The following is a 72,089-nucleotide window of genomic DNA, read 5'->3' as shown; positions in this document are numbered from 1 at the left end:
TCTTCACAAGTGTTTTAGCTCAGATCCAATGATATCTGTAAATATGGGTTTCTCAGGTAACAACTGACCTAGAATATATATCAGCCTTAAGGAAATGTTATTATACTTGAGTGTTTATCATCAGTCTTCTATGATGCACGGCTACCTGTCACAAAACTTCAAGCGCCACTGCTCAAACACCTTCAACCCACTATATTGCTTTGGCTCTATTAGCTTCTAGTATATCTAACCTAAGTGTTAAACAACCAATGTACAAATACAAATGTACAGTCTTAACTATACTCTAGCATATCCATGGTTACATGTGTACCTTGAATTAACTTATGCTAAGTAACTGCACCTTTACCCACAACTCTTCTGTCTCTATAATTTAGCATTGGCGTTTTGGCCCTTGAAATGGCTATTAATTGAGCAATACGGAATTGCAGGATATTGGACTAAGCAATGAAGTGATTTAGGTTTTTATGTTGCCACTTTGACCATTTGCTGAATGAGTACCTTCCTGTTGCGTGGGTTGTACTCTTTTCTCATTCTACTTTGCCTCTGGCCAGTGCTATACTGAGAGCACACTTGGCTCATTTACATTGTATTACCAAGGAATTCAGGCATTACAAACAACAGAAAGGTTATATACAATCATCTCTATCATTTATAGTCCTACTGGGCTAATCAGTTGATATAAGGTAGATTAAACCTTTTATGAATACCTCTAAATTGGGGGTCATGGTAGTTCACCTGTGATCCTGCGATCGCTGGGTCCACTTCTCACCTCCAAGTGCCACATTCATATAAGGGTTTGGTTTGTTCAAAATTTTATTTGAAACATGCTTAGATTTGTCTGCCATGAGGAGAAGGTGTTTCTTTGCTAAGCCAGATTTGCTACCAACATCAGGAATTGTCTGAGATAAAGCTTCTTGAGGATACGTGCTGGAAATTCAATTATGTGGCACAGGTTTCAGTTAATCAGGTACATTGCAGAGTGACATGCTAAAGATGGGGACAGAGGCAGTATCAAGTGTTGAGGAGCTAAAGTTAGGAAGAACAAAGAAGACAGACAAGAAATAAAAACAGCAGCCAAATAGGGCTTACAAATATCAATGTAGGATTCTGACTAACAGGGACCACCATCAGCCACACCAGTAGTTCAAAAGAACTACTTAGCCATAAGATCATTGGGTGCAGTAGGTATCAATATCAAGGGCTGTATTATAAATTGTGCCCTGGCAGTGGAAAGTTTGTGTGTGCCCACCTTGTGAGCCCACAAGGCGCAACATTATTGCAGAGATGCTTGCGAGTCCCCTTCTGTAATACTTATAGTGGTGGAGCATATATATAGCACCAGCACTGTCATGAAATGGGGTTCCCTCATGCTGCCTGCACTGTGGAACATGGAGCGGTTTTGAAGCTGATGTTCTGCATTTTGTGGAATGTGCATCCCCCAGGACAGCGTGAGTTTGTGGATGCCCTGGGTATTCATTGAAAGAGGGCGCACTGTCCCTGTCAGCTCCTAGCGCACCTGTTCAAAGGTGGACCGTGGTACAAACATGGACAGTGTGTCCTTTCCGGTTCCATGATGGAATATCGTTAACATAAATATCGTCAGAAATAAATATCGTCACTAAAATATCGCTTACATTAATATCGTCATCCTATACTTAAACAAGGATTCACACAAATATCGATTTTTTTTATCGACAACCCTAATATCGTTCACACTAATATCGACAACATAAATATCGACTACTACATGATCGACTTTATTTTAAATAACATGACCTTAGACATATATATCGACTACACTAACATCGACGACCTATCTGCTTATAGAAATATACAAAAAATATTGTCTTTTTATTACCAACTCGATATGCACTATTCTTTTATTTTACACACTTTTTTTTAACTATTTTACTTTACAAAACTATTCACACACATAATTATTTAACGGTTTTCTAATTCAAAATAACGTTCTCGACCAATGATTTTGAAATTTCACTAATTGAACCAATCAAAAGCTACCATTAATTAACTCACTAATATAAAAACAATTATACACTTAACGTAATTTACCATTTTTGGGCCAAACTTGGAGAAAAACGGTTACCTTGCTGAGAGAAGAAAATACAAACCTACGACTACAACTACAAAACGTCATACTACACTTGAAGTAAGTAAAATCCCATTGCTTTTTTCATTCGAACTTAGCATAAAGTAGATAAACTCCCTAAATTAAAAAGTGTTCTTCTTTAGAGTGAAAAAAGAACATGTTGAACTTATCAACAACGACCAGAAACTTACATGTAAAAACATTTATTAACTACCTTATCCATGTCTACTTAGATAGCTGACAAAAATTATTTAAACTTGCTAAGTAAATGTACAATTTACTTCATATATTAACAACTACTATCATCCAAAAACTATAAGTAACACAATGATTAGAAAAAAAAAATGAATGCTGCGCTAGGTTGCTGTCCAGTAGCACAGGCGCAAAGGAGGATAGTTCAGTTAATCCATGAATGTATAGGCAGCATACGTGGCAACTGCTTCCAACAAAAAATCGTTTGCAGGGCCACTAAAAGTCTCAGCCATCCAATTAATTAAAGAAAAGGAACATACGTGTTCTTCAACCATCGGAGCCTCTAGCACAATCAGAGGGCAACCGGAATGTTCCTCTAAATAGCTCATAGCCAAGAAGTCGTAGGCAGCCGTTGATATGTCCCAATTACCCAGGATACCATGCGCCGCACCACAAGCCATAATCCGGACACCAGAACAGGCCAACTCGTGAGACACTAAGGGCCTCATCAGTCGATCGAAATCCGGCACCGGAGACACCGTGTTGGTCAAGCACAAATCCAGAGGCCATTCAAAGGGACAATCCAGGCAGTGAAATACAGGTTGCACGCAGGTGAAGTAGGAATACCTGAAGGATAATCCATATGCCAGGCTTAAAGTCGCCAATGGCAGAGTACCATAAAAGTCAAGCATCCTATCACGAAGAAGATGCAGACGGGACAGGTGCTCGTGTGGCACAGAAACAGCAGCCATTCCGTAGTATGAAAAGTAAAAGCAGCACACCTGCCACCAGCGCCAGAAGCAGCGGAACACCTCCAAAGATGCTCGAGAAAATCGAATGAAAAAATTCCGGAATCACACCAAAAATAGTTTGGAAAGAGGTCACGAGGCCTGAGCCTACAAGTTTAAAAAAATGAGCCAGGCCGGTCGTGGACGAGGCATTGAAAATAGTTAGGATCAAAGCTCCGAAATGTAGGGGGAGGTCAGTATTCAAAACCGCCTGTACCTCAGTGCGCGTATTAGCAACGTGAAGGACAAATGTTTCACGAGAGGAAGTCAATGACACCTCTTTTTGGGACGATACAGCTCTTATTCTGCTCAACTTGTTGAACTCTGCTTTCAAGGTTGGAATCGAAGGCCAGATGGAAACATCCACCCGCCCGTGCGGGGGTGAAAAGAGAACATTATTGCAGCAGACAACCCTCTCCGATACAGTTACTATATATGGGATTCCCACTAACATCCCGCAGCAAGCTTCATTATTCAAAATTAAATAACTACTGTTTGCAAGCAGCGTCAAAGAAGGCGTAATCACAGGCACTGGGACACCTCGTAGGACGCAGGCCAAAATCGGGGCTTGTACATTGCATGCACCGTGTAATTGAATGTGCCTACATACCAAGGAATGATCTGGTGTCGTGGTACATTCCTCACCCTTCAGATAAACCTCAGTTCCGTCCCTAGTACATCTATACGTAAAGGGGAGGGACCAAACCTCATGTATGAAAGCGGTGCCCAGCTGTTCATATCTACCCAGAGCATAATGTTTCATACAAGACGTAAACTTAAGAAGTGCGAACGGTAGAGTTATCAACCCGTATATAAGCCACGTGACTGAATTGATTTCCGCCACAGAGAAAGGTAACGGTTCTAATTTTTCAATATGTAATAATGAATATGTAGCATCTTTCATGGACATAAATAGCTGCTTATCAGTAATGTTAAAAGGAATGAATAACGATGTAGTGCTCAAATAGTCCCAAGGGACCCTCCCTGCCTTTAACGTCTGCAATGAGACTGAGAAGCAGCGAAGGCTGCCACGCTACTCTGCTCCGTGAATGCTGTTTTTAAAATTACATTTTATGCTTACTTGTACTGTGTGATTACCCTCTGTGTTCCTTTCCCGCTTGGACTCGATCCGCCTCGGCTGGTGCCGCTAGAGCGGCGTGTCCCTGGAAGCGGCACTTCCGCCCTCAGAGATTCGGGGAAGGGGATTGGACTAGCCGCCTTCTACAGCGGACTATTTAATATGGGGGAGTGGCGGAGGCGCAGCGGACGGGCGCAGCGAGGGCGCCGACTTCGCGCCGAAGTTGCGCCAAAGTTAAGCCCGTCTGCGCCCGTCCGCGACCAGACGGGACCAGGGACCACCCCCCCTGCATCGTGCTCCACAATCCCCAGGCTTTACTATTCAAGCCATGCCTTACGATCTCTTCGTTCCCCTATGAATAATACTTGCCCCTGCTTACGGGCCTTGGATGCCCCTACATCTTGTCAGATTTGCTCCCTGACTTTAACTTCGGCACCCTCACTTACCCATATTCCTAGTTCTACGTTTTGGAAACCCTCTTCATGTCAAATTATTCCCTCCCCCACTTATCATTCCACGGAGTTCACTTTCTTGAGCTTGAACTGCAGGTCCCTGCCGAAACACAAGAGGGACATTTTCGATCTTTTGGTTTCTGACAGTCCAGCGGCCCTGTTCTTAACAGAAACTTGGCTGTCCGACTGCACGGGACCTGACGTTGCTACAGCTCTCCCTAATAACTACACCTATGTGTGCCGCAATAGACAGGGCAAGGAGGGAGGTGGCATTGCCATCATATATAAACGTACCTACTCATGTAAGTGGGAAGATTTAGCCATATCCAACTGCGAAGCTGGCTACTTCAAACTATTACTTAATCCTAATTACACCTTGTCGGGTGTATTACTCTATCGTCCACCGGGCGCTGTTGGCGCATGGGCTTCCTCTTTATCGGAAAATTTAGCTCCTCTATTGCTTCAAACCTCAAACTTCCTTCTCCTTGGCGATTTTAATATCCACTTCAACAACTCACTCTGTCCTATCCGTACACACCTTCTTCAAGATTTGGCCGCTCTTAATCTACATCTCCATAACACTGGCCCTACACACAAGGCAGGTAATTTACTTGACCCCATCTTTTCGAACCTTGACGACATTACCTGCCTCCCTTCCAAACCTATTACCTGGTCCGACCACTACATTATCGAGTTTAACATCCTGACGAGTGTTATTGCCGGTCCATCTGTGCATACTCAGACTCTCAGACCGAATAGAAATTGGAAAAAACTCAAATTGTCACAACTGAATCACCAGCTTGCCTTAACCCTACCCTCTCTACCCAACAATATTACTACTAAAGATGAAAGCTTAATTAACACATGGCTTTCTTCAGCCGTTGATATCTGTCTTCCGGCCTGTAATGGAAAACATAATTTCACTCACCCCCCTGCCCCCTGGTTTAATGACCAACTCAAATGCGCCAAATCCAAGTGTAAGAGACTGGAACGCATATGGAGATCTGCGTATTCCCCTAACGATAAAGAAATTTACAAAATGGAACTTCGAAACTACCATTCCCTGTGCAAATCTGCTAGGGCTAACTATGTTAACACCTTTATTCTATCAGCCCAAAACCGACCAAAAGCTCTTTTTAAAGCAGTCCAAGAACTCTCTGGACAATCAAACTCGCCAAAAGCCCCCTGTTTGGACACAGTTCAGTGTAATACTCTTGCCGAATTTTTTACGGAAAAAATAGACCGTATTTATGCCGGTTTTGATGCCTCCCCACGAGCACTCGACATTCCTTTCAGTACTGATCCTGACAATGCCATCTCCCAGGACACTACTACCTTTGTCCCGCACACTTCTATTGACAAATGGGATTCGATCTCTTTGGAACTCTTCTCCAAACTCATGGCTAAAATCAAATCTGGCTCCCCACTTGATGCTATGCCTCCTCAAATTTTAAGCAGTCTTGATACTCCCGCTCTTTTACCCATCTTAGCCCTTCTGAACGCATCTTTGTTGGAAGCCACCGTCCCTGCAGTTTGGAAACACGCTATGGTGGTTCCCCTTCTCAAAAAAACCAACGCCGATCCCAATAACCCTTCCAATTTCCGACCCATATCTCTTCTCCCTTGTCTTTCTAAGGTTTTAGAAAAACACATTAACCTCTGCCTCTCCTCTCACATTGAGGCCACCAATTTCTTGCACCCATCCCAGTCTGGTTTTAGGGCTGGATTCTCCACTGAATCCACCCTGCTAGGTGTCACTGAGGCAATTAGACAACAGGTGGACAGAGGAGAGACGGTGGCGCTTATCCTGTTGGATTTAAGCGCGGCATTTGACACCGTCTCTCATGACATCCTCCTCTCCACCCTAAAGGCCGCTGGCATCCATGGCATGGCTTTAGCCTGGATTGCCAGTTTTCTGTCCGCACGCACTTTCCAGGTTTTTTCCCCTACTTCTGTTTCCTCTGTTCTCCCGTCCCCTCACGGTGTACCCCAGGGCTCTATTCTGAGCCCTCTCTTTTTCAATATTTATGTTAGTCCTCTCGCTTCTCTCGCAGAACAATCTGGTCTCTCTATATTTTCATATGCGGACGACACCCAAATTATTTTCTCTCTTTCTTCTAATAAACACGCCCCTACTTCTTCTCTTCGATCTGGGCTTATCAATATTGCCAACTGGATGCTGACCAATAAATTAAAATTAAACGGCGATAAAACCGAACTTCTTTTATTCGGCCCTGACACCTCTCTCTGGGGCCCTAAGCATTGGCCTCTGCAAATGGGTCCCCTGCCGGTTCCATCCACCATGGCTCGTAACCTGGGAGTTACATTTGACAGCCAATTGTCTATGAAGCAGCATGCTGTGAAAGTCTCAGCCATCTGTACTAATATCATGCGATGGCTGAGAAAAATAGCATGGATGCTGCCGCCTGATACCCTACGTACTGTGGTCCAGGCTTTAGTAACCTCCAGGTTAGACTACGGTAACGTGCTCCTCCTTGGGGTTAACAAGGAAGTAACACGCAAATTGCAAGTGGTGCAAAATATGGCAGCTCGCCTGCTTTGCAATTTGCCCAGAACTGCCTCTGCTGCTGTTTCCCTGCGCAGCCTTCACTGGCTGCGCATCGAATCTAGAGCAAAGTTCAAAGCTCTCTGTTACATGCACAGGATTAAAACAGGCAACTCCCCCCCTTACCTTTCCACTCTGGTTCTACCATACTGTCCTGTGCGTACCCTCAGATCTTCTTCTCTTGGCACCTTCTCCGTGCCACGTTTCAATCGCACCAGAGTTGGCGGTCGCTCCTTTTCCTATCTGGCGCCATCACTCTGGAACTCACTCCCTATTTCTCTGCGCTTTGAAACTTGCTACCTGAAATTCAGGAAGGGCCTAAAAACCTGGCTTTTCTCTGCTTAATGTCTACTTTCATCTTGTCTCCCTGCTTCTCTTCCTCTGTTAGCGCCGGGAAACCCCCGGGTATCTGTGCGCTTTATAAACTCAAATATAATAATATAATAATAATGTCCATGCAAACTGCATAACAGAACGCAACTGGTTTTGACCATTATATAACACAGACATATCATCATGCACAATATCAACAACTGACAAAACAATATTATCTAATGTATAAATTCTGGAAGAGAGAGTGCTAATGCTGTTATCTATAACGGCTAAAACCTTTTCCATGTTTGCTTGGTCAATAGCTCTCAATCTTGAAGCCGCCTCAATTTGCGAAAATTTCCACACTTCGTTGTAAATAGCATATGCCCACCTTTTGGTTCTGCCACCCACAGGACCTTTAACAAAATAATTCAAATCTATTTTGTCATGTAACTTCGATAAATGAACTTTGACAGATGCTAAGGTGGAATGTCGCAGCCAGGATTGACATAACTTTCCCACAGAATATGTAGTTACAGTATGTGACGACTCAAACCGAGGGTCTACGTGTTCCAGAGGACTAAATACCCTTTTGATCAAAAATAAATTGTAAACTCAGGGAAAGTTCTGGATAGTAAACCATAATAAATTACTATTCTAACTCCAATCCAACATAAGTCAGGGAAAGTGCTGGATAGTAAACCATAATAAATTACTATTCTAACTCCAAACATAACATAACTCAGGGAAAGTGCTGGATAGTAAACCATAATAAATTACTAATCTAACTCCAATCCAACATAAGTCAGGGAAAGTTCTGGATAGTAAACCATAATAAATTACTATTCTAACTCCAATCCAACATAAGTCAGGGAAAGTGCTGGATAGTAAACCATAATAAATTACTATTCTAACTCCAAACATAACATAAGTCAGGGAAAGTGCTGGATAGTAAACCATAATAAATTACTATTCTAACTCCAATCCAACATAAGTCAGGGAAAGTGCTGGATAGTAAACCATAAGAAATTACTATTCTAACTCCAATCCAACATAAGTCAGGGAAAGTGCTGGATAGTAAACCATAATAAATTACTATTCTAACTCCAAACATAACATAACTCAGGGAAAGTGCTGGATAGTAAACCATAACAAATTACTATTCTAACTCCAATCCAACATAAGTCAGGGAAAGTGCTGGATAGTAAACCATAATAAATTACTATTCTAACTCCAAACATAACATAAGTCAGGGAAAGTGCTGGATAGTAAACCATAACATAAGTCAGGGAGAGTGCTGGATAGTAAACCATAATAAATGACTATTCTAACTCCAATCCAACATAAGTCATGGAAACTGCTGGATAGTAAACCATAATAAATTACTATTCTAACTCCAAACATAACATAACTCAGGGAAAGTGCTGGATAGTAAACCATAACAAATTACTATTCTAACTCCAATCCAACATAAGTCAGGGAAAGTTCTGGATAGTAAACCATAATAAATTACTATTCTAACTCCAAACATAACATAACTCAGGGAAAGTGCTGGATAGTAAACCATAATAAATTACTATTCTAACTCCAATCCAACATAAGTCAGGGAAAGTGCTGGATAGTAAATCATAATAAATTACTATTTTAACTCCAATCCAACATAAGTCAGGGAAAGTGCTGGATAGTAAACCATAATAAATTACTATTCTAACTCCAAACATAACATAACTCAGGGAAAGTGCTGGATAGTAAACTATAATAAATTACTATTCTAACTCCAATCCAACATAAGTCAGGAAATGTGCAGGTTAGTAAACAAAATAAATTTTTCTATCTAAATAATTTTTTAGACCCTATTCCCCTATAAAACCAAAATAACGCTTCTTCAATATTAATTTAATATTTTTTATCAATATTAAAAAATAAATTTTGTGTAAAAATTTTAATTTCGATGTTAAATTTTGATTTCATGATACATTTCTAATTTATTAATATTTTATTCAATTTTTAAAGACTACATTTTTAAATTACTACTCACCCTAATCCCCTATAATACCAAAAACCCGCTCCTAACATTTTTATTTGAAATTTTTAAATTTAATTACAAATTTAAATTCGTAAACAATTAGAAATTTAAAATTAAATTTTAAATTTCTTAATTATTTTCTAATTTGTTTATATTTTATAATAATTTACTATTCTAACTCCAATCCAACATAAGTCAGGAAATGTGCAGGTTAGTAAACAATATACATTTTTCTATCTAAATTATTTTTTAGACCCTATTCCCCTATAATACCAAAATAACGCTTCTTCAATATTAATGTAATATTTTTTATTAATATTAAAAAATAAATTTCGTGTAAAATTTTAAAATTTCGAGGTTAAAATTTGATTTCATTATAAATTTCTAATTTATTAATATTTTATACAATTTTTAAACACTACATTTTTAAATTACTACCCACCCTAATCCCCTATAATACCAAAAACCCGCTCCTAAAATTTTTATTTGAAATTATAAAATTTAATTACAAATTTAATTTCGTGAAGAATTCGAAATTTCAAATTAAAATTTGGATTTCTTAAATATTTTCTAATTTGTTTATATTTTATAAATTTTTTAAAAACCAAATTTTAAATTACTACCCACCCTTATCCCCTATAATACCAATAACCTGCTACTAAAATGTTAACAATTCTTTTGTAGAAAATATTTTTTAACACATATTATTACTAGTAGGAGTTTTGTAAGTTTTTTAAAAACATACTACATATTTTTTTATAAATTTTATAACAACTTATATTTTTCTGTCGATAGTATATGAAACGACATTTTGTTCAACGATATTCTGTTCATCGATATTTTTTTATGACGATATTTTTGTCATTCTCACGAAACGATATTTTTTAAAAAGATATTTTCTATTACGATATTTTTCACAGTCGATATTCTTACCACGATATTAATGCTAGTCGATATTTTCCCGTCGATATTCTATCTTTATACCGTCCTTTCCCTAATACAGCCCATGGAGTATAGAAGCATTTTCGTAACCCACAGAGCCTCCTGTCAGTCAACAGAATGATGGTTCCTAGGAACCATCATTAAGCAAACTAAACATTTTGGTTTAACCCACAATGCTAGCAGAGAGTTCATCAGGCATACTAGGATTGGTTTTCGAAAATCTGGAAAGCACTGAATGGCAGAGCAACAGGAAAACCACAGCCAGTGAAGGATGGATCTGCAATAAACTTTCAAAATAAGAGAAGAAGCTCCCAATTTATCACACAAAGAACGGTTTCTATGAGGAAGCCTATCAAGAGACATAAACAACTCAATAACTTTAATTAGAAGGATAACACTGTGATGTTGGTAAAACCTTCTAGTTCTCTTATTATGGAAAATATAAGTAGAGTCAGAATTGAATATACAGCATAGTACAGTTCCCTAGGACTGGAAGGTTTACATAAGTCCCTAGTGATGGAATGTGGGCATGGGTGTCACAGCTAATGGTGAATAATACAGAGGTGAGGAAGTAATAGTGGCATGGCAGAACCAGAATAAACAAATGTCTTTTAGGAGAGATGGTGGGTGTCACATGAGGGCCATAGTATAAGAGAAAAGAGTCTTCTTGGAGGAAATGAGGGGCAATATTTATATTGGTAAATAAACCGCTCCTGGTCTGCCAGAGGAGCAAAAATGAATTAGACAGTAGTCAAAGATGTCCGGAAAAGTGGTGGAACAATTTAAGGCAATTAAAGGCCAGAAAAAGGAAGGTGAAGGGTAAATGAAGTGGAATAGGGATGTAAAGTTAAGAATAAACAGGGACAGGAGGACTTGAGCACCAGGGGTAAAGGAAAGTTGTTGGAACAGAGTTGCACACTCAAATTATGTAGGAAACAACCTTAATCTGTCTAAACTTCGTTTATTTACAGTTACAAGAAATTCAAGAGACATTCAAAATGTAAATTCGAAAATAGGGCCTTAAGCCATGGCAACACTCCTGACACTCCTGTACCCCCACAATATTGGGACTCCACTACACCCATGTAACAATACAAAGATGGCACTTCAATGAAATCATGACTGCTAAGAATATCACTATTGTAAATATTACTACCTAAAATACAAGGGTAAGTGAAAATGGAAGGATTAGCATAAGGACTATTGTTAGGTTTAGGGAAAGGGATATGGCTAGGTCTTATGAGAGACTTAGATTTATGGTAGGTGTGAGGCTTAATATTGGGTTTAGGGTTACGGTAATCAACAGTGTTAGGTTTAGGGTTGGGATCAGTCATTGGATAGGCTTAGCCTTCAGTTTATGGTTAGGATTATTGTTAGCGTTATGGTAAAATGTCGGATTAGTCTTAATTTTAGGACTACCGTTAAGCTATCATTCAGGGTTAGACCGAGGTTTAGGGCAATGTTTAATTTTAGAGATTAGGGTTAGGTTTAAGGTTTGTACACTAACAAGTGTATTTAGCATATTCAATTTATCTGTATTATCCAATGGAAGTCTCAGTCTTGTGTTCCAAGTAGAGTTAAATTCGAAGTAGTGAAATTAGGCTAGACTCACTGTCGATTACATCCTACATTTAATCAATACCAAGGAAAATAGACATGGAGTCAACATATGAAAACGCACAAGAAATGAAGCAATGCAGGATACTTTTCCATCTTCCAGTGGTGGCTGCCACCCACTGAGAGTGGCTAGGCTGGCAAATGGGTGGTACGTGAATGTGGCACAAAATTTCGTCAACAACAATTGCCCACATGCTTTACATTAGGTCCGGTGTCCTTCTCTCCTCAAGCACAGAACCCATCCAATTCCCCTAAGCAATCCTGGTGCTGCTCTCATGCTGGTAATCAGCATGCGAGCAATGTCAGGATTGGATAGAGCAGGCCCTCTCAGCACTTCAAAGTCTAGTACAGCTGTGTTTAGAGGTTTAAAGTGCACATCTGGCTGGCCGTCGTAAGACAGACGGCCAAAGAGACAAGAACACTTTGGACTTAATGTGCCCTGCTCATCACCTCTTTCTGCTGCCGCCAGTCAGCAGCGGCGGCCCAGTCAGCAGCGGCCCTGACCCTATCCTGACACTTAGCTCGGGACGGGGTTGTTGAAAAATAAATTGGTAATAAATTAACTTCCTTACCATTTTATTTTTCATCTTGGAGGCATGGGGGTAATTTAATCAGATAGGGAGACGGTTCACCGCCTTAATGGTGGAGCCGCCCCTGCCTTTTTAACACACACAACTGAAATGATGCACTCTCAAATAATACCATTGAATAAAGCACAACAAATGATGCAGCAATATACTAGTGCATTAAAATACAGCAACTGCATCATAATATATTTTCACTCATTTTAAACTGGAATGCCCAAAGAATCAAACTTCATAATGCATATGAAAACATGTACTCATTTAGACAGTATCTTACAGTTAGGATGTGGTTTTAGTGAACACAACCATGTGGTGAACTAGAATGTATCTTGTGCCCAGGTGTATGTTCAAATGGATGAATATTCATTAGGAACCATGGTCCCAAATAAGTACATGCTGATCCAAGGTATCTTGCATAAAGAGCAAACACAAGGAGAAGATGGCATTTCGGGCTGGACTGTTCCCTTGAGGCACAGGGTCAAGACTGATTTGCAAATATCTGTGTCTGAACTAGGGTGGCGAAGTGAGCTACAGAACAATGATGGATTCATCTTAGATCTGTGACTGGGGGTGACTGTCTGAAAAGTTTCAGCGCTCTTTCTATCATCTCCTTGTGTTTGCTTTGTTCTTACTAAGTTGGCTGAGTATGCCCAGATGTGGGTTCCTTGCTCACTTTGTCACTTGATTCATGCTAGCCTGGCTAATGAGGGGTGTTACCCCAAAAGCGGTCCCAGGATGCTTGATTTCGGTCCAGAGAAAACATGGCTTGTTAGTTCGGGCTGGACTGTTCCCATGAGGCACAGGGTCAAAACTGATTTGCAAATAGCTGTGTCTGAACTGGGGTGGCGAAGTGAGCTAAAGAACGATGATGGATTTAACCCAAATCTGTGACTGGGGGTGAGTGTCTGATAAGTTTCCGCGCTCCGTCCATTATCTCCTTGTGTATTATCTTGCAGACAGAATCACGTGTTTAACCAGACGGTCACCTGCAACTAGCATCTGCTTTAACCATGCTATCCTTCATTCAAAAATGTGGTCAAACAAATAGGTATTTTTTCAAGAAACATTCTCAGCATGAAGAATCTGGTGTATATAGAAGAATATAGAAGACCAACCAAATGGCATCTTGCACCTAAAGCGCACTACTCAGCCTAAGGTATTTAGGGCCAGCTGCATCAAGCCTATCTGCATTTGCAAATGATCTGATTCTGGTATGCATAAATCCCAAATTGTGATTCAGTAACATGCTACCGAATCACTATTTGGATTGGAAATGCATACTGATTCAGTATTTGGAAGGGGTGTGTTTAGGGCGAATTGAAATGGTATATATTATTGTATTGCGACCAAATTCCGGTCGCTAAAAAGTAATACTTTACACCAAATTCCAACTAAGGGGCCGATTCCGATCTCTTAGGAAAGCCCTCCATATGACTCGGATCCAGAGGGCTTTCCTAGCGAATCACGCTGTACAAGTCCAACAGAACGAGTACGATGCAGTGTATGCTGATGGACTCAGTTTGCTCGGACTCCCATTGAACTCTATGGGAGCCTGTATACAGACACGTACACAGGCTCCCATAGCAAAAAAGGTGTGAGTAGGATGCAGCGTACACCCTGTGGCCCGTACCCCATGTTGCCCACCACACTGTGTTTGCTTGGATCGGGGAGACACATGCACATCCCCCACCACCGATTCAGAGGGCCCTGGGTGAAGGGGTCCTGTACTGGCCCCCCGATGTCAGATTTCGACAACCGTTTTGTCTCGATGAGATTGAGTTGATAAAGCTGTCCGAATCGTGCATCGTAATCGCTTGTTCGGAATCAGGCTCAATTGCGCGTTATGATTCAGCGCCGAACGAGTCGGACGGACAGAATCGGGTTCGGAAACGATTTGTTAGACGCCAACGAGATCTTCACATCGTACTTGGTTTTTCGGAACGGGGGACGATTCGGTCGGAAACATAGGCTCAGAATCGGATTCGCACATTCCAGACCCCGTCTGGAGGCCTTCCTAATAACATTGGAATCAACCCCTTAGTAGTAACCTGTTTGCAAATGGGAAATCGTCCCAATGGACCCCGTTCCTTTCACAATGTACGGACCACTGCCTGCTCTTAAACAATTAGACAAACGTTTCATTTTCTCTTTGAAACGCATCCAGTTTTCGTGCAAGAAAAACAAGCTGCATATCAAATTGAAAAAAAAATGCTTTATTTAAAAGCAATCACAAACTTTATGGTCTGCTGACCCCAGCAGACCACCATCCCTGTGATGGGTGTGATTCCTGATGGCTTACAAATTGTGAACTACCTCATTAATATAACTGAGTTAGGTTGATTTGCAACCTACAAAGAATCACAATTTGGAAATAAAAAGGTACATACATTAGGAATATCGATCTCCTCATCGTGACCAGAGATGTTCACAATCAGGAAATCGGTATTCCTAATGTTAGTACGTCTGGGTCTTATTTTCCAGACGGATATATTAGGAGGCGTACACCTGTTTAAACCTGTATACTAGCTATTCTAATTAATGACAAAGGTGCGACAGTGTAACGCTTGCTGCCGAATCAAGCGTCTTGTATAAAGTAGAGAGAACACAAACCGACTTGGTTATGTACACTGTTCAATGGGTTTACAAAATCCTTAACGATTTGAATATAGATTCAGAAATGCTTGAACAAAAATCAAAACTGAAGTTGTGATTCAAACATGTATTTAGTAGATAAACATGGATGAAAGTGTGCAATAATCCATTTTATATGAGCATATAGATATCACAGATATCAATCATGTAACTTCACAAAACATAACAAGTGGTCATTGCATCATGATCAACACTTGAAATCATATACAAAGGTTTAAGAACACGCCCGATGCATTTCGGGACTGACACGTCCCTTCGTCAGGGGCAACCTATGGACAAAAATATCAATATTACTAAAACGTACAAAAAACTTCTCAATAACACCATGTGGGCACCTTTGTGTTACATTATCAAACACTCAACTGTTTGTAAGTATGGATGATGTATTGCTAAGTAAGATTCCACCAATGTAGTGTGATCAAGAAGTGACCAAGTATACTGAATGTGAGTTGTGAGTGGGTTATTAATTAGATAAAGGTGAGCACCATTAAAAGAAAGAGAAGTTCAAGAATATATGCAGATCAAAGAAAGGAAAGACTGTTAAATCTATAGAAATACCAAAGGTGGCTGTGAATATGAGGAAATGACTGAGTTAACCTGAATTCAAAGACCGAGTGAGCACGGGAATGTGAAAAGCAAAGTTACAAGAAACACGATGTGACTTGTGAAAGGAAATGAAAGCTGTTCTCACCAAGTTAAAAACGGACAGAGATAATCTCCCAAGAGATTAAATGGTAAATACTGTAAAAAAATGAAGGAGTACATGAAATACGATCGTAATCCCAAAACTGGTCGCTGCAAAATGAAGAGAGAGAGGCTATCTAGTGAAATATAAAAAATAAATGCTCACCGATGATCGTAAAAGAATGCAATAAGCGTACTGACTACCAGCGTTTCGCTGTTGTCAAATAATCAAGGTCTGGAAACAAGGTGAAAAGCCGATTATTTTAGAAGCCAATAGGAACGGAAAGCTAGGAGTGTGAAAGTGGTAATCAAGGTAGCGGTACAAAAGACGCTTACCAAAACAGTTTGCAACGCGGAACCAAACTCTGAGGCGCTAAAGCTGGCGACTGTTCTTGACCCGACTGAACGGGGCGTATGTAAAAATACGTGAAGTAAAGAGTGAAAGAGGACCACAACTTAGCGACCCAAGGCAGCCATCTTAGAATGGTGAAAATGTTAAAAAAGATATTAAATAAAAACGATACAGGTGGTGAAAAAATACAAAAAGAAAAAACGAGACAAATGAGCGAATACCGCAATAGGAACGGTAATGAAACAATAGAGAAAAGGGAAAAAAAGAAAAAAAAATGTATGATAAAAAGGCTGCTGATGCATGATGCGCAGTGCACAATGCAATGAAAGCAAGGTGATTAAGGGGCTATGTGGTATTTACTAAAGGAGCATAGCAAAAAAGAATGCACGGAACACTTCTGTGAAAATAAAGGTCACAGTGATGTATACAGATTGAAAGGTTATGAGGTCATAGTGATGACAGTGGTCTGAATCATGGAAAGTAAACAACTGGGTGAACAAATGGGGGAACTAAAGACGTATGTCATAAGAGTGAGAGGGGTAATGTAAAGAAGTGGACGTGTGATATGATGACAAATTATACAATGAGGGCAGAGAGAAACCCACCACCATGGAAATCTGAGTGTTTGTAACTCAAGTGTTTGATGAAATGTTTGAACAATGGGGTACATCATAGGAAGCAACTCCCTCACAGGGCATTTTTTGCCACCAATTGGAATTAGACATGATGCTATCATGTTCATATTGGGACATATAGATATTCGAATACGATGGGGCACCCGAAAAGCCCATGGATGTTCTTGTCAACTGAACATAGAAATGTTGTTGCCAATCAAAGTAACTGTTGTGGAGACAGAATTTGAGCAATTGAAGAATAAAATGTTTTTCAATGTCTATATGGTCTGTTTGAAGTAGTGCCCATTCGACAGCTTCCAATCCGGCTCAATGAGGTATGGATGTATATAAAGCAGTGACATCGATTGTGCATAGTAAAATGGATGACTGGTGGTCAATTACCAGTGCCGAGAGTTTTTGCAAAAAATGTGTGGTATCTTTGAGACACGTATGCCAATTTTGAACAAAATTTTGTAGATAAAAGTCCAAGAATTTTCCAATAGGGTCAAAGATAGAGCCGCAGCCCGATGCTATGGGCCGGAATGGTGGGTTCTGGGCATCTTTATGCATTTTAGGTATCATGTAAAGTTTAGGACGTCGCAGATTTTTGGTGGTAAGAAATGCTTTAATTTGATCATCAATCCAGTTTTGATCATGAGCCTCAAGTAATAGATTGGAGAGCATCTCTTGTAGTTGCTTGGTTGGATCATACGTAAGCAGCATATATGTACTAGTATCTGCTACATGGGCCTGGACTTTATTTTGATAGTATTGTGTGTCCAATACGACAATCGCTCCCCCTTTATCTGCGGGTTGCATGGTGATAGTAGCATCATTGACTAAAGCTTTAATAGTATTCCTGTATTTCCATACTGAGGAAATAAACCCCTACAATGCTCAAACCCATAAGCACGTTTATACCTCCGGTGTCACATAAATTGTTGGATACTTTTGAAACTCTGGTCAACAAAGACATTCATAATTTACAATACCAGTCAAAGAGACATGACAACCTTACCAAACATGAGAGGAATACTATAAAAGCTTTAGCCAATGATGCTACTATCACCATGCAACCCACCGATAAAGGGGGAGCGATTGTCGTCATGGACACACAATACTATCAAAATAAAGTCCAGGCCCATGTAGCAGATACTTGTACATATATGCTGCTTACGTATGATCCAACCGAGCAACTACAAGAGATGCTCTTCAATCTATTACTTGAGGCTCATGATAAAAACTGGATGGATGATCAAATTAAAGCATTTCTTACCACCAAAAATCCGCGACGTCCTAAACTTTACATGATACCTAAAATGCATAAAGATGCCCAGAACCCACCATTCCGGCCCATAGCATCGGGCTGCGGCTCTATCTTTGACCCTATTGGAAAATTCTTGGACTTTTATCTACAAAATTTTGTTCAAAATTGGCATACGTATCTCAAAGATACCACACATTTTTTGCAAAAACTCTCGGCACTGGATATTGACCACCAGTCATCCATTTTACTATGCATAATCAATGTCACTGCTTTATATACATCCATACCTCATTCAGCTGGATTGGAAGCTGTCAAATGGCCACTACTTCAAACAGACCATATAGACATTGAAAAAGATTTTAGTCTTCAATTGCTCAAATTCTGTCTCCACAACAGATACTTTGAATGGCAACAACATTTCTATGTTCAGTTGACAGGCACATCCATGGGCTTTTCGGGTGCCCCATCGTATGCGAATATCTATATGTCCCAATATGAACATGATAACATCATGTCTAATTCCAATTGGTGGCAAAAAATGGCCTTATATTGTCGTTACATTGAAGACATTTTTTGACTATGGACTGACACCGAACAATCCCTTATATCAATGATCAACACCTTGAATGACATAAATCCCCATATTCGCTTGACCTACAATATCCAGATCAACACCATCCATTTTCTCGATGTCCAAATCTACAAATTCTTTAACAACAAGTTCGACACAGCAGTCTATAGTAAACCCACAGATCGAAACAGCATTCTGGCCTATTCCAGTTTCCATACAAGAAGCCTCATTGCAAATCTTCCTTACTCTCAATTTATTCGCATCTAGCAGATATAGTCAGACCCTGATGTCTGTACTCACAAACTATTAGAATCCAAACAACGATTTGAAGCGCAGGGTTACCCAGATGACGTCTTGCAGGAGTGCCTCAACAAGGCACAATCCAAACCACGGCTAGAATTTCTACAGAAAAAACAAAATCTAACGGCCGATAAACGATTGGTATTTGTATCTAGATATTTCACTGTTTCACATACCGTCAAAAAGATCATCAATAACCGGTGGGAACTATTACAGAATGAAGATGAATTCAATGGCCCTTTCATGATAAACCTCTCTTTGCGTATACCAGAGGCAAAAATCTATGGACATTGCTGTCATCTCCACAAATACCTCATAAACCGGAAGAACAGCTAGGCACCAAAAAATGCAATAGCTGCATTCATTGCAATAATGTCATTGTGGGAGACACCTTAACTCATCCAGTATCAGGCAAAAAAATTAGATTGCATCACACAAGTGATTGTAACTCCACTAATGTTATCTATTGCATTAAATGCCCTTGTGGGAAAGCCTACATTGGCAAAACAGAGCGCAAACTCAAAGTTCGTATCACCGGACATAAAAGTAAAATCAGAACAAAAAGTACCACATCTAGCCTTGCTAATCATTGGGATAGTGCTCAACACCCTATATCCCAATTAAGTTTTCAAATTATTGAAAAACTACCAGTAAGACCAGGCATAGACATGACCAAACCACTGCACCAAAGAGAAATCTATTGGATTAAAACAATGAATACAATGTTTCCGCTAGGGCTCAATGACCGTTATGATATGAGTTGCTTCCTATGATGTACCCCATTGTTCAAACATTTCATCAAACACTTGAGATACAAACACTCAGATTTCCATGGTGGTGGGTTTCTCTCTGCCCTCACTGTATAATTTGTCATCATATCACCCATCCACTTCTTTACATTACCCCTCTCACTCTTATGACATACATCTTTAGCTCCCCCATTTGTTCACCCAGTTGTTTTCTTTCCATGATTCAGACCACTGTCATCACTATGCGCTCATAACCTTTCAATCTGTATATATCACTGTGACCTTTATTTTCACAGAAGTGTTCCGTGCATTCTTTTTTGCTGTGTTCCTTTAGTAAATACCATATAGCCCCTTAATCACCTTGCTTTCATTTCCTTTCACAAGTCACATTGTGATTCTTGTAACTTTGCTTTTCACATTCCCGTGCTCACTCGGTCTTTGCATTCAGGTTAACTCAGTCATTTCCTCATATTCACAGCCACCTTTGGTATTTCTCTAGATTTAACAGTCTTTCCTTTCTTTGCTCTACATATATTCTTGAACTTCTCTTTCTTTTAATGGTGCTCACCTTTTTCTAATTAATAAACCACTCACAACTCACATTCAGAATACTTGGTCACTTCTTGATCACACCACATTGGTGGAATCTTACTTAGCAACACATCATCCATACTTACAAACAGTTGAGTGTTTGATAATATAACACAAAGGTGCCCACATGGTGTTCTTGAGAAGGTTTTTGTACGTTTTAGTAATATTGATATTTTTGTCCATAGGTTGCCCCTGACGAAGTGACGTGTCAGTCCCGAAATGCATCGGGCGTGTTCTTAAACCTTTGTATATGATTTCAAGTGTTGATCATGATGCAATGACCACTTGTTATATTTTGTGAAGTTACATGATTGATATCTGTGATATCTATATGCTAAAATAAAATGGATTATTGCATACTTTCATCCATGTTTATGTACTAAATACATGTTTGAATCACAACTTCAGTTTTGATCCTTATTTTCCAGAAACACATGCTCAACCGGATGGCATCTTGTGGAAAAGTCATGCACTCAACCCATCTTATGTATGCATACAGGTGCTCTTTGTGCATTCATCTTGCACCTGGTTCACAAATGTTAATGTACACTTCTGTGTAAGTTTACAAATGTTTGCTGTCTTTTTATGTGTGGAATCTCTGTTTTCATAAAGATACTACTCGTAAATCACTTTGTGAATAGGAAACAATCAGAAACGTACACAAAAGTGTAAGTTTACCTTTGTAAATCAGGTCCCTTGTATTCGCAAGCCAGCACTCAACCAGATGGTATCTTTTGTCATAAAACACTCATCCTCCCGGTACCTTGCATACAGAAGCATGCGCTCAGACAGTGTCTTGCAAGCAGATGCATGCTCATTCTATTGCATTTCACAGAGATGTATGTGCTCAAGTATCACTGAACCCCTGTTGAAACCACATAAGAAACACAATAAAAGGCAGCTTGTAACCAGGCACACACTCAAAAATAGATATGTGAATAGAAACATGCACCTAGCCTGCTGGTTTCTTGTTCCCAGGCAGACCAATCAACACCAAGAGTCCTTTTCACAAACTGCATTTCGTAGTTGTAGTATGTGAAGTACCACTGTGGTAATATTAATCATTTTCTACAAAAAGCTATTCACTAATTTTCAAGCAAAGACCGCTATCTTCACCTCCCCTAGGTTTTCTATACGGATATCACTGCTATGGTGTGGATTTCAGCACATGTATGCCTATGTTTTAATATGCCTACTAAAAAATGGGAGGAGTTTAGAGAGGGAAAGCTACTACAAACACCCACCCTCAAAAGATAAACCTGTTGCTCTTCATAAGCTACACTTCTAAAGTTACTACAGCCGTAGAGGTTTCAAAACAGTAGGAAATATACACAAGCCCAGACTTGGATTAAGTCAAACAACAAACACTGCCGCTTATTGGCACTGCAAGACACTCCTGTACAAAATTATGAATGAACGGATTTAAAATATCACCCCATTGGGACTAAGGTTAAATAGGTAAATCAAAATGTGTTATATCCTATTGTAGGAGGCCCCCACCAGGGGGTGGAGATGTGTAAGTCTACACCTAGGTGTAAAGGTACACTCAGAAATTATGAATAGGAAAAAGTGTAGATCTCTACATAGATGTAGCAGTAAATATACACATGAAAATATATATACATGTGTAAACATTTATCTTCGTCATTAGGACCCCATATTGGTAATCTTGGAACCACAAAAAGATTTTACTTTCTCACCAGTTACCAACCCAATATATATACGTTCTGACACATACAGCTAAATACAGAAGAACCAAAGATCGAAAATGAGCAACAACGCGAAAAATACATGCAACATATCACAGCCATTAACATTTATTTGCCTGAAAGCATAACAACAGTTCTGAATGTGAACTCTTGCAGAGTAAGACATGTGGATCGAACATATGGCTGGAACTAATGTATTTACATAAAATATACTTCACAACATTTCAACTGCAAACAAATGAAGGAACCCAAGCAAGCATGATTTTCTTTAACAGGTGTAAACACCAACACTATTAAATGTTTGACAGTACTGTGATGTAAAACCCTGCTGCCAACAGTTTAAAATTAGCTGCCTACCAATATTCGTGAACAACTGAGGTTCACAAATGTTTAAAGAATAATTATACTATTGAACTGTGTAGATGTTCATTCATGCACCCGTTGTGGCTTTTGTTTCCAGTTGTATGTAATGCCTTTGAAGTCCACCACACACTGGCCAGCATTTTTGTGGAGATTCACCGTATGAAGAACCAATGAATCTTCAGATAAGGGATAATGACTGATGCCCAGTGCATAGATGGTTAGCATGTTCCACCACATATTCTCTCATTGTGCAGCCTTCCAGTGGCACAGAACACATTGGGAGACATCAGTAGTAATGTGGGAATTATGGCAATTAGTCAGAGTAACAAAAACACGGTATCTGACACAAATCATCTATAATTCTTACCTGGTGTTGCGGCAAAAACAGCTATTAATGCATATATCACAGTGGTCTGCTCATAGACAAACAGCAGGTTCGATATTTCACCAAGACTGCATTGGCGTAATGGTACCCCACACAGTGAAGAGTACACTAAGCTCACACAGTGTGTGGCAAGTCAATGTTGTTATAGTAGGCACTTTGTACACTGAAAAAGACTGGTGGTGGTGGCTCAGTGAGTAGTGGGTCTCAAAGCAATGGAACGGTGCCACAAACTGTTGTTATTTGTGGTCACATATTTTGAGAACAAACATGTCAGGCAGATCCCATAGATTATGATGCACTTAGCATGTGAAAAGATAAACCAACACGACATATTGTATACTTTGTGGCATTCAAAGGTCGCCAAAGGTGTGGCATGCCACATTATCCTAACACAGACTGGGATGAAGTGCTCTTTCTGGCCTTATGAAGGGTGGCAACCTTTAGCATGGGCGGACACAAATTATTGGTGACTATTATCAGTAATGGGAACTGACAAAACAGTTCAAGAAGACTCTGTGGATGCAGCTTGTCAACAATGATGACCTGGAAAGAAAGAGGAGTTACATAAAAATGTTCAGGACCACTCTGCAAATACCCATGCATATGCAAGTTGCTACGCAGTCGTGTTTACGGATTGCGATATAGCCCATCTCACACTAGGTGATGCACCAACCCAATCCAGTGAGTGACTTGTTAATGTTGCTACAAATGGAGGCCACACAGGTGGATACATTAGTGGGAGTCTTCAATCTTTTGGAAGTATGGCGTGGCACATGGAATGTGAAGGTAAGCACTGCAGAGGCAGAAATTCCTGTAGGACAAGGTTTGTCCTTTATTACCCCCTAATATCATAAGGGAAGCAGCTCACTCTTCTATTTGTACTTTTTTCTCCATACTTCCTTCCACTTTCCTACCCCCTACCGCTTGCCTACTGAAGGACCTGGTTCTAATCTGCCACCTAAAAGGCTTCTCTTAATGTGTAGTGAACACAGTACCAAACTCCACACTCTTCAGCCACCGTGCACATAAAAACAGGGCTCTACAAAAAAGATGATCTTGTGATGCACATGCTGAAGTGAATAAGCTGTGAGGCAGTCACATCAATCAATCATTTGTAAAGTTCACTACTTACCTGTGAGGGTTTCAAGGCGCTAAGGGGATGGGGAATGCTGCTACTGTTCTAAGAGCCAGGTCTTGAGGAGTCTTCTGAAGGCCAGTAGGTCTTGGGTCTGTCGTAGGCGAATGGGGAGGGTGTTCCATGTCTTGGCGGAGAGGTGGGAGAATGATCTGCCGCTGGCGATCACTCTTCGGATGCGGGGGACAGTAGCAAGGGTGTGGTCTGCGGAGCGGAGCTTGTGGGTGGGGGTGTAGAAGCTGAGTCGGCTGTTGAGGTACGCTGGTCCGGAGTTGTGGAGTGCTTTGTGCGCATGGGTGAGGAGCTTGAAGGTTATCCTCTTGTTGATGGGGAGCCAGTGCAGGTCACTCAGGTGGGGTGTGATGTGACTGTGGCGAGGGATGTCGAGGATCAGGCATGCGGAGGCGTTCTGGATGCGTTGGAGCCGTTTCAGGAGTTTGGCCGAGGCTCCTGCGTAGAGGGCGTTTCCATAGTCCAGTCTGCTGCTGACGAGGGCCAGGGTGACCGTCCTTCTTGTATTGGTGGGGATCCAATTGTAGATCCTGCGGAGCATGCGGAGGGTGTTGAAGCAGGAGGAAGAGACGGCGTTGACCTGCTTCGTCATGGAGAGGGTGGAGTCGAGGATGACTCCTAGGTTGCGTGCGTGGTCGGTGGGTGTTCGAGCTGTTCCTAGAGCGGTTGGCCACCAGGAGTCGTCCCAGGCCAAGGGGGTGGATCCGAGGATGAGGACCTCCGTCTTGTCCGAGTTCAGCTTCAGTGGGCTGTTTCTCATCCAGTCTGCAACAGCCTTCATTCCCTCGTGGAGGTTGGTTTTGGCGGTGTGGGGGTCTTTGGTGAGGGAGAGGATCAGCTGGGTGTCATCGGCATAGGAGATGATGTTGAGGTTATGCAGTCATGCGACGTGGGCGAGCAGTGCCATGCAAATGTTGAACAGCGTTGGGCTGAGGGATGAGCGCTGGTGTACGCCGCAGATGATCACGGTGGCATTGAAGTGGAAGGGGGGGAGACGGACGCTCTGTGTTCTGCCTGAGAGGAAGGAGGTGGTCCAGGGCCTTCTCATGGATCCCGGCGTCGTGGAGGCGTGCTCGTAGTGTGCAGTGGCAGACCGTGTCGAAGGCAGCTGAAAGGTCCAGGAGGATGAGGGCCACAGTCTCTCCGTTGTCTAGCAGGGTCCTGATGTCGTCTGTGGCAGCGACGAGGGCAGTTTCGGTGCTGTAGTTGCTGCAAAACCCAGACTGGGACGGGTCCAGGATGCTGTTCTCCTCGAGGAATCTAGTCAGTCGTTTGTTGACAGCCTTCTTGATGACCTTCGCCGGGAGGTCTGAGGTCCTTGGGGTTCGCCTTGAATCTAGTCAGTTGTTTGTTGACAACCTTCTTGATGACCTTCGCCGGGAGGTCTGAGGTCCTTGGGGTTCGCCTTGGGTTTCTTGAGTAAGGCATTGATCTCGGCGTGCTTCCAGCTCTCCAGTAAGGTTGCTGTTTCAGAGGAGATGTTGATGGCTTTCCGGAGATGGGGTGCGATGGTGGTGCTGGCTTTGTTGAAGATGTGGTGTCGGCATGGGTCTGATGGGGATCCGGAGTGGACGGAGTTCATGATCTTGATGGTGTCGTCGTCATTGATGTTGGACCAGGAGATCAGGCGGCTGGTGCGGATGGTGGTCGTGGGGGTGGGGGTCTCGGTGGTTGTCGGGGCAGTCACGGTGTTGAAACTATCATCGATGTCTGTGATCTTGCAGTGGAAGGAGGTGGTCAGCGAGTTGCACAGGTCTTGAGAAGGTGGGATGTCGGTGTTGGAGAGTTCCTTCACGATGTTGAAGAGCTCTTTGCTGTTGTGTGTGTTGTTGTCTAGGCGGTCTTTGAAGGAGGTCCTTTTGGCGGATCTGATGAGGTAGTGGTGTCTGCGGGTGGCGTTCTTGTGGGTTACGTAGCTTTCCGGTGTTCGTTCACGGATCCAGTTTTTCTCTAGCTTTCGGCAGGTTGCTTGGAGGCCTGGAGGTCTTCGGAGAACTAGCTTGCTTTCTTTCTGGTGTGGCTGTTGGAGGGTTTCTTGATCGGGTCGAGGGTGTTGGTGCAGTCGCCGATCCACTGTCTGAGGTTGCGGGCTGCGGTGTTGGGGCCGGTTGTGTCTGTGGGTGGGCTTCGGGTGAGGGAGGTGGTTAGCTGGTCTTCTGTAACTTTGCTCCAGCAGCAGCGAGGCATCTGTTGGGTGCGGTGGTGTGTGGTGGGTTTCTGGAAGGTGAAGTGGATGCAGCGGTGGTTGGTCCAGTGGAGTTCTGTGGTGTGGTTTAATTAGACGTGGGAGCTTGCTGAGAAGATGGGGTCGAGCATGTGGCCGGCGGAGTGGGTGGGTGTTGTGACGAGTTGTCTGAGTCTGAGGTTGGTGAGGTTGTCGATCAGGGTGGAGGAGTTGGAGTAGTTGTTGTTCTCGACGTGGAAGTTCAAGTCCCCGAGGAGGATGTATTCCGTGGAGGTGAGGGTGTGTGTACTGACGAAGTCAGTGATGGAGTTGCTTAACTGTGGCCAAGGTCCGGGGGGGTCTGTAGACGAGGGTTCCTCTGAAGGTGGTGTTGGGGTCGGCGTGGATCTGAAAGTGCAAGTGTTCGGCAGTGCTGAGGGTGTCATTGGTGTTTGTCGAGATTTTGAGAGTGTTCCTGTGGACGATGGCGATTCCTCCTCCTACTCCATTGGTGCGGTCCTTGCGGCGGATCTTGTAGCCTTCCGGGATGGCTATGGTGATGTCGGGTGCCGAGGAGGGGTTCAGCCAGGTCTCCGTCAGGAAGGCGACGTCTGGGGTGTTGGTGTCGAGTAGGTCCCAGAGTTCAACGGCGTGTTTGCAGGCGGAGTGGGTGTTGAGGAGGATGCATCTGAGGTGGTTGGGTTCTTTGGTAGGTGGGTTGGCGGGCCGGATGCTGGTGAAGCTGCAGTTCCGGCAGGAGAAGGGCCCTTGGGTGCGCTTCGGGTCCGCCAGGCAGCAGGTGCGTGATCGTCCGGTGTTGAGTGCGTGGATGGTGCTGGAGTCGTAGCGGAGGTGGGCGTCGTGGTGTTCGCGGGGGTCAGGGGTCCTGGCACTGGGCGCGGTACAGGCGCGGACGGGCACGGACTGGCACAGACAGGCTTGCCTTAGGCATGCCATTGGCACGCCAGCAGCATGCCCGCTGCATGCGTCCGCCGCACAGCAGCTGCGCGGCCTCCATATGAGGGGATGTGAGAGGGAGGAGCATCTGGGAGGTGGGAGCGGGGCGGCAAATGGGAGATCAGGGGGGGCGGGCTGCATGGGACGCATCGTCAGGAAAAATGGAGGGGGGAGCGGGCGGGGGTTACAGAAAGCAAAGTGGAGGGCACAGAGGGGAAAAACACAATAGTTCTAACACAGTACTAAATAAATGACAGCACAGAGAGAGAGCATAAATGAACAGTCAAGAAATCAGTCAAAGAAATGTGGGGCACAAACCACTGCGATCGGCAGCAGCGTGCTCAGGGCACACAGGTAGGGCTGTGTGGTGGCGAGGGGAGCTACCTGCCTGGTGACAGGGTCAAGGGTCGCATGTGGCGCCCAATCCACACTGAATAAGGTACATATGGTTTATTGCTCATCATGCATCCACCTTCTTCCCTGAGACAATGTGAGAAGTGCAGGCACAGCCCAGCCCATTCTGAGCAAATCTGGATAGTGCTTGAGTGGTGAAGCAGCAATAGAAAAAAGCATACCACTGTTCTTTGCACACTCACCTTGGACCGAATGTGAGGGACCAGGGAGTATCTTCCCTGAATTAAATCATAGTTAATGTGACCTCTGATCTGTAGAATGGCAGCACAGTAACGTAGCCCATAATGCTGATCAGTATTACATAATGTGTGAACAATGGTAATGCTTAAGATGTTGTGTGTTTGCCCTTTTTTAGCACAGCTTAATGAAAGTGTGAAAATTCTATACTAATGGTGCATCCTAGTAATAACCACGTGCAAAACCCCAAATAATATAAACCGCAAAATCCATACTTGAGCAAGCTGCTAGACCAAATAAATGTCTCGACAATTTAAAAATATAGGAAGACAAATCTGAATATTCTGCAATGTAGAACCTCGATGCCCACACACAGTAAACCAAACCAACATGAACCAGAACTGATTCTGTTGTGGACTTAAAGCCCACGGCTGATTGAAGGGGTGAACACGGCATGGAGACAGATTGCAACATCAGTATCCTTTTTTGTAATGTGTAATGGACAACATTCTGTCAAACTCTCAAGGTTTCCTATGTCACGAGTGCGAAATACAGCCACTCCTACCTAAATATAACAGACATATCAAGTATACATTTCACATTTGCAGTCCTACAATTATATATTCACATATGTAATGCAACTACAAAAGATCGAACTCCAGGAGCAGCAGACCATCCAATTTTTGGCTGCATTGCTGTCAATGGGGAGCTTCACCCACCATCTCTTACCGGGGCCTGTCAGGAAAGAGGAGCTCATCCAGTACGGTAATGCTTTTTTATTCTGGTATTAGCAATTCACATTTACCTGCATTAATAAAACACTACAATGCCTATAGGATACATTCCTTGACAAAAGTCTGCAAAATAATGAGAATACACAGCTGCAAAACGTATTACAGTTAAAAAAATACATAGAGATTACACTTATTCGTCATAAAATAAAGAATGTAACACAATGTAACAGAACATAATAATACATTAGTAAACAGTGTACAAAATCATCCAACTACACACTAGTGAAAAACACTATTATTAATTCAACTAAGGGGCCGATTACGATGTCGGTCATAAAGCCTCCAACCATAGGTCTTTCCCACTGGCTTCTGATGGGCTCACTGAGCCCATTGGCCAGTCGGAACAAGTCCGTAATCCAAATGGATGGCGATTTACACCGTCCGATTACAATGAATAGTTTCCGGCAGGGTTTCGGAAAGCGCGTTTGGGCGGCACCTAGCAGAGTCCCCTTTCCCTTACGGCCTCCGGTTGGGGGCCAAGAGGGAACCTATGGTGCCTGCAACAGGGTGCAGGAATTAACACAAGCTCACTTCTCCATATGGGAGCATGTACTACAGCCGGTTAACGGCCGTAACACATGCTCCCAAACTAAAATGTGAGAATGTGAATGCACCATGTGCGGTCACATCATAATCAGGTGGTCGGTACTGTTGACCGGAGGTCAGTCGGTCCCATTTCCACCATGGTGTCGGTCAGATGAAAATCTGACCGACATCGTAATAGACCCCTAAATGTTCAGAAAACCCACAAACAACACTATGACTAACTTCAAGACCCCCCCTCTACACCCCACTACCTTAAAAACCCTTTAAAAACTTTTTTAAAGGATTTACCAGTTCCAAAGAACAACAGCATTTTCCTGCGACCTGGATCTGGGAAAATAGACTCAAAATTACACAAATTGACTACAAAATAGAAGGTAGCAGTAAAAAGAAATTACAGCTAAATGAAAGTAAAAGAAAGACTCCCCTTAAAAAGAAAGAGGAAAAAATGTTGAATAAATGTATTAAAAAATGTAAAAAAATATTAAACATGTAAAACCTGTCGAAAAATTTGTAATAAATGTAAAATAGATTGTAAAGTATATATTAAATAATGTATAACATATATACAATTATTTAGTCTATACTAAAAAAATTATGTTAAAATGATGTTGAAAATATGTATATAAAACAATTCCAGAAATGTTTAAAAACTGTTCAACAATGGAAAAAAGTAGAAAATGTACAACATAAAAACCTTTTGAAATATGATTTACATTTTTTATGTAATAATACAAAACATTTAAAATGTTTCATTCATTTATCTATGCATTAATGTTTATTTTTAAGTTAAAATATAGATGTTTACAAATGTAATACTATACATGAAATGAACTTTGAAAATATCATTTAAACTAGAAAAATATATTACATGTCTTTAGCATATAAAATATGTAATAAATATTACAAGCATATAACTAGGTATTTTGTATTATAGTTATAAACACCAACAATACTATCTATCTAACACAAACTATTTTAGCAACATTCAAATACAATTAAGTATTGACATTCCAACATAAACCACTTTAAAAAAAGTGTTGGACACTAAAGGGATGACATTTACTATTCCCATTCCATTATATACCCACTTGCGGAAGGTGTTGGATACTAAACGGGTGACATTTACTGTTCCCACTCCAATCTATCTCTGTCAGGCTCACCTGAGGTCTCTGCGGGTGCAGGAAGCAGGAGACAGATGACAATTCCCAACGTCCCTCCACCACTAGTCCGCCCAACAAGGTCAAAGCAGAACAAGTGAATGGGGGGAAGAGGGGAGACAAGGGAAGGAGAAACAAGGCAGGTCCAGCGCACCTCCAGCACCTCGAGAGTCTCACTGAGATCCGAAAGAAGTTCTGCAAACAAAAGGCTACGTTAGCAGACAGCAAGCTTAACAGACAGGGCAACTAGATGCACAATACCAAGCTAAATGATTGTTCCTGTTATCTACCTGAACATCTCCCCTCTTCCACTGGTGTCCAAAAGGTGATAAAAACTTAAATGACAGATGTGAGGCTCCTAAACATAAGGAAAAAAGAACAGTAAGTGTCTACATACTATGCAAAATAATAGAATGTATAGAGTATAGAAACCAATCCTCTTACCCTCTCAAAGTAAATGTCGACATAAAATGTCGTGTGGCTTCAATAATCAGCATGGGTTGTTAATAGCACAACCAACGATATCCAATCATACCAAATTGTGTAGGTTGTTCACATCACAACCCTATCGCTTTCTAAGGTACCTATTTGCAGCTATTCGTCATAACTAGCGGCATAGGTACTGCGTGAAAGAAAAGACTATTCCTTCAATACCGTTCTATACATACAAGACAATACAACATGGATTACTATGCACAGAAGAAATGGGGTGCAGCTTTGCTTAAAGTTGAAACATATAGGAAGATGCAGATGCCAGAGCGCCTTTGCAAAACGCCCCCATAATGCCAGCCACGAGAGCCTGGGAAACACTAATTGCCAAAGAGCCACTGAAGTAAGCCCCTAAACAGCCAGCAGAAGTGTCGTGGAGTCAGTGATTAAAGAATACAAACTTGCCACCAACCTCGGAAGGAAGCCTTCGGGAGCGATGGAGCGTGGTTTATCCCCCCTCGACCCTGGGGCGCAGACCCTCACAGAGCAATAACGACACTGCTGCGCGGGAAAGGCCCCCGGGGAAAAGGGAAGTGGATAAAATAAGAAAATGCTGCTGGGTGGTGAGGTATCTTCTGGTCCTGCGTTTATAAGGGAATCTGTGACACAGCAGAGGAACCTCCCAGGAAATAGCTATAGAGGGAAGACAAGCAACAGAAAGGTCAATACGCGCTGCCCACCCCCTGTCCACTCAAGTTCTCTAAGTTACGTTGCTACCCCAACAGCAAACGCGACTTACTAGAGATAGTAGCAGCAACAGCACTTAGTAAAGTCATCAACAGGTTACTTCAATGATTGCGCAAGGGTTGAGCGCGAACATGCATCTCAGGACTTGGCAGTAGCATAGTCAATCTCCCCCACACTGTTACGTCACAGTTTTGGGGTTTGAATAATCGCGTCAGAGTGCACTGAACTGTTCAATGTTTCAAAGACTGGGTAATCCCTGGGACAGCCGGCTTCTGGGCATAGGCGAGTGTTTCACGTGCAGGTAGACATGAAGGAGAGAAACGAACGGGGTGTAGCAAGGCAGCTTGAGACAGTGCAACAAACAGAGTTCTACCGCATGGCCAAGTAAACAGAGGGAAGCAAGCAAGATACTACTTGGTAATGCGCTACTCACAGAACGGCATCAGACGGGGAGTTTCTTCGAGAACTCCTTGGCGGATTGCGGGCTCCCGGGTATCAAAACGGTAATGTCTTCGTAACAACAACGCGGACTCTTTGGCTTGTCGAGTCGCTGTAGGTCATCCGGCGCTGGGCTTCGTCGGAAGAGAGGATCCAGCGGGGAATACCATCCGCTAAAAAAAATGTTTGAAAAAGCATTGCCAAGCACTGATCCCTGGGAGAGGGAAGTGCTTTATCGTATTCCGGCAGCACCGCTGGGGGTTAAATGCATGGTGCACGCCTCGCCCTGGTCTTTCACTGCAGAAATCGCGACAAGAAGGAGCTTCATGGAAGGGACCAAACCCTCTAATGGATGCTAGCGCGTTACCGCCCCAAATTGGTGAAGGTTCCCTGACTGCGGATGATCCAGACGCAGAGTGTCCCGGATGGTTCTCGTTCTGACGGTGATGAAGCCAGGAACACCACTGATAACGATTTCCCCCTCAAGGACCGAAGAGGGAAGACAGGACTCTAACGCGACACTACTCCGCTGAAGAGCGAGACCCGGAAACGGAAGGGCTGACCCGGAAGTGAAGTCTTTCCTAAACAACTAGATGCGAAGCACCCAAGGTTCCTACGCGACTCGTTTTATACAGGCGAGGGATTAACTCCGGAGACTGCCGCGACTGCGGCTTGGGCACAGGTATGACAATATCAAGATGGGGAAGGTTTTGGATACTAAAGCATAAATATTGCTATTCCCACTCAAATATATACCACGTTGAGGAAGGTAATGGACACTAAAAGAGAGACATTTACTTTTCCTACTCTTTCGATACCATGTTGGGGAAGGTGTTGGACACTAAAGGAGTGAAAAAGTGCATTTCTACTACAATCTAAAACATTTTATGCAAGGTGATACAGACTAACAATTTTATATACAGAATCAACACGTCAATTTTCATGAATAAAATGAACTGAAATTTGTATAAAAATAAACTAACCAAAACTACAAACGTATATATTCAAATGTAAACATTAACATATAAAAGAATATTTGTATCACTGTTAATAATTAATATTTGTTTCTAAATAGCCCCTACCATTCCTAAACCTTTAATAAAAAAATAAACAAAATCAAAAGACAAAATTAACAACATGGAAAATACTTTAAGAACAACTAAGGTAAAAATGTCTACAATGTGATTACATGTTCATAAATTCAAAATTCAAATAATTGAATTATGAAATGTATTTTCTCACAAAATTAACATTTAATTTTTTATAATACAGAAAAATAATTTACTTTATTACATTTAACTTATATAGATTGGTAAATTGAAATGTATTTTAATTTAAATATATATTTAAACATTTACAATATTTTTTATTAATATAATGAATATATATTTTATATAATTATAAATTATTTCTAAAATGTATTCATGTAAAAAAACAGTGTTCAAATGTAACAATTCCATTTTACATAACATTACATTTTTTAGCATTAAACATACATTAAATATATACTTTTTGAAAATCTCCCCATACTTATCCTCTAGTAATCCAATAGCTCACTGCTAAAAGAAATTATAAAAACCATTGCCTCAATAGATATCGTTGACTTAGTAGTTTTTAAAAAGGCACTGACCCCTTGACATACTTCATAGGTTTTTAACGAAAGAAAATGAAACAAATGCATCCTTGCATTTTCTAAAACCAACATTTTTTAAGGTGGTTTTAAAAAGGCCTTAAAATAGTTTTTTTTTTAAAGTACAAAAAACAAAGTGCATCAAGTATTGCTCTGAGTGGTTATCCCAGGGGCAGGCTGCTCCTGGAAACGCCAACTTTGTTCCTGGCCATGGAAAACTCAAAAGACAGAACACAGTGCTGGCCCTTAAGCGAAAAAGAGGAGACATTTCCCACTGTGACAGAGGTAAAGTAGGATAGAGGGTGTTGCATTCAAATTCAGAAAAAATCAACATACAATTTGAGACTCTTCTTACTCATTTTACTTATTAATTTATTGTGGTGACAAAGATTTAAAAACAAAAGTTTGGCCTTTACCTTCACTGATTTCCTGATTATATCTGGTGAATCAGACAAAGTTGATAGATTCAGTTCATCACATAATTTGTGCATATATGCTAAACACGGAATGTCAATACCTTTATCTAAATTCAGGCAAGCCATAATAATATATCTATTTACAGTTGCCTCGCAGTTTGACCAAATACTGATCTATAATAGAAGTGGAGCCAACTTGGTCAGGTCACTTATGATCAAGAGATTAAGCTCTGCGTGCAAAAAAAAATTGGGCTTGAGGGTGGCAGGTGCATTATTCACCTATGGATGCGGCTTTCTTTGGATTGTAGGGCATAAGTGTTTCCAAAACACCAGATTCCATCCCCGTAGAGAGCAGCAGAGACACACTGAGCATTATAAATACTTAAAATTGGGGAGACGGTGCCCTTTCTGTTCCCCAATGGTAAATTTAAAACTGCTCCTGCTGCTCTACTGTGCTTTAGGCGTGCATTTCTGAGCTGTGTATGCCACGTTCCTGTTATACTGAAAGTAACCCCTAGATATTTAAAATCATTACTACTACTCAGAGAAGTTCCCTTCACCAATATCATAGCTTGGGATTTCTTCACTGGTCCACAGGCCATAATGTGCAACTTTCTGTTATTGGTGATGAAATTCAGTTCACTCATGAAAGAGACAAAGGCTTCTACAAGTAGACGAAGGGCCCCAGAAGTCCATGCCTTTAGAATAGCATCATCTGCATACAGTGATGAAGGAACTTTAGGGATGTTGCTAGCAATTGTGGCCAGAGTGGAACATAAGTTGTTAATATACACCACAAAGGGCAGTGGAGCCAGAATACAGCCCTGGCGGACCCCACTAGCAGACCTGGAAAGAGTCTGATAACTCCTGGGCTTTACCAAACTGGATCCTGGCCACCAGATTCTCATGAAGGAAATTAAAAGAATTAACTAGTTCCACCTCCACCCCCAGATCCAGTAGCATCAGCCACAGTTTAGTCCTGTTGACACAGTCAAAGGCAGTTGACATATCAATAAAGACAGGTACATAAGACAGCATGTGGAGATGGTATATTTGCCATTGATCAAATTCAAATCTAAGCAATGTTCAACTGTACCCAGGCCCTTACCGAAATCAAACTGATGGGGGCATAATGTGTTATTGTCTGTCGCCCAGGACTTGGCCAGTTAAAGATCACCCTCTCAATGATTTTCACCAAGTTATCGATTAGGGAGATTGGGCAGTAGCACCTGTGTGAATTACGATCTCCTTTTTTAAAGATCAGGATGATGGTAGATAAGGACCAGGATTCATATATCTGCCTGGCAAGAGAGGTATTAACAATGTTCATTAGTGAGGGTCACCACAGCTAAATATTCATTTCATCATGGCAATGGGGACTCCATCCAGTACCGGGATTTACCACAAGGGCTTTGTCTTATTGCCAAGATTAGTTCTTCCAGGGTAATATACAAAGTCAATAAGCCAGCACATTTGGCACTTATCTCCCACATGAGGCTCCCATCTTAAAGTGAGACACCCATTCGGGTATTAAGACATTACCACATAGGAGGGAGTCTGATGGAACATCCTTGGATGTAATCCTGTTCATCAGCTCCCAGAAAATCTTGGAATTTTTAGATCGGGAAGCTAGCCTAAATTATCCCAGTCTTTCTGAAGCAACACCTTTTTTCTGTTCTGAATGGCACTTTTATATGCCTTATGGGCCTCACATACTACTAAAGGGTCTCCGAGGTTCTCAGTAAGAGCCTTACTGAGCCTGTGATTAGATGCAGAGCAACAATTATCAAACCACCAGTGCCCTTCCATCCTATTCTTGACAGGTTGTAGCAACGCTGCCTGATCGATTGATTTAAATAATTAGCCATTTCTTCCCCTAGTGCATTAGACAAATATATCAGAAAATCTTTCAAATTAAATTCGAGAAGTGCTCCAACTGCTCCTCCTGGGTCTTTCAAATGCCACACCAGCATAATACCTTCCCCTGTGTGTTGATTTATAGCGATTCAAGCTTCTAGAGGTGCCTCCTTGTGCACTGGAAGAAAGCCTTCCAAATATAGGACATTGTGGTTGCTCCATTCCATGATAAGAGTGGTACCAAATCACACGTTGAGAAGATGTAATCAATAATTGATGCACAACCATGACCCCTGAACGTGGTTTAATCATCTCCCCATCACCAGACCACTCCATACCATTTACAGGATCACTGGCAGACAAGTAGTCCTCCGATTCATCCCCTCTTTGGTCCCTTCTCAGCTGTAAGTCCAGGGGATCCAGCCCCTGGGCCATTTTAGTAGACCCCAAATTTGCATTAACATTCCCACAAAGAAGATACATGTGTTTTTCAACTTGGTTGGGCCCCTGGGTTTAATATTGGTTAGAAATGCAAACAAATGTTTAAATAGACTGCAGGTCACATTTAAGAAATTATTTTTTATAGAAATACACCAGATGGAAGGTGAAATTGCTAGCCACATCCTTAACGAATATGGCCATAAAAGCCAAATTTCCACAGTCACCTTCAAAATTATACTGACACACACAGAGAACCCCCCCCCCCCCCTTAGATCTGCCATGTACCTAATGTGTGGCTGGGCAAGAAAAGCAAGTAAAACCTGGACAAGAAACCACATTTGTTTCCCAGGTTTCCTGTAAAAGAACAAAACCATAGCGGCCAACTAAGTCCAGCCATGCTCGGTCCAAGATCTTGTCTTTAAGGCCAGCAATGTTCCAGCTCAATATATTGAAGGGCAAAGAAGAAGAGACCCCTGACACCGCCTCGCGGAGCCCTTCAGCAAGTAGTTCCCAGGCAGAGAATAATTATCTGTAGAATGAGTTGGAGGCAGAGTATGGCATGTGACCACGTGATTCAAAAGTCTGTTTGATAAGCGCATGTGGGCTAGAGCTACCAAACGAGGCTGTGGGACCAGAAATTGTACCAGGTCAAAGGCTCCAGTACCATTGAGCCTCCACTTGTGCTATAAGTTCTTGGATGCTCAAATGCTGACAGCCTGCAATGAATTAATGGCCCCACTAAGGGGCCTGTAGAAGAAACCATGCACAAACTATACTAGTACTTCCGTTCGTACTCTCTGAAGCAGATGTGCCAAAAAGGCCACGCCTCAGCAAGGCCAGCGAATTAAAATTAATAACCCAATCTCCTTCTGCCGTTTACGGAGCCAGGTCCAATCAACCCCACCCTACGGGAAAGCAAGATGTCCTTTGCACATGAAAATATGTATCCTATATTTTGAGGCAGCCAGTCCAAAATCTTACTTGGAAGTTAAATGCGGGATTCCTCTTGCCCTTGCCGTTGCAGTGGGACTCCTACCAGAACAGCCAAGTACAGACATGCAGCAGGAGGTAAATTGATTGTATGCAGCAATTGAGAGGGTGGCTGCTCCATTCCACAAGAGCCCGAGCTGCCTTGGATAACAGGCAGGGCTGCATTTCTCCCATGCAGAGGGGATAATATCGGGAGCTAAGTTCCCCCCTACAGCAACAGCTGGCAAAGAAGAGCTCATTCTGAGCTATAGTATAACCTACAAGAGAATTCTCGGCAGACCCATTTGTGTTTGTCTTGCGGACATGATCCTGCTGTGAGTGAATAATAGGGCCCTCCAGGGGAGATTGATTTCAAATATGGACTGTAACAGTTGCACAAGGATACCCTTTCTCACTATTAACTTGAGGGGGAATAAGGTTGCATCATGTGCTCTAGCTTCAGTAGCCACTCCATCGCTGGTAAGAGTTTGATTGTAAGCAGTTTCTTTATTTTCCCACAGTAGATATACCCACATTTCTCCCTACTAACAAACATCAACAAGGGAGCCTCCATCATGTCCTCAGCAGGAGAGGTCGATGTTTCCAAAATTATGTGAGTCACTGACTTTGCGGGCAACCTGTATGTGGTCTGGATGAACTGAGTGAGCTAGTCTGCCTGGGCTGCCTATAAAGCCTTAAAGGTGGGTCATTTCCCTCTCCAGAGCACCTGCTTAGAAATGCTAAGAACCAGCAGGACTGATCCTTAGACAGGACAAAGTCAGCAGATGTTGTATTCCCAGCATCAATGATTCTACTATCTCCACCCAGGGCTACAGGTGGTGGGTTTGGGGACCCCACAGTTCTCAATACAAAGTCCGCTATCTCTACAAGGTGACGAGGTGTCGTTGTACCCCTACCTAATGAGAACCTATTTCCCTTTAGGGCAATTTTGGTGTTAATGACCCCCATGGCCCTCTCTAACATCTGAACAGTGGAGGTCCCTTTGAGAGAAGAAGGAGCAGGAGACAAACAGCCCCCATCAGCCATACTATTTCCCGTAGTGTCCTTGTTTGGGAGATCCTACGTCACATTTGACAACCAATTAGGAACTATTTAGGAGGGTTTGTTACCTGAAGATACCGAGTCCAACCATGAAGTAACCCCCAAAGCACAACGAAGAGGGGTGGCCCAGCATCCTTCAGGCTCTGATGGATGGGGACGCCCATGGACCAGATGGGTCCTGCACAGCGAGACCCTGCAACACTCTATATAGAGCAGGCTGATAGCAGTTAGGTACAGCGGTGATACAGGTTTCCTACAGGACCCTCTCTGACAGGTGGTCCCTGCTCAAATCTGCTCCCATGCAGCGGGACCCTGCAACGCGCTGTATAGGCATGCTTACAGTTCACTCATTCAAATGGTTTAGGATGCTAGGCTAAATTATTTTTTCAACAGCTCATACTAAAGAGAGTATTCTGACATTTTTTAAGATGTTATGGGCAATATTTTTAAATACGTTTGTCTGTCCATGTGACTTGATGATGAATCAACCTAAATCCTAGACCAGTTGCTAGAATGGGAAAACAGTTTGGTAATTGCATCCAATCTCCAAAATTGTTGTGTCCCTTATCTAGCAATGCTCTGCTGTACTAAACGATTTCTAACAATACAGATATTTAATCCATGGGGCTCCTTCTAGCATTTTCCCTTCATGGGCCCTCATTACAACTGTCTTCTAAAGCCTAGTTTGGCTGGAACAATTAGCACCTTTGCTAAGGCACATATTACCTGTTAGCACACCATTGGATTTTCCTCAAGCACATATGACCTATTAAAAGCAGAATACACCTATGATTAAAAAAAGCGGCATAATTACAAGCAATATGCTGGAATTGATGTGCAAACTCTGAATACTGTAGTAATAACATATCACAGAGTTCACTTATGATGCTATAAAGGTGATTTCAGCAGTGGTTTTACGACATAGGTGCCCTTGCTGATCATATAATGAGCCAAATTCTGTCAATTATCATAAACTTTACAAACACAAGTATCCTTTTTATATGTGTATTTACTTTAAGATTGTTTTTCACAACATATTTTCACAGCAGTCTCAACTTGGCTCCAAAAGCATTGAGACATTTTTGTTTTATGCAGTAGACAATGAGCTCTTTCTTTATTAGAAGGTTAAATTGTATGTATGCATCCCCAATGGTGCTTAGAGGTAAGGGAGCAGAGTTTGGAAGAAGAGTTTGGAAGAATCAGAGGACTTGATGATGATGGGGGTGTTGGTGGGGTTCAACAGGGCCCATGAACAAAAGCATCCATTTTGAACACGTTTAAACTTGACATCTTTTTAGACAGTGACTTTTTACATGCTTTGAACATACATGATAACGTACTCAGAAAGATTTCTGCTTGCAAGAACATTTCCTCATAAGCATTTTATCATGACACTTGTATTTTCTGTCCAATGCTAGAGAACACTGAGCACGTTGCCCTTGCATTTTGTTGTCCGGTTGGAGATAGCTCTGAATCGGAAAGCAAACAATCACATCAGCATTGCACCTCCGACACAGTGAGAATGGAATCAGACTTTGATGATATAAACTGCCTCTGAGCTAAGTTCCTCAGAGGAGCACATCTGTGGATATCCTGGATTGTTTGTCTGTTACTGAGATGCAGTCCTGCTGACACCAAACTCTACCCTGCAGAGAACGGTAGCCTGATCTACACCAGACTGGCTTCCTGATACATCATGTAGGTATGGGGAGTTGGGTTGTTCCAAGCAATCTGGCAGACAGTACTCTCTCTAAGCTCCCAATATTATAGGTAGTATTAGGTGGGAGTATCAGTAGGACATATATTCATATGATCACTGTAACGTTATAATGGTTGAAATGTTTATCTTTTTCATAATTCTTGTAATGCTGGGAACAATGCTTTGCTTCCTCCAGCTAATAATTGCAGCTCATGTTTTTTGCATTCAAATACAATTTCTTCTATAAACGCTTTACATGACAATTTGTGTATTTCTTGTGTCTCTCTTTGGATATGCATAAGTAATAATAAAACGGTAGATCTGTTTCCACTATTTTCTTAGGGAGATTAGAGTGGTCATGTTCTGAGGTTGCAGACACCATCTGGTACACTGTTAGATTAGGGGTCCAGATGGTTCACTGTGAGCTAGCTAGGAATTCGGCCAACATACTCTGATGATATGAATGGACTAAATCCCCATAATCTTACACTTATGTTATCCAGATACACAGTTCTACTTAACTAGAGGGAACAATATGACACAGGCCTTAGTGACAGTATATACAATTGAAGGTTTTAGTTATCACTGAAAGTATAACCCTTGCAAACAGAAATGCTGACGAGGATGGGCAGACGTTTTTTCCAGTGCCGGGACAACCTTGAAAAAACCGATCTGTGAGAGCTGATGGAAGGTCAGTAATGGAGACCAGACAACTCAAGCACTCAGGAACAAACCGTCCTTTGTATGCAGAGGGGAGCCCAAGTGAAAACAAAATCCTCACTCATACAGAAGTACGAAGACTTAGGGCCCTATTCCGAGTTTGGGGGTCTTCCTCTGGGACCCCCACCATGCCGGTCCTAGGAAGATCGCCAAGCCCGTGGTGAACCCACCCACCGGATTCTGAGTTAAATCCAGGGTGGGTGGCACAACAGTGGCCTCACTGTGGTGGGTATGTTAGGCTCATAGGGGAGCCTAAACAGCATACCACCACCATGAGAGAGCCTGCAGCACTTACATGCATGGTGTGGCATGCACCATGTGGAGCATGCCACACAGTGCATGCGTGAAGGTGCAATTGTAGGGGAGCACAACATTAGCACCCCTGCAAGCACCTCCATGGCCTGCTTCACCCGGATGCCCTTACCTGCATTTCCACCACCCTTTTCATGGCGGTGTCCCCACCATGCAATGAGAGGTAGAAATGCAGGTCATAATATGCCCCGCGGTGCTGGCATCAGCACCACCAGCATATTCAGACCCGTTTCAGATGGCTGCTGCAGCAAGACCCTGGATCACGGCGGAGGCACAATTGTAATACTGAAGTCGGACTACCAAGTGTGATGGCAGTCAGACCATCACCACGAGTATGCCGTCCTTGAAATAAGGCCCTTTGTATTTAAGAAGAAGGGGATCTCAAGGATGCAGAGGCAGCAGCAGAAGGTTGGGATTCCTGCCATTGCACAACATTATGCACAGCAAGCCTTATGAAAATCGGCTGCATCAGGTGCAGATTAGATGAGGTGGCTCCACTCAGAGGGTAGAGCATTCTGGGCAACACCAGGATCAAGAGGATAGGCAGTAAAATTTGGTTCCCTTAAACTCACCTTGAGGTGGCTCAGTCAAGCCTTACAACTAGCGGTTGGAGGAGCACGCAGAGTTCTACGGAGCATGGCGTGCAGAGGAATGCCAGTGCCGCTTGGTCCTAGTGAACAGCTCACTCTTAGTACTGCAGAAAAGGGCAAGGCACACATAATTACCCATGCAGTGTGTAATGGAAGACTTACATTCAGGGCCTGCATCTGGCGCTTTCATCTCTAGTTCTAGGAATTAAGTGCTGTTATGACAACCCCGTCTTTCCTCTCCTGTTGCCCCCTTTGCAGGACCAGATTGGCTGCCGGCTGTGCACTCACCTCTCAGAGATCGCCGATGGTCTCTGCCCCATCTTTCTTCCTCCTTCTACACTGCCTCTTTCCCTTATGGCTGGCAGCATCCAGTGCCATCCTGGGCCACCCTCACTGCACAGCCACAGCAACGTCATGTTGTGCAGGGTTTAAAACTGTAATCATGGGAGTCAAAAAAAATCTGAGGCAGCCATGTCTGTAAGGGATAGGTGGGGGGTGAACGTCAACAAGCAAAGGAGCCAAGGTCATAAATTATTGTGTCTGTCTGTGAGGGGCAAGGAGCAGGGCATTCATCTCTGTTAAAGGAATGAACTGAGGCGGCCATGTCTCTTAGGGGAATGGGTTGAATGTCTGCAACAAGGATCTAAGGTAGACACTGTGTGAGTTATGAGATATGACTTGAGCCTGACTTTAACATGGCCGCCACATGACTGCATAATTACTAGGTGACACAGACTATAATAACATGCCCAACACCCATTCTAAGTCTTGTTCAGGCCGCTAATACTATTCCAAGAAGTCTCCTCCCCAGTGCTGTATCTTATTCTGAGCTAGGTCTCAGTATCGCCCCAACAGCACTGCTGTCTTTGATGCAGTCTCTTTCAAGTCCCTTCACACTGTCTCTGATGCAGCCTTGCTCAAGACTGTTTCCACTAAAGCTGTCTCTAGCATTCATGTTGTGTTCCTGGCTTCTGCATCACCAGTGCTGTTGCCTGCCAATGACAGCCGCTACTCTCCTAGCTCCAGTAAATACAACCCCATCACTGTCTACTGCTGCAGTCCCACTTACAACATCTAAGCCCCAAGGATGCTGTTACGACTGTCACACCCCATATTTAACTAGGGGTGGGTGAGCAAGCCACTGGCAGAGTTTTTTTGCCAAACTCTGGGCTTCAACTGGAGCACTGTGTGCCAAAACTCTGTGAACTCCTAAATAAAGAACAACTCCTCTCAGACCTATATTACTTTTACCTAGAAATATATCTACGCATGGGTTGATCACTACTTATACCGCATACATGGTTTGCACAATTAAATACATCAGTACATAGTCTTTTTGATTTTTATAAAAATGTTCTTTTTATTTTATTTGTTGATTTCCAATTAATGTCATTATGTAACTGTTATAAATCAGTCTCCATTATTTTATGAAACAGTACAAATCATATCATATTCAAAAAAGCACATTTTTTTGTAGAAAAGGTTTTTTATATCTAATATACACAAATAGCAACACCCTACTCATGAACGCAATCAATTCTCAGACACATTCACAACTCTAACTCACTCTCAATCACACAAAACACATATACTCAATGGGTTCAAGGAGCATCTAGATGTAAAGACAATCTCCAATGTTTGGGTTAAATAACAACAACCTAAACAGGTCAGGGCGCACGTGGTCTACGCGCGTTTCGGTGGAATACAACAACTATGGACCACCTTCATCAGGACCTCGCCCAACTAGGGTATAGTGTCATCGAAATTGTACAAAGTAGGGGTACTATTTAGGTTTGAATGAAATACTCGTGATCCAACTTTTAATACGACGAATTAAGCACGCTGATTCTTTTTCGTCAAGAACAAATGCAAATTCTAATAGCGCGGAATAATTAATTGCACTTCCGTGGCGCTAGTTCAAAGGAAGGACAATTTTCTGTACATCAATACGAGAGTTATTTATATATGATGCAGGTCAAAGTTTCACGCACTCAAATGCTAGACCATTTATAGAAATTTGTAGATGGCAGATAATTATATGGATTGTTATGTGCCCTCCGGGCCGAAGCCTCCTACTCTTTTGGCACCTCTCTCGGCAATCGTGTCTCTCATGGATCTAACAGCGTCCCGTGCTGCATATAGTCACTCTGTGAACTCTGCCCTGCCATGCTCACAACTAGAGTGTCTCGATTCATAGCTTAACTTTCATCGCTCAACGGGTGTGCGGGTACTGTATTTCAAAGCTTCTCATGCTAAGTGCATTTCAAGCACAGAAATGCTGGTTGTGGCTACATAATGTTGGCTTTGTCTGGCAAAAGGATTCATGTCTCTGGAGAGCTCATTACAAAACAACTCATGACAACCGAAGTACATTTTCAATGAATCCTTGAACTATTATATTGTTTGTAGATGGCAGCTCCAATTTTGGATAATTGAGAACAATTTTCTCCATGTTCCTCAGAGTTCTTGCTAGGCAGTCCTGGTACAATGTTTCTGTATCCAGAGTCTAGATGCTTGTATTCGTGTAACATTTGGGAACAGCTATGTGTCCCTGTGAGCATGGTTTGTGAATACAGAGAAGTGTACTGGAAAGAGCTTGTGTTTGGGGAAACTTTGAATTTTGACTCCAGTATATTTGAAGAGGTATATGTACTATCTTTGGGCTGTTTTTGTGAAGAACCCTTTCATCAAGGGCTGCTTGATAACCATAATTACAAATATAACACACACTATATATATATATTATCTACTGGCGGTCGCCAGTAGATAGTTATAGTTAGGACCGTGTTTCCATAGGAAATCTCAAAATTCTATTTTGAATAACTTTGGCGCCGGTTGACGAATCTTCGCACAATTTTCAAAACTAATGGGGCGCTCCGCTCAGCTCCTACCCTGAAAGTCTCGGGGGGATTCGTCAAGCGGGGGCCGAGAAAAAAGGGGGGTCCCAAAACACGTTTTCCCCATGCATTTTCCCATAGGACCTTTAGTCGAAGGTACAGCCCGAACGGCTGAACAGAACTACTTGAAATTTGGCAGAGAGGTAGTCCTCAGGTCAGGGAAGTGCCTTTTGCATATATGGAGTCAATCTGTTCAGTATTTCCAGAGAAAATTGCATTTAAAAGCACATACATATCTATAGCCGCGCACCGTGCGCGCACCCTAACGTGCGCGAGCGTAATTCTGATTGGTTGTTACATGTCAGTCAACGTTCGAATCAGTCGAAATCAGGAAGTGTCGGCCGCCATTTTGTTTGTTTTCAGTGCGAGAGTGGAAAAGGAAGATGGCGAACGTGAAAAGGGGGCAGGGTAGAGAGTTCCTGACCCCCTAGCCTTTGTCAGGGGGTCCCTGAAGGACCCCGAAGGCAGAAAAAAACATTTACATTTTTTTTTTTTTAAATCACGCGGGTGCGCGCACCGTGCGCGCACGGTGAAAAACCATAGAAAAAAAAAATGTAATACGTAGTTTATTGAAAAATAAATATATAAAAAAAATAAAAATACATACATAACTTAGTATTTAAAAAACCATATAAATTCACTGAAAAAACCATAGGTTTCACACACGTTATAGTTAGGAATTAGCATTTAAAAAACCTTGCAAATTCACTTAAAAAACCATAGGTTTCACACATGTTATAGTTAGGTGGATATTTCACTCGTAAAAAACCAATGAAATTCCCCCGTTATAGTTACTTCAGATAACTATAACTCGCGCGACCGCCACTCTATCACAAGGATGATGTCATCAGTGATGTCAAGAGTGATGCCACTGACCATGTCATGAGTGATGTAATATGTGACGTCATGAGCAGAGGATTGCGGGCGCGCGAGTTATAGTCAGCTGAACTAACTATAACGGGGGAATTTCAATGTTTTTTTTCGAGTGAAATGTCCAGCCTATGGTTTTTTCTGTGAATATATATATATATATATATATATATATATATATATATATATATAAATATTTATAATGACAGCTTCGCACTTCCAAAGAAGAAATAACACTCATGGGAGAGAGAAGAAAACAGTTGTGACATTAAAACAAGTGTTTTGTTCTCTGGAAGTGTGGAGTATAATGGCCGCCACTAGATAAAAACAGAAATATATATATAATATATATTAACGTATGTTTTGTATTTACCTAGTGGCGGTCGCCACTAGATCATTTATAGTTAGGTCTGCTCTTCCATAGGAAAAGCATTTTTTATGTTGCTAATGACTTTAGCGCCAATTGACAAATTTCCCCAAAACTTTCCAAAAAGGTGCTACTTTTTGGCAAGTTTATTTATGGTAAGGTTTGGGCTGATCCATTATGTGGGGGACAGGAAGAAAAGGGTGACACAAAATTCAAAATCCACATGCATTTTTCTTAGAGTTTTAACATAGGCTACAGCCAAATACTTTTGAGTGGAATAATTTGGCAGGAAGCATGATCTTGGTCTGCAGATTATGATTTGGTATAAAACCGTTCAGAGGTTTTTGAGAAATTAAGAGATAAAAACATTTGTATGTTTATGCGGTTGGGTTCCTAAAAGTCTCAGAGACTCTCACAGGAGTGCCAAGTTAAAAAGAGAGCATTCTGTTTAGCCCAGGGAGCTTTATTTCCCTTAGGCCATCTCGATCCTGCGGGAGTGAGAATCCTCTAAATGGCTGCTAGTAACATGAGCAACATTGTGCTGGCTACCATTACAGGATTTGGGGACTTAGTGCCATGTCCTAAAGGTATTAAAAAAAGTGTGAGTTGGAAGGCCAGGGATACCCTGACAAACTAAGCCCCGGCGGGGGAGCCGGAGGGACCCACTCTGAAGCCAAACAAGAGAATGAATCAGCAAAAAATGCTGTGAGGCTCTTGTGAGTTTGAAAATGTATCACATACGGGCTACATTTAATTATATTATGCCCCAGGGAGCCTACTCCTTGGGCTAATTATTTATAAGGGAGGGGGTGTATATTGCCGCCCTACCCAAGCACTAAAAGTCCCTGGGGAGCCCACCCACGGGCCAATTCCTTTAAGGGAGGGGGCCACGTCGCCCGCCTCCCATAGCTATTAATGACCCTGGGTACTCAATCCTCAGCACTGGATCAGCAGCTATGTCCCAGGGTCCCCACCCCCAGGACATAGTGGCTTCCTAGGCCACAGTGGCGGCTACAGGGAAACCTGTGTTTGCTCTTGCTTGGTGGGAGCATTTTTAGATCTCTCACCAAGCTGAAGCAAATACCAAGTCCACTCCCAGTGAGCAGGAGCTTTGTAAAGGCTCCCACCTGCAGGGAGCGTACTTTTGAACTGTTTCCCTGCCCACACTGAAGCGGGAAGGGAAACAGAACAAAATATTGCCCATGCCCAGAGGTAGCCGCATTAGGAGATGCTCCATGCGGGTGTGAGCAATGTTGGCTCCTGCTACATGTAGGGAGCCGCTGGGCCTGGGGGGGCTTTGTAACTCCCCCTGCACCCTAGGGGGCAGCTTTCCCCCTCCCGTTGGAAATGGTACCAGGCCCCTGGGAATGGGGTCTCAGGGCCAAAATTGGCCTGGGGAGGTGGGCTGCATTCCCCCTCCCCCTACAAGTTTCACAGCATTACCAAGGGATGAGGTAGCCATGGCCAAAATTTACCCAGGGAGGGGTCGTGCCCTCCTCCTCATAAAAACTGTGGAAGCCCAGAGGATCTGGTCCTTGAGACCAAAAGCATTCCAGGGATGGAGACCACATGTCTTTCTCTCCAAAAACAAAATGAACATTGATGGACAGAATGTTGAACAATGTCAAACATTCACCCCAGTACAGAGATCTGGCCCTAAATTCATCGGTTGTTTGCTCCCCATGCCATTACAGTTTAAATCCAGCCATATGCAAATCAGTCTTGACCCTGTTCCCCATGAGAACAGTCCAGCCCGAACTGCCAGGCTAGGCTCTCCCTGGACTAGAAAACAAGCATCCTAGGACCGGTTTCAAGCTTTCACCCCTCATCAGCCAGGCTAGCTTGATTCCAGTGGCATAGAGTGCACAGAACCCACGTCTGGGCATACCCGCCCCACTTGGGGTGACAAATGCAAAACGAACAATTGATGGACAGAATGTTAAACAATGCCAAACATACACTCCGGTACAGAGCTCTGGACCTAAATCCATCGTCTTTTTGCTTCCCATGCCAATCCGGTTTAAACCTAGCTATATGCAAATCAGTCTTGACCCTGTTCCCCATTGGAACATGCCAGCCCGACCTGCCAGACCAGGTTCTCACTGGACTGCCAAACAAGCATCCTAGGACCGGTTTGGGGGTTTTACCCCTCATCAGCCAGGCTAGCTTGACTCTAGTGGCATGGAGAGCACTGGACCCACGTCTGGGCATACCCGTCCCACTCTGGTTAAGAAATGCAAAAAGAACAATTGATGGACAGAATGTTGAACAATGTCAAACATGCGCCCCAGTACAGATATCTGGGCCTAAATCCATCACTGGGGTGGTATGGTGAGCAAACGAATGATAGATTTAACCCAGATTTCTTGACTGGGGTTGAATGTTTGATTTGTCCGCATTCCATCCATCATTTGTGTTTCGTTTGATTTCTCACCCTAAGTGTGCCGGGTATGCCCAGACATGGGTCCTGGGCTTAATGTGCTACTGGATTCAAGCTAGCCTGGCTGTTGAGGGGTGAAACCGGTCCCAGAATGCTGGTCTCTAGTCCATAGAAGACCTGGATTGGCAGTTTCGGCTGGACTGTTCCCATGAGGAATAGGGTCAAGACTGATTTGCATTTGGCTAGGTCTAAACTTGGGCGGTGAAGTGAGCTAAAGAATCATGATGAATTCCACCCAGATCTGTGACTGAGGGTGATTGTCTGAAAAGTTTCATTTCAGTGCTCCATCCATCAGCTCCTTGTGATTCCTTTCCCAAAAAGTACGCCAGGCCCTAGGAATGGGGTCACTGGGTCTGAAGTTTGCACGGGGAGGTAGGCTATGTATTCCCCTCACCCAAAAAAGCACACCGGGCCCCAGGAGATGGGGTCCCTGGGGTTAAAAGCAGTCTAGGAAGGGGGGTGCATACCCCCCTCTCTAAACAAGCATCTGGGGCCATGTGGATGGGGTCCCCAGGGCGGAAGTCAGTCCAAGGAGGAGGGCCGCATGCCCCCCTCCACCCTTATAAATATGCCGTGCCCCAAAGTTGGGGGGCCCCAAGATCAAAATTGGCCCAGAGAGGGGCCTGCAAGCCCCCCTCCCACTACATAATGCACCATGCCCTAGGGGTGGGGTCCCTGTGGCCAAAATCAGCCCCGGGAGGAGGGCTGTATGCCCACTCCCCATACAAATCATGCCTGGCTTTGGAGATGGGGTTCCCAGGACCAAAATTTGCCCAGAGGGGGGGCTTGCATGCCTCCTCCCCTGTATCTGAAAGGTGGCCCTAGGGGATAGGGTCCATTGAACCTAACAAGGCTGGGGGAGAGAGACCACATAGCCCCCCTCTAGGTGGCCCTGGGAGATGGGGTACTCGGGCCAATAACGGTTTGGGGAGTGGGGGCATGCAGCGCCTCTCCCCTTAAATTAAAACATTTTATGACATCCCCAGGCCAGACCCTATGGGCTACTCCCTACCGCGCACGGCCAAAGGCGGTGCAGAGCATGGAGTTGGCTACATGGGAAGGCGTTGACTGCGGCAACAGCAGGGGGTTGCATTTATACATGGTAATTAAGTATATCTTTATGTTTAAAAACCTTAGAAATTCACTGAAAAAAATAAAGATTAAAGAAAAGTTATAGTTAGGTCAATTTGTGAGTGATAACAGTAATGTTTTAAGCTAAGAAATATAAATAAATTCAATTCATCAGTTACAGTAAGCAAACAGTACTAACTATAACTTGTGACCTCGGTATACATTGCTGATGACCCCGCACATGCCATCACTCATGACATGTTCAATTACATAATTTGTGTCATCACTGATATCTCAAATGACATCATTGATTACATCACTGATGACATCTTCCGATTAGTATGATAGTTTGCTTTACAGTTTACATAGCGACATGAGAGGGAGTCCGAACACGGGTACAATGCAACAAAAAGATGAGTAAATAGAGTATTTTGTGGTCAATATTTCTGACAGGCCCTTATCAGAACTGGAAAAAAAAAGGGTATTGAATAAGGGAGAGTTTAGCTCCCACTATTAAATGGGATAGTTTAAGAACTAAATTAGATTTAAATAAATGTAATCGCAACTAACTTAAAACGTAAAAATCTTTTTGTGAACAAAGTGTCTTACAAGAAACACATTACTATTCAAAAGGATGCAAGCATCCAGACTACCAAACAGTTGGAAGATATTTCTACTTTAATGAGTCTTGAGCATGGTCAAGAACGTGATATAGAGGATCGAGCATCCCAATTGGGTGTAGATCTGGATCTAACAACAGGGAGTGATTTAAGACCTAAATTAAAATTTGCGCCTAATACTTAAGACCATATTTTTGATGTTTTTCAGAATCTTGTGATGAAAGATTTAGAATCACAATGTCAAAACAAATGTTAAAGTAACTTGAAGAAATATGAACTCAGTGCATTACAAGGTTTTAAGGTGGATAGATCAATTATTATCAAACAGGATGACAAGGGTTAGAATGTTATGAGCAAACCAGAAAAACCCGGGGGTCTACTAACTGACTACCAGTCTACACGGAGTGTGCCTACAGTGATCATGAACTCATATCTACACAGAGAGACTTGCAGAGTAGAAAAAGACCCGTATGAGTGGTTGAATTTCCATCAAATACGTAACCTTGATCAGACTTATCATCTGGGTTTCCAGCCTTCCATCCACTAACCCTCTTGATCATAGAGGGATCAACCGTGGATTATGTAATGAGGGGGGTCTTCAGAAGAGACCACGGAAAAAATCAGGTATAAACAGACCCTATGGTCAACATGTTTCAGCCCTTGGGACTATTAGTCCCTGGCTTTCGTCAGGACCTACTTTTTATCTTGCAACTGCATCTGTATCCAATGTGTAATAAGTGCAAAGGAATGAACTTTAAAAAGTATCTCAAAGTGCAGATTGGAATTAATACAACCTCACCTATCACGTGTATATCCTCTGTATCCACAGGGTATAAATGCACCCGTAAAATATGAGGAATGGGCCTCACCTCGCCTGGAACACAGCTCAGGTATAAGAGGCCCCACTCTCTCCGTTGTTACCCCACGCTATACCCGAGCTGTGTGTGGAGGGTTAGAAGGTTGTCATTATGAAATTCAAGGATTATAATTTTGGAGCTGATCGTCAGCTTAATGATACATCTCAATATACTACAGTTGACAAATCAGTCTTAGATCTGTCTAGTCATAACCCTAAGATTAAATTGTGATCCTATGTTGACAAACTGCATTTGGATATAGAAACATGTAACTACATGTTGGTGGATGATCCGATCATATTGATAATCTATTCACCTAAAATATACAAGACACATAAAATTCTACTAGGTAGGCCAATAATTTTTGGTGTTGGATTACACACTGAACATTTCTCAAAATATGTTACTATTTATTTATATCAGAAAACATGAATGGTTGGTGGAGTCAGATGGCGGTGCTGTGTTAGTTGTGCGCAGAGCTCTCCTGAGCAGAAATCACCTGAATTGATTACACAGCGTCCTACAGCCATTGTAGTCCCCAAGGATTAATGGATTCTGCTCGAACCTGAGCTGGTGGTGTTTGCTGACAGCTTTTTGCTAGTTTAAGAGGCACACTGCTTGCCCCACGGCTCTGCTGAAGTGCAGGCGGACCACAGATGCTAGCGCTTCCCATGCTACTGGTTACTCCGAATGATGCAGAATGGAAAGAGCTTCCCCTCTGGTGTCTGGGGGGCGAGAGTGATCTGGAATCCAGAGAGAGTGCTGGATTGAGCCTGTAAACCCAAGTGATGTCTATCTTCCTAGCATGAGGGTTAGTAATCCCTGGAGTGGTAAGAGGCTTAACCCCATTTAAGACTAAGCCGAAGTTTGAGATGTTTCCCTTTTAACCAGACTGTTCTGCTGAGCAACGGTTGCTTTTTCCCTCTCTGCATCCTGCTGTGTAACTTGAGCTCAACACCAAACTGCAGCAGGGATAACTGATGTTATAAATCCAGACATTCGCCTGCAACTTTGCTTAAACTGTCTCCATTTTGGTTCTCTACTCTCCAGCTGTTGAGGGACTTCGGGGTAAGAGACTCCTTAATACCTAGCTAAATTCATGGCCCAGCTACAGTCTACTATCACTTCACAACCTCGTTGGATTAAATATGGAACCAAAGTCAATTGTTAAAGGTGGGGCTACTGTCACTCACTTTAATATTCATAGCCCACAGACCATTTGGATAAAGTAACCTTAGCGCAGTAAATTCAGACAAGTAGTCTGGAGGAAACCGCTGCAGTAGCTACAGCAGCAGAGGGGACATTATCTTTGATCTAGAGGCCTATCACAGAGAGCAGGAAACTGCTAAGTCAGGAAAAAGGCCCAGAAGGCACTTTGAGACAAGTGCATGCTTGTGCGGCAGGGTCTCTACCTGTGTCAGTCTCTAGATCACTATATTCCTCCTATATCAGCCATTTGTTCATACAATAGGGGAAAAACGAATCCCAAACTCCCATGGGGCTCGTCAGAGGCTGTCACTGCTAGATCGGGAGAACTACCATCAGGAGGTACAGCACCAATCACAGTCTCAAGTGGCCCTAACTATTATCTTGAACCTTGACTGAGCGAATCTCCGAGAATGACGATTCGGTGATCTTCTGATCAGACTCTGAAACAAGTCAATCCTGGGTCAGAGTTAGAATTTAGAGCAACATTCTCAACCCCAGCTGCAGCAGCAAATGTGGGCAAATGCCTAATCAGACCCCAAGACTTTTTTTCACTATCTGATTCTGAGAGTCTGAGGGACTGTTGTTCGGAAGATTGCAAATCAGAGGGGTGCGCTGCAACAGATGTCTCATGGACTGGCTGACAGTCAGAGCCAAGGCTGCAGGGGGGACATCTGGCTTCGAGTAGGAATGGTCAGGATGTGGGAGGCAGATCTGTCACAACCACTGAAATTGAGAACCTGGTAAAACAAGTCTCTTGATCCCATGACATCTGTATGCACAACAGATTATGAGCTACTGTGAGATCCCACTGGTATGAAGCTTACTCCGACAAATCTGTCTCCCCTGGACTTGAAGACAGACACTGCTCCATCACAAGCTGGTGGTAGTAGAACCCCAGCCTCTTCCACCACCTCTATTGCCCCCACTACTGAGTCAGGCTCCCCAACTTTGGCTGCTATTTATGATCATCTACAACAGCATATAGAGGAGTATCAAAAGGACCCACTTCCATTTAAAACCTCTCATCTGAAAAAACAAGTTGTCCTGAGGAAGCTATTTAGGAATATGGATATTTTTAATTCATGTTTTGGGAAAGTCAAATAAGTTCAGATGACCCTCTAGACTACTGTAGGGAAAGTTAAAATACAATCCTCGCGCTACATGAGTCTCAGCTGGTTACACTTTCCTCAAGGGTCGATTCTTTGGAGAACAGAACCTGTTGGAACAATCTCAGGGTACTCGGTATTCCAGAAGGTGCTGAAGGGGATGGCCCCCGAGGTTACATAGTCCACCTTTTCAGGATGTGACTCCCTGCATTGAAGGATTGGGACATGGATAGTATGATTAAGGGAGCTCATTGTTTTCTATTCCATTTGCCCAGGAATGGTTCACTGCCTCAATACCCACGGGCAATACTGATCTCTGTTGATACCTTTCTATGAGGCAATAGATCTTCCGAGAAGCCAGTACAAGGTCACCGATTAAAGCTCCTGGAGTTGAGTACTTTGTCCGGTCGGACTTCTGCCATGAGACAGTGATCAGGCGGTGGTACCTCAGGGAGCATTTTACAGCACTCCAACAGTTCGGGGCTACTGTTTCTCTGTTGAACCAGCTACCCTACACATCAAGTAAGAGGGTCAAGCACATTTTTGCTTTGAAGCTTTAGAGGTGGTGGAGCTAATGGCAAAATGGCAGCCAGTTAAATGAATGGCGATTCTTATCAATTCCTCTTTCAGTTGCTCCCTCCAGGATTTTCTATAGGAATGAAATCACCTCAACCACTGATAGACAGACGTAGTGTTGTATGCTTGTTAGGGAGCTTCTTCTTCTGGACTTCCGCTTCCTTTTTTCCAGTGGTCTCCTTTTTTCCCTTAGGATCTTTTAGACTCTGGGCCTCTTGTTTATTTTCTTATGTCTTTTCAAATTCTAGGTTGATGCATCTCGGGGTAGGGCTTTGCTCCCATAACTACATGCAGGGTCAAATTTCTTCCTCGGTGAAGGTGGGGATGGTGGGTGGCATGTGCTTCAGGTAGTGGTTGGGGGTAGGAGTCTTAGCATAGGGTCTTGTTTGAGGGGAGGGACCACAAAGGGTGCTTGGATCTTCTTACTACAATGAGGAGTGAAAACTGGGTAGGGGCTGTTGGGGAGAAAAGGCAAAAAATAGAGGTAAGAAAGAGTTGTACGTCTAATAATGAGAACAGTGCACAGGGTGAGAATACGACTTTTTGCCTTTTTGCAGGGTATGTTGGATGTTGGACAGATCACCATAATGGCTGATTGTGTGAGTAGGTATGACTAGCACGTACATATCCTTTCTTGGAACATAAATAATGTCCAGACCTCCCATAAATTTAAATTAATAAGAGAAAAGCTATACTATTTGCGACCACATAGTCTGCCTGCAGGAGACCCACCTTTCTAATACCCAGATCCCTTGGCTAGGGCATTTGACCCGGTGTCCTGGCCATTCGTCTCGGCAATCATGAGTGCATAGGGCCTTTGCCTGCGGTTTATAAGCCAGGTTCCGCAACTTTTACGGGGCATTAAAGTCAGAGTTATTTGCTTGGGTAATCTCTTGGCCACTCTACCAATCAGTAGGGGTACCCGGCAGGGGTGCCTCCTTTCACCCTAGTTCTATGCGCTATATATATAGACCTCTATATTCAAGGCAGGCTGATTTCATTAAATTGAAAATGAAACAGAAATTTAGTTTCATTTTCACTGTTTCAGTGCTCTGGGCACCAAAGCACATGGGAGAAGTATTGTTCTCCCATTTCCAATGGTACCCCTCCCTAAAGGATCCCTGCTTGGGGATCACCCAAGAAGGGCAACCCCAAAGCAGGGATCCACCCACTAGGCAACTAGGAGCGGGGATCAGCCCCTTGGGCAAGGGAATTTCTGCCCCCCTGGGGGGGCAGATGGGGCAGAAGCCCCCAATATGCCTCCCGTGGGGGCAGAAAGCACCCTAGACACCAGTGATAATTTTTTTATAGGTCTGGGTGGGGTCTGCCCAGAAAGGGCCTCCCAATGCCCCCACCCTTCCTCCGCCAAAAGTGTAAAAGTCTTTCTGCCCCCCCCAGGAGGCAGATAGGGGCATTAGCTCCTTATTTGCTACTTTGGGGGAGGGGGCAGAAAGCCCACTAATTATTTTTAAAGTTCAGTGGTGGGGGCTGCCCAGAATGGGCATGGCAATGCCTGCATCCACCAGAAAAATGCCACCATCTTTATGCCCCCCAGGAGGCAGATGGGGCAATAGCCCCTGATCTTCCCCCTGGGGGTGGCAGAAGGCCGACTAGGCACTGGGGATTATTTATTTTTTATATGTAGGGGTGAGGGGCTGCCCAGAATGGGCATGCCAATACCCCAACCCCCAACAAATTTGCCACAGTCTCTCTGGCTCCCGCGGAAGGCAGATGGGGCAATAGCCCCTGATCTGCCCCCCCTGGGGGCAGAGACACAACTAGGCACCAGGGATTATGTTTTTTTTATACATAAGGGTGGGGACCACAGTCTTTCTGCTCCCCTTTAGAGGCATGATGGGGCAAGAACCCCAATCAGCCTCCTCTCGGGCAGCAGAAAGCCCACTAGACACTGATTTTTTATTTTTGCCTAGCTGTGGATTTTGGGCCCTAGCACTGCTGGCACCTAGGGAAACCTAGCAAACCTGTACATTTTTGAAAACTAGACACTCAGAGAAATCCAGGATGGGGTGACCTGTGTGCCTCTCACAAGGTTCTGTTACCCACAATCCATTGCAAACCTCAAACTTTGTAAAATAAAAAGCACATTTTCCTTACATTTCTGTGAAGCAAAGTTCTGGAATCTGTGGGGAACCACAAAGTTCCACCCACCCAGCATTTCCCCAAGTCTCCTGATAACAATTGTACCATACTTGTGTGGGTATGCCTAATGCCCGTGACAGAAAACATCCCAAAATGCAACAAAGGCACATTACATTTTCCCACTGAAAATTGACCCTTTTTAGCAGTGTGCCTAGCTGTGGACCCTAACTCAGCAGTTGCCTAGGGAAACCTAGTAAGCCTGAACATTTTTGCAAACTAGACACCCAGGGGAAGCCAGGATGGGGTGTCTTGTGTGGCTCGCACGAGGTTCTGTTAGCCAGAATCCCTTGCCAACCTCAAACTTTGTAAAAAAGAAAAAACACTTTTTCCACACATTTCTGTGTTAGAATCTGAAGGAAGCCACAAACTTCCACCCACCCAGCATTCCCCTAAGTCTCTTAATAAAAATGGTACCTCACTTGTGTGCTTAGGCCTAGAGCTATGTATAGGTTTGATAGGTTTCTCTATGTGCCAGCCGAGTTATGGTCCAAAATTCAGAGCTAGGCACATTGCAAAAAAAGTGTCAGTTTTTACTGGAAAAAAGTGATGTGTCCATGTTGCATGTTGGGCCATTTACTGCCACGGGCACTAGGCCTACCCACACAAGAGAGGTGCCATTTTTATTGAGACACTTAGGGGAACACAGAATAGTAGAAAAGTGTTATTACCAATGGAGTTTCTTTACATTTCTGCCTTCCAAACGCAAGACAATGTGTACCCACAATTTTGGAGATGTGTAAATAGCCACTGCTTTTAAACTCTATATTTTGTTCCCATTTCAAAAATATATGGATTTCCTTGGTACCTATTTTTACTCTCTTTATAGTTTACCAAATAATTTACTCTATATACGGTACACAATAAAAAACCATTACAAGACACAGCTCAGTTATTGGCTCTGGGTACCTACAAGTCCCATATATCCCCACAACTAGAAGGATCCAGCAGACATAATGGTATATTGCTTTTAAAAATCTGCCATACTTAGAAGAAGTTACAGGTGAAAAAGTTAGCACAAATGGCTGTTTTTTCTAACTCCGTTTTAATATGTTTTTTATTTCAATTGTTTGTTTCTATAGAAAAACCTTCAAGGATCTACACAAATGACCCTGTGCTGAATTCAGAATTTTTGTCTACTGTTCAGAAATGCATAGTTTTCTGGGATTAATTATTGCTATCACACCCATTTCGACAATTAACTGGAAGGTGGTTGCAAGCACAAACAAACAGGAAAAATAGGCTATGTTCCAGTAAAATGCCAAAACTGTGTAGTAAATTTTCTGACTAAAAAGGTGGTGATTTTAGAACTACAACCCCTTTGTTGATACCTTTTACAGGGTAAAAAACAGACACTTTCTTCTGCAGCACATTTTCCCATTTTTCCTAAAAAAACAAAATTGCTTTATTTTGTAAAATTTCTCTGTCCCCTCCAGGGGTATCCACAAACCATTGGTACCTTTAGAATCATCAAGATGTTGGAAGATAAGTATGCAAATTTGGCGTGGATACCTTATGTGGATACAAAGTTACAGGGGCATAGGTGCAAACTACCCCAAATAGCCAAATAAAAAGCTTAGCATGGGGAGGCTTAGCAGTGAAGAGGTTAAAGAGGGGAGATAAAGATTGTTCTTTGAACAGTCTTTTGGATTATGTGATGTGAGGCCTACCTAAGAAGGGCATTAGCCTGGCTTATAAAATGGTTTTATAGTCTGAGGTGGGATAGTGGGCTGACCCTTTTCAACATTGCGGATAAGGTATCTTGGAATAGAGGTTATTCTTAGTGTCATGAGGCATACAAACACGCTCGCCCATAGTGTTCTAAATGTCTCAAGGGTTAAAGCCCATCAGTTTAAATGTATCAATGATTTTTATTACAGTCCCTACCGTCTTAACATTATGAACCTTAGAGAGGATGCTAAATGGTGCCGATATTTGGCTGACAAGGTGGAAGCTGTACGCATTTTTGCTATTTGTCCTCTATTGTTCATTGTTGGCAGATAGCCTTTGGAAAACATAATCACCTTGCTAATAGCAAGATGGTTTGGGAACCTAAATGAATCGTGTTTGGTCACTCATTGTGTATCCCAGCTTATCGTGCTGGAATTTACTTTTTCAGAATTGTACTGGCACGATAAATTTTAGCAAGGTACTGGCTCCGCGCTCAAACCCCTATCCTATGCTCTGGTGGCATGAATTTCTGAATACTTGCCTTCTCAAAATCTTGTTAGTATTGATGAGCGGAGAGCTAGCTTTAGGGAAACCCGAGACCCTTTCAAGGGACTTCTGACTGGTTCTTTGGCTGGTCATGACCATATATCATCATAGCGGCTTTCTCTTTTAAGTTCCTTTGTGCCTGTGGTTGTTGGGGTGATGAATTCGATATACCCTACATGCTACTGTACATCCTTGTGTTCCATCTCTGTGAATAGCGATTGTATGGCACTTTCTTCTTTTTTGTTTATTCATATCAATTTGGCTTATCTGCTTTTGTTAATGATATCTGTGTAGTACAATGTTCTCCAAATATATATATATTTTAAAGATATTTCTTTATCTCCTTTTGTTTTTATTTTATCTCCATATATTTTTAAGGACAGCAAGGATTTTTTTAGGCCAATGACGGGTAACTCATGAATCCAGAATATTTACTGGTTACCGTGGGTGTCAACAGTCTGTGTACAAGCATAGAACATTGCATATAAATTGAACCTGTTAAGACTTTTTTTTTAGACCAAATCGGCTAGTTTTTGCAACGCTCACGGATGATCACTGATTTACCTGAATTTTTTCTGACTAACTCAGATTTTTCTAAATCAAAATAAGTTGTTTCAACAAAAGAAGGGACCAGCCATGGGTTCCCGGTGTGCTTTCTTTTATGCAAACCTTTTTATGGGTCTATATGAGAGGGAGCATGCCTGGACAGGGCTGTAGGAAGATTGAGATAAATTAGTGTACTGGGGACACCATATTGATGATATGTTTATCATTTGTAATGGTTTGGTGGAGTAACTTAAAATTAATCATTAATATCTGAATACAGATTTAATGTCACTTTAAATTTAGAATATAGCAGAACCCAGATACGCTTTGTGGACTTGGGATCACATGTTAGCAATGACAAACTTGCTTTGAGATTTTTTGGAAGCCCAATTCCACAAATGTGATATTACATTGTAGCCCGAGTCATTTGAACAAATAGATAAATCACATACCCTTTGTAGAATGTCTAATAGCTGGGAGAAACTGTTCTTTAGATACAGAATATGAATCACAAGCAGCAATTATCACATAATGTTTTTCAGGGGTCTGAAGAATGAATTCCTGATTTGGCCAAGAGTCGAGTGAGTAAAATTAACAGGGGTGATCTGCTCAAAGGTGAAAAGACATACTCTAGGGGAACGCCTGAGTTGATGAGATTTTTTTACAACATATAGTATGGGAATACATCTGATCTATAAGTGTTTTGTAAAGCACTCACCTTGGACCTGGACATTGCTGCTTCTTTGACACAGAAAATGGTGATTACATATAGGAAGATTCCGACACTTAGGACAATACTTAGTTACAGTGACAGAATTACAAATAAGGAAGAGAGAGAGACACAGGAAGTAAGATGGATAAGTGGTTACCCTCCCTTCCAAGGTGATGCTATAAATATGGTTGTTGCATGTGCTGCAATGTGCTGATGCTGTTAAAACTTTCAATGACATTACAAAGGCATATGAGTTTGAAATCAAGTTGTTTATAAATTGGAACACATTAAACTGTAGATGTATGATCATATGCATTTGCAAAAAACGATATGCCAGATCCACCACTTGCAAGTTAAAAGACCGATGGAAGGAGCATGTTCGAAGCATTGAAAATAATGATCTGGAAAATCATTTGGCTACACAATTCAGGCAATCAAATAGCTTTGTAGAATTGGATCACATACAATTTATTGGGCTTGAACACAATAAAACAAACGGGAGAGTTTGGAAAAGAATCTCAGGATGAGAGAGACCTATTGAATTAACAAATTGAATATGGTTCCAATAGGTTTTAATAAAGATAGAGAATAATATACTTTGATGTAGACAGGTATCAATGTCAATATGGTTTTATGATGACATTAAGGAACATGTAATATAGATACATTTGTGCCTAAGTGTGCAAGCATTGTTCTTAGAATAATAGAACTCCATTTACTTCTTTCAATAAATGAGTGAGTTATAGCACATCGGAGGAATACTGTTATGATTAGAGGATAAAATGATAGTTCAAATCCCACCTTCGAAGACTAAATATTATGTGTTTTTTTAATTTAATCAACCCTTTGAACCCTTTGGTATACTGAGGTTATTGTTTTAGGTTTTGGAACAGAGTTAGGATTTCTGGCGTGTTGATAGTTACAGTTCTACAACTTATGAATTAAAGTGTAAATCGTGAGAGATGTATTAGCTGCATGAATGTTGGGCTTACATGTGGACTATTTTGATCATGTTGGTAAGCTTAAATGCATATATTGGTAATTTTTTTTGAGCAGGAAAGGACTTATCATAGCTGTAGAATAAAAGGATAACTGGGCCTGCATTATAGAAGTGCCCCAGGGACGCAACGGGCGTTTGCGGCCGCTGTGTGTGCTCCTGGGGCACTTCTGTATTACTGATAGTGCTGGCGCACATTCAGCGCCAGCAATATCTTCAGAGGGCACGCAATGGCCCCATGCAAATGAGGGTATCCCTTTGCCTCTGTGCCCACGCCATATTACAGATGATGGCGCAGAGGCAAAGAAGCTGTCAGGAGGTGAACTGTCAGTGCTCCTCCAGATAACAGCCCTCTGCAGGGGGAAAGGGGATCCCATGGACACCCCCAGACATCCTCTTGCAGGCAGGTGCAGTCACTCACTGCACCCTCCTTCAGAGGGATCTCTATTCTCCCTTCAAAGTGCATTTGGGTTGCCACCTGTACTGTGAAAACACAGAGCGGCTTCAAAGCAGCCACCTAATTTTTCACAGGAATGCGCTGCCCCCAGGGCAGCCCGATTTCATGCCTGCCCTGGGCTGGGGGCAGCACATGCACCATAACACAACACATTTTCATTGTTTGCACTGGGCACACCTTTTAAAAGGTGCGCCCAGCGCAAACAATGAAAATGCGCCATTTGCATAATATTAGGTCCAGGTGGGTTAAATTAGGGGTAGAGTCAATATGATAATTTTTTCGTTTACCAACTGACAAATTATCAAGTGAAGAAGATAATGCCCAGGCTTATATGCAGATCTTGGTAAAAATTTTAAGCAGGAAAGGAATTAGCATATTGAAAATTGAAGCTTGTATCCCAATTCTGGAAATGATATTAATATTTAGTTGCTTGCAGTTATTGTATATTTGGGGATTTTTTTTATTTTATCTTTCGGATAAATAGAGAATTGAAAGAAAAGTCATATTGTGAAGGCTAGATGAGGATGTTCAAAGGCATCAATTTTTTAATATTAGCTTCTAAGGAGCTTTATCTATTTACTGAATAAGAGTAAGATTTCATATGTGCTGATAATTGGATGAGGAATCATACAGAGAGACTTTAGATGGTGCTACTGCATGAGGTGAATGGGTGCTCTAATCCTGCATTTGGATTTTGTGCTTATTATTTGTTGATGTTTTCATTTAGTTTGAGAAGGGGATTTAACAGTCAATGTAATACTTTTTTCCAATTCCAACTGGCAAATTATTAAGTGTGAATGATAATGCATGGATGTATTTATCATGGTGTGGTGGGCTATTAGAGCTTCAATCGGGATCAGGATTGAGATTACCTTCAAGAAAGAATGTCGTGAAAACACGAGATGCATTGGTAAACATTGAGTAAGATATGATAATGTTTTTTTTATTTTCAGATTTCCCTTATCATTGGGTCCTTTACCTGTTCTTGAGGATGTGTATACATGCACAATTTTAAACTGTTCGAGGTTGCATAATTTGCTTGTCAGTGTATGATGATAGTTGAAAAGTTCCACAGTTCACAATCATTTGGTAAGTTGAATATCATATGCAATTCTGAATGTGACAATGATTAGAGGAAGATATGTGTTAACTGAGATTTTCTTTTCTTTTTGGTTATTTTTCAAAGAATTACTCTTAACTGGGTTAGAATTATGATGAGGATTATTTGCTTAAGCATTCCATTTGTATTTCAGTAGGTAAAGGGGTATGCTTTTAGAATTTGTTTATGATTTTGGGTTTCAGAACAAATGTTACACTTGTTCATTTGCTAAGAATGTGCTTGAGATTTAGGAGGGAAAAAATAGCAACTAGGAAGGCATCTTCTTTCTTTTGGGTTTTATAAAGCTGTCCCACTTATTCTTTGGACTAGTTGTTGCAGCATAATAGAGGTTTAAAACATAGGAGGTCATTACGATGGCGGAAGGACCGCCACCACCAGCAGTGCGGTGGGGGTCCTTCCGCCATCTAAAAGGAATTTCCCCCCTACCACATTATGATGGCGGGGGGAATCTAACTACGACCGTCGCGGGCGCAAAGACCGCCCACTACGGATCCGCCACAGGCAATCATTACAATTGCCTGGCAGAGCGGTCAGCATCAGTAAAATGGTGGCAGTGCCTAGCAGGCACTGCCTGCCAGATTATGATGCTGGCAGCAGCCAGCCTTTCCATGGCGGCGAAACCGCCATGGAAAAGCTGGCAGGGATTGATTTTGGGGGCCCCCCTTGTGTTGGGGGGAGGTGTATGTGCACTGGGGGGGTACCCATGGTACCCCCTACATTTTACTGCACTAAGTGGCAGGCACCATGTGGTGCCTGCCACGTAGTGCAGTGAAATGCACAACATGCATTTTTAACATCGCGGCGGGTGCTGCAGGCAGCAGCACCCACCACAATGTTAAATTGCAAAATGTGACTGCCATGGTGGCAGTCGCATCCTAATTTGGAGTGCGGGACTGCCGCATGAATGGCGGGTGATCCCGATCCCCACAACGATGGTGGTCGGATGAAAGTCCGACCGCCATCGTAATGACCCTTATAGTTACATGGTATGGAAATGGGCTTTTTTAACAATAAAGTAACATCATTTGATAAGAAACAGGTTGTTTCACACTATTTAAAAACAGATCTTGTCACATCATTTGAAGGGAATAAGTTTGAAGGAAACAAATGTAAAGCATTCAACTGCCTTATTCAATGAGATTAGATAGGTAAGAATAATTTGTGAATGATGAAGCTCTCTGTAAATGCTTTGCAAATGTTTTAATGTTTCATGTTTAAGTTTTAAAATATTTAATCTACAGTATGGTCAATTTGGAGTATTTTGTACTATGATTTATAACATTATTAATATTTTGATTATATTTAGTAGTATTTTTTGTCTTTCAAGCAGCCCCGAAGACGCGACTGTGACGCGAAACATGTAGAGGCTGCAATCATACATCTTATTAAATTCCACACTTGGATTCTATTTTTGTATGTATCCATAGAGACAAAAGACTTTATAATTTGGTTGAAAATTTAAATCACAATCCTTATCTGATGGCCTATGAATCAACTGTGATGGAATATGAATTCTTTTCACAGATCAATAGGTTTATTATTTTATAGTGTTACATGCCAGTTGGGTACCGACTTCTGGGATGTGCACCAGGCTCATTCTGGGAGTTATCTTCGATAGTCAACTCTCGTTTGGGGGCCACTTTAATACCATCACTTCTGCCTCCTTTCTATACTTAAAAAGATATTTCCCTTTGTACCTCAACACCTACAAAAACTTGTAACTTCGGCCCTCATCCTATCAAAGGTTGATTATTGCAATGCCCTGTTTGTTAACATCAGAAAAAATGTCTGATTAAAGCCCTCCACGGCACTGTCCCGGGGTCCCTTAAGCATAACTTTCAATATTATACCCCGGCTAGATCGCTGCAGTCTGCCTCAGCAAACAATCTTTTGCCCAGATACAAAATGTCCAGCTGGGGTGGCAGAAGCTTCTTGGTAGGCTCCTCCAGGCATTGGAATTCCCTCCCCTTTGGATTGAAAAGCAAAGCATATGCGTTAACTTTTAGGAAAGAGATAAAAACCTGACTCTTCAACCAATACACCTCTTTTAATGCAGCCATCTCATTTTCTTAGTGAATCAGCCCCTAGACACACTTGGGTATTAGTCGGTCTTTATAAATGTTATTTTCATTTCATTCTGCACACAAAACTCTTAACATTTATAATATATTCAATGAAAAAAAAACAATGGTTAAAGGGAAGATACAGTGAGGGGAATATGTCAGTTTAAACAAATAAGACCACTGAAATTCACCAGTTATAGTTCTCTCAAGAAACTATAACTCGCGTTGTATAGCCCGTGTTTAGTCTCCATTTTAGATTCCCCTTTTTAGAATGACATCTTTCTCGTGGTGACTTTTTACACACTTTACTGTTAAAGTGCGAATGAGCTGTATGTGCTTTTCTGATAGGCATAGATGCCCTGTAGACTGTACAGTTGATTCCAGGGTTGTACATTTAGAATGCTATGCCATTGTTTTCCTTTCTTTCTGTGATCATTAGGAGAGACCTTGTTTTAGCTAGACAAAACCAAAGGAGCTGCTCTGTGCCTCTGCCACAGTGCGATAACACAGTACTTTATTATTTATACAGCTTCCATGATAAAGCTCAGTGAGGGGAGTACTTCTAGCTAGAATCCTCATGGAACTGATGTGAACTATGACGAAGATGCAGCTGAGCTGACCCTGATCTTCATCCTGTGAAGGAAGCTAGCCCGTACGCTTAGACCAGCTTCCTAACCTGTTAGAAATGGGGGTCTCTAGTTGACAATAGTTTGCACCCTGTCCAAGTAGGGACCCTTCCTTCTAGTCAGGATAAGGGAGTTACACTCCTAGAATAACCACTGCACACCCCCTTGTTAGCTTGGTACGAGCAGTCAGGCTTATCTTAGAGGCAATGTGTGAAGCATTTGCACATAGCCAACAGTAATACAGTGTAAGCACTACAAAAGGACACCACACCAGTTTAGAAAAATATCCAATATTTTTATATACTTAAGACAAGACCAAAAACGATAAAAGAAGTCCACAATAGAGTACTTAGAAATCTTCAGTTATCAAAATAACCTTGAAAAACAGTTCCTTGAAGTCGATAGCTCCCTCTGGGGCTATAATGGCATCGTGAACAAGCAAATCCAAACAGTTCTGGCTGACCGCGGCGTCGCGGGCCAGCAACGGTGTCAGGAAGACCCACAAAACAGTACCTTCAGAAATGCAGGGTGTCGGCGACCACTCGTTGAGCTTATGAAAGCACAGCGTCCACAGGCATCGGTTCCGGAGGTTGGTGCAGGAGTCGTCGGGCCCTCAAAGTCACACGTGATGCAGATCAAACTACTCGCGGTTCAAGTTAGGAGCTCTAGCGTTGGTGGGCGTCAAGTGCTGCCGTGCGTAAAGCAGCAGTGCGGCATGCGATGCACTCAGGTCGTGGTGTGAGCAGCGGCTCGATGGCGGCGTCAGATGGCATCGTCGGTGATTCTAGGGTCGCAGTGCCAAGTGATGCAGTTCTCATCGCGGTGCTGGCAAGTCACGGTGCAACCAGTGGTGTCTTCGTTGCTGAAGCGCTTTCATCGGCTGACGAACTGGAATCAATGGCACCGGTGTCAGTAGGCCAAGGCTGCGGTGCGGGATGAGAGCGGTGTGTCGTGTAACTTTATGAGCGGTGCCCTCAAACCACGGTGCAAGCAGCAGCATCGATTTCGGGGTGGAGCTGCGTCATCGGGGATACCAAGGCGGCGTTGTGAAGCAAGGTGATGCGGAGTGCAGATCCCACAGGTTGCGGTGCGAGCAGCGGCTCGGTGGCGGAGTCAGCAGACTTTCGTCGGTGAGACCAGGGTCGCAGTGCGGCGGTGCCTTCAGGACACGATTCGGCAGCAGCGTCGTAGACGGCGTCGGGTTGCTATTTGCTCTGCTGCAGCACAAAACACACAGTCCCCTGTACTGAGGGCAGAAGAACTTGAAGTATTTGATGTTCCTGAGACTTCTTGAACAGGGAGCAAGCTCTACCTCAAGCCCTTGGAGAAACTTACAAAAAAAGAGATTGCAGAAAGTTCAGTCCAGTCCTTTCATTGCCCAAGACAGAAGCAGCCACTGTAGGCCAACACAGCGAAGCACTCAGCAAAGTGGTAGTTCCTCCTCACAGCTTCTCCAGCTCTTCTTCTTGGCAGTCTTCTTGGTCCAAAAGAGTTCTAAAGTTCAGGGGTTTGGGCCCCACTTTTTATAGCCCAAAATCCTTTGTCCTCTCAGGCAGAGTGTGTCTGTGCCCAGCCAGAACCAGTTCTGCCCACTCTTGTGTGGCTTCCTAGCAGGAGGTGGAGACGGCATTGTCAGAGGCAGACCAGGCCCATACAGGTGAAAGGAAATCTCCTCCCCCTACTCCAAATGCAGCCCAGGTCTATTCAGCCCTTTCCTGACCCACTATCTGGAGCCACGGCTCCTCCCCAGTCCCTGTCATCCAAAACCCAGACAGTCAATCCATTACCTCAGCAGAGGCCTACTGGATGGCTGAACAAGAAAATACCTACTTTCTAAAAGTGGTATTTTCAAACACAGAATGTAAAAGTCACAGGCATACTAAACTTTTTTTTCCTACCTAGTTCTCATGGCCAGTTATGTTTATAAAATGTTATAAACAAATTCCCCATTCTGTCCTATGGGAACAGGTAGCCTTGCAATAGTGAAAAACAAAATTGGTAGTAATTCACTATCAGGGCATGCCACACACACCAGGGCATGTCCAACCTTTCACATACACTGCACCCTGCCCACAGGGGTACCTTGGGCCTACCTTAGGGGTGACTGACATGTGAGAAAAGGGAATGTTAAGGCCTGGCAAGTGGGTACACTTGCCAACTCGACAGGGCAGTCCCAGACTGCACACAGGCTCTGTAATGGCAGGCCAGAGTTCCCTTTACAGGCTGTTTGGGTGGGTGGCACAATCCAGTCCTGCAGCCCACTAACAGCATTTGATTTACAGGCCCTGGCGCGCTCAGGGCACTTTACTAGTAAGTGACAGGTAAATCAAATATGGAAACACCAATCCATAACACAGTTTACAACAGGAGCACTTGCACGTTACCACTGATCAGCAGTGAGAAAAGTGGCAGAGACAATAAGCCAGCAAAAATAGAGCAAAAAACCAGGAGGTCAGAAAGCAAAAACTCAGGGCAAACACGCCAAATGATGCCAAGTCTAACACAACCTCTAAGACCAAGGTATCAGACTATCCCAGCTGGTCTGGCAAAGGGTACTCCCACTATGCTCTCTTCAGTGATAGGTATTAGTGGCAGATAGGCGTATGGTAACATTAGCAACAATTAACATAATTGAATTGTATATATTTTTTACCATTCTTACAATGCTTATTGCAACAATGGGTTTCATTTGGATAGTTATTGCAGCTCACATTCTCTTCACAAGAATACAATTGTTTTAGTAAATGTTTTGAAAAATGTATTTTTGCATCTTTCTTGTGTTTACGGTGGGCATGCAAGAGTAACTAAACAAAAGGTTTAGTTTAGTTTCAACAAATTCTTTGAGAATCGGATTTGTTGTGTTCGAGGTTACGAGAAACATATGTTACCCTTGTCAAGTTAGGTGTTCAGATGTGGTACTGTGAGCTAGCCAAAACAAACCAACAATTGTTGTTAATATATATGGACTAAGTCTCTATATTATGAAGGTCTTGATGATTTAATACACATTCCTACTAGATTTGTCAGAACAGTATAACACTCGTGCCCTAAAGTAATTACATCTTGCGAGCCTGCCATGCACATTGTTTTCATCAATGATGAATTTCAGAAGTTGAAGTGATGTTATTAGTGATGGTGTAGATCATGTCATTGTTGATGCAATAGGTGGGGTGATTAGCAGTTCAGTTGGAGATGTAAGATATAGTTACTTTATGGGCACTGCAATTTGAAGATATATTTAAATTTTAAAAAGTATTAAAAAATAAGACAAAATGAACTCAACATATTTGTAATTTAATACAGAAATCACAGTGGAACCAGAATGCTGTGACAAAAAATGTGACATTGGTGCGGATATTGCTAATTTTGAAATGGATGAATTATCACAAATTAAGCTTTACCATTCTTTTTACAGAAAGAAAAAATGTCTGGCTCACAAAGTCACTGACACACCCACTTTGTTACACCTATGCACACTGCTGAAACTTCTCCTTTTAGCATGTGCATTATGCACAGTAGATTACTTACAAGATGAGTTACAATCCATTTGGCAACTTCAAAACATTCAAATGTCTAAGCTGTAGGTTCAAAAACAACTAAGAGCAGTGAGTTCTTTGGACCAAACAATGAGTGAGCTAGAGTCAGAAATTGGGTTTCTGGTCGGCAGAGGTATGCACCCTGTTCAAACAGGAACCACAATCCTAGTCGGGTTAAGACAGACAAACACTAAAAGATAACCTGTGCTTGCCCTCTGGTAGGTTGGCACAGAGCAGTCAGGCTTATCTAAACAGGCAATGTTTAAAGCATTTGTGCAACACAACACACAGTAATACAATGAACACACCACAAAAAGACTACATGTTGGCTTAGAATAATAGACAATAATTGTATAATGAAATCAAGACCAAAATGACATAAATTTAATAAGTAAAAGTTAAGTTATGATTTTTTTTTTGTTTAATAAAAGTGTTACCAGTGCTTAGAAGCAATATGCTCCTATAGGGGTTATCTAGTCATTTTGAAGCGGGGCAAAGTTAACAGTTTAGGCCAATCACAACGGAATGCAGTCCGAGAACAAGAATCATGCAGACCCAGTGAACAGAGTACCTTGATCCAGGTTGCAACAGCGAAATGCAGGGTGCAGACGAGCGATGAATTGATGTCGAACCTGCAGTCAAGGTGATGCATCGATTTTCTCCACGCAGTGTTGGCAATTTGTCAGTTCCGAAGATAAAGCGCTGAGCCAAGATGTGTTGTTTATAAAGTGAGATGTGCCAAGTTTCTCCACGCAGTCGAAGGGATGTGTTGATATCTCCACACTTTTTTTTTTTTAGTCCTCATTTCACCATGACTACTGCATTCTGAACCGTTTCGGTGTACCCTCGATCCGTCTATGGTCCATGCAGATTGAGGCTTTGAGCCACCCTAGCCCGCATCTTGGAGGAGGGGAACTGAAGCTAAGTCAAACCTCCACTGAGCCCATGGCATGATGTAATCATTGGACCTTGTTTCCGGGATTGTAGCCAGCCCCTCCTACTTTGAAGTTGAGATTCTATTTTGACCATGTCAGGTAATCCTTCCACAACTCATTTGGGTGACTAGAGTTACCTTTAGTGTCTAGTTTGCATGTCCATTTTATCGAATTTAACCATGCTATTGGATGTGGGGGCTCCGAGTATAACCATCTTTTACAAATCTCTCTTCTCGCCAGAAGGTGCAAGTAAACTAGTAATCCCCTTTGCATGTTATTTAATATCTGTCGAGATGCGTTGTTTACCCCTTGCAACACCAGCGTTTCTGTCAGGACAATGTTCTTAATGAAGATGGCCCTTAAAATGTTTTCAACTTTCTTCCAAAAATCTTGGATTCCTGGACAGGTAAAAAAGACATGAACATCACTGGCTCTTAAAATCTTACACCTCTTACAGCTGGGAACAGGTTGCAATACAAACTTGCCTAATCTCTCAGGAGTCCAGTAGATCCTATGAATACCAAAAAAATGATGACGTTTAAGGTTGGTGGGTGAAACAAAGGCATATAAAGTTTTTAAGGATTCAGTCCACAAAGATTGTAAACAGTCTTCTTGCAGAGTGCATACCCAGACTTCTGATAAAACCTTCATTCTATCCTCTTCAGCCTCCAGGAATTGACCGTACCATTTCGCCACCTCTTTGGCACCTGGATTTATATCCTGTACCGCAACTTCAAAGTCCCAATTTCCCCCACCTCCTCTGTAATAGTTGAAGACCATGAAGTGAGCTGAAAATATTTAAACTTAGATAGCTTGTTCCCTGACCTGTTATTCAAAACATCCCATGAGATCAAGCCTTATACAGACAGGAGATCCCCCCAGTAATTTATTCCAGCTTGTTTTAATGGTAAACTCAATGCATCTTCCAAACAGTCTGGTGTTCCCAGGAAAAAAATATATATATATCTCCACACTGTTGCATCGGCGATGCGTGGTTCGGATGCGTCGGGCTCTCAAAGCGATGCATTGGTTCTGAGAGTGATGTGCCGATTCTACGCCCACAACAGGGTTGATGCTCTGGTTCTGCTACTCTCAGACTGGAGATGTGTAGGTTTCTCTGGTGCAAGTAGCTGGTTCCACTTCCAGTGAACAAGAAATAGGTGTAGGGACTTTGTTAGCCCTGAGTCTCAAGTAACAGGAGGCATACCATCAAACCCTTAGAAATCACTTCAGTTGCAAGGCAGAGTCCAGCTCTCCCTCAGCAGAGTCAGAGGCAGCAGAGCAGCAGGGCAGAACAGCAGAAAAGCAGATCTACCAGATAAGCAGTCCAACAGAATGTCAGTCCTTGATGCAGCACAGCAGCTCTCCTGACTGAGTTCAGTTTAGGTCTAGGAGGGTCTGGTTTGGAGGGGTCAGACACCCAATACTTATACCCATGTGTGCCTTTGAAGTGGGGTCGGCCTGAAAGAAGAGTCTTTGAAGTGTATAGAGGTAATTTCAGACCATAAATAGGGGGTAATCAGCCCTTTGTGTGAGGACAGGACATTACCTATTTAGGTCCAAGTGTTAGCTCCTCCCTCGCTGCCAAGAACAGTCATCAGAATGCAAATGAGTGCCTGGACACACATAACCTTCCTATGTTTGTGGCAGTCTAGAGAGAATGCACAATGTGAAGCTGTCACACATGTATTGGAGACAGGCTGTAAGCACACAGAGCAGTAAGAGCAGAGAAGTTTCTAAAACAGCAATGTTAAATCCAACTTTACCAGTAGAGTGGATTTATCATTACCATTTTAGAGATATAAAACATGACAACGCTGCTCCTTTCTAATTAGGAATTTCAATATAAAAGTGTATTAAGGAATTCCCATGGTTAACCTATGACAGGAGCAGGCCTCACAGTAGTAAAAATGCATTTATGTGTTTTTCATCACCAGGACATGTAAAACTTAAAAGTACATGTCCTACCTTTTACTTACAGAGTGACTACCTAGGGCCTACCTTAGGTGTTGCTTATGTGTAATAAAATGGGAATTTAAGTCTTGGAAAATGTTTTTAAATGGCAAATAGAAGTGGCAGTAAAACTGGACACACAGGCTCTGCAGTGGCAGGACTGGCACATGATTAAAGGGCTACTTGTGCGGGTGGCACAACCAGTGCTGCAGATCCACTAATAGCATTTCATTTACAGACCCTGGGTATATGGTATACCACTATATAAAGGACTCACAAGTAAATTAAATATGCCAATTGCGTATACACCAGTGTTACCATATTTAGGGGAGAAGCACATGCACTGGTTAGCAGTGGTTAATTGCTCAGAATACTAAAGCCAACAAATAGAATTCACCAAAAAGAGGAGAGGAAAGGCAAAATGTTTGGGGTGACCCTTCAGAGAGGGCCATTTTTCAACATCTACAGTAAGCCATTACATCTTGGTTTTTTCACACTTTTGGTTCACATTAACCAATGTGTTATGAAACGAAGGGCATATGTATGACATTATTATGCAGTGCAGCACAGCAAGGCATGTTGCTGCTCTGCATTGCCTGACAATGAGATGGCAGGAATGTGCCATATTTAAATAAATGCAGCACATGTCCTCCTTTTCTCCTGCACTGGTGCTGTTTTGGCTGCCTAGCACCTACACAGGCACCCATTCACCATGAAAGTGCGTGTGTTGCATGCAGGATTTTTTTGTGCAGAAAGGGACACCATCCCGCTAAAAAACAATTCTGAAAGGCATATTCCTCTTTCTATTTGTGCTGCACACATAGAAAGAGGAAGTAATGAGAAGAAAAAAAGATACTTCTCTTGTTATGCCTCTCGTGGGAAGGCGTATCTTTTTATTGCATTGCCAGGTTTACCAGTTCCGTAAAATCTGGGAAAATGTCAAAAACCATTGAAGTTGTGGGGCAACACCCAGGCAATGCCCATGGAACACCTCCCTAGCGCAGAGTAACCAACACCTTCACTCGCGATTTATGAAGCTACTGAGAGCAACACAAGGTGGCCTTTCATAGCTTCATAAATTGAAATTTCTGAGTTGCATCACTCTTGCACTATGTTGCGTGATGCAAGAGCGATGCAATGTAGTAAAAAGTGAGTAGGAATTAACAGAACCCTTTTGGCTTCTGATAGAC

This window comes from Triturus cristatus, chromosome 12, assembly GCF_964204655.1.
Source record: "Triturus cristatus chromosome 12, aTriCri1.1, whole genome shotgun sequence".
In the NCBI taxonomy this organism is placed as follows: domain Eukaryota; kingdom Metazoa; phylum Chordata; class Amphibia; order Caudata; family Salamandridae; genus Triturus; species Triturus cristatus.
This window is presented reverse-complemented; position numbering follows the sequence as displayed.